Source organism: Chenopodium quinoa, unplaced genomic scaffold (genome assembly GCF_001683475.1).
Source record: "Chenopodium quinoa cultivar QQ74 unplaced genomic scaffold, ASM168347v1, whole genome shotgun sequence".
Lineage (NCBI taxonomy): Eukaryota > Viridiplantae > Streptophyta > Magnoliopsida > Caryophyllales > Amaranthaceae > Chenopodium > Chenopodium quinoa.
In genome coordinates this window covers 5,469,481-5,541,569 of record NW_018744704.1, presented here as the reverse complement: position 1 = coordinate 5,541,569, position 72,089 = coordinate 5,469,481, and the positions used below count along the sequence as shown (strand labels likewise).

The 72,089-nt window shown below is 36.4% G+C and overlaps 2 protein-coding genes and 1 long non-coding RNA gene across 3 annotated transcripts; all 3 read right to left on the bottom strand.

Annotated features, from left to right (window-relative positions):
* Window positions 1-22,185: 22,185 nt before the first annotated feature.
* LOC110702957 (probable protein phosphatase 2C 8) lies at window positions 22,186-47,894 on the bottom strand. The gene is made up of 10 exons (XM_021880721.1): window positions 47,481-47,894; window positions 44,725-44,833; window positions 39,147-39,183; window positions 39,016-39,060; window positions 33,905-33,957; window positions 25,864-26,019; window positions 24,669-24,752; window positions 23,664-23,753; window positions 23,522-23,569; window positions 22,186-22,583 (listed from the first exon to the last, which is right to left on the bottom strand). The coding sequence occupies exons 1-10, from the start codon at window positions 47,804-47,806 to the stop codon at window positions 22,473-22,475; spliced, it is 1,059 nt and encodes a 352-aa protein (XP_021736413.1). The 5' UTR covers window positions 47,807-47,894; the 3' UTR covers window positions 22,186-22,472.
* A 1,446-nt stretch (window positions 47,895-49,340) lies between these two features.
* On the bottom strand, window positions 49,341-53,364 carry LOC110703010. Its single transcript, XM_021880768.1, has 5 exons — window positions 53,119-53,364; window positions 52,388-53,036; window positions 52,067-52,213; window positions 49,866-51,436; window positions 49,341-49,676 (listed from the first exon to the last, which is right to left on the bottom strand). Exons 1-5 carry the CDS (start codon window positions 53,362-53,364, stop codon window positions 49,341-49,343), a joined length of 2,949 nt encoding a protein of 982 aa, XP_021736460.1.
* Window positions 53,365-64,130: 10,766 nt separating this feature from the next.
* On the bottom strand, window positions 64,131-65,232 carry LOC110702956. The gene is made up of 3 exons (XR_002507635.1): window positions 65,191-65,232; window positions 64,973-65,083; window positions 64,131-64,260 (listed from the first exon to the last, which is right to left on the bottom strand). It is a non-coding gene; the product is annotated as an uncharacterized LOC110702956 (long non-coding RNA).
* Between the last annotated feature and the right edge of the window lie 6,857 nt (window positions 65,233-72,089).

Genomic DNA, 72,089 nt, shown 5'->3' with positions numbered 1-72,089 from the left:
AGCAGCAGCAGCACCGCAAGCGCCAGCCCTGCTGCTGACCTTGCTAGGCAGGCCCAGCTAGAGTTGCCTTGGTGCGCAGGCTACTAGGCCACCCTAGCTAGCCCGCAAGCAAGGTCAGCCTAGCTGGGCTTTGCGATGGTTGCGGTGGCTTGGTGGTTTAGTGCTTGCCGCTCCTATTCATTTACCTTTGATACGAGGCATGCCTAGGGCTCGTGCTATGCTTGTAATTTTTAGCACGATACATCATTTGATTATTTTCTCGTCTTTGTCGATTCCTAAAATTGACTCGACGCTCGACTTCGACGCTCCAAGCTCGTAATCCGACGTCTTAGTTCGTAAAATCTCTATCGACTCATTTAATCCATCGGATTAATTCGTCGCCTTGGTTCGGTTACACGATTGGGTGTGACCCAAAGGGTTCAGTCAAGAGCAAGCAGTAATATTAATTATACATTAATATTACTGATCGGAAGCGGCCTCCAGCTAGGCGTTCCGATCACTTGACCTCACTGAAAAATTAGTTTTCCTAATTAATTCTAAACCCTGTATCGGAATAATACACTTGTTCGAAGGAGACCATTCCTTTCATCCTTATTACGTCCAGAAGTGTTTCTCGATTTCTGAGTTCGACTGTCAATAAGCAGATGATTTCTAAATCCATCTGAGCACGACCATGCATTTTCACAGTCTCGCTCTTCGAGAGGCCTTGTAATCAACAAAGACATGTTCCTTATTGATAATAGGGGGACATTCCTAGTCTTGCATTGTTATCTTCCCTTACTAAGAGTCCCTAGCCGCCCAAGTGTTGCCTTTATAATCCCCTTGTACGACAGACATTTGACAACATCAAAACAGACTAGTACTTAAACAAGAGAACTTACAATACTCATGGTTGAGGAAAGAGGTTCCGATAGCCATAATGAGCAATATACTTACGACGATTGTTAAATCTCTTAATGTATACTCATAGGTCGATCCGGTATAGTTCCAAACTAATACCTGTGCAAATGATTTATGACATTCTTGTCCTCGTAGCACAAGAAACGGTGCTATAAATCATACTACGCACTAATCTCTCGCAATCATTAGACGTCCAACATTCAAATGGCCTTGATTAGGGATAGTTTCGTTATGATATTCAATGTTCACTTAATAGGTGTTTCTTTATCTAAGACACTGTCTTGATACCTTATTTTGAAAATTCTCAAATCGAATGGACTCATTATTTAATTCTAAACCACAAATAAATAGAAATGGAATAATAATTTGTGGAAAAATTAAACTTACTCCATAAATGAATGGTTAACTTAGTGTTTTACATTAAGATCTCCAAAAACTTAATTAAAACACACAAATAGGGAAATCAAAGCCAATCTCCAACATGATTAATTCCCATTGCCTCAACGTGCTTATTGTGTTTCACTTGAGGCAATGGTTTAGTGAGTGGATAGGCTACATTGTCCTCCGTTCCAATCTTAAAAATTCTGATTTTACCCTCGGATTTCCATTCCCTTATAATGTGAAATTGCCTCATGACATGTTTGACGTTCTGGTGTTCCCTTGGCTCCCTGGCCTGAGCAATAGCTCCACTATTGTGACAATACATGTCTATCGGTCCCGTTATGGAGGGTACAACACCAAGTTCACTAACAAACTTACGAATCTAAATTGCCTCCTTAGCTGCTTCTGAAGCTGCCAAGTACTCGGCTTCAGTTGTAGAGTCTGCAGTCGTGCTTTGAAGCTTGGGTATCCTGATTGTGACTTGAAGTCGTCTCTGTCAGTCTAGAAGCTTGTGTCGGTATAACCTTCAACAACCAAATCCTTACTCCCACCATAGACCAAAAATTTATCCTTGTTCCTTTTCAGGTACTTTAGGATATTCTTGATCGCAGTCCAATGCGCCTCTCCTGGGTTTGGTTAGTATCGACTCGTAGCACTCAAGGCGTACGATACATCTGGCCTCGTACATATCATGGCATACATGATCTATCCAATAAGCGAAGCATATGAGATCCGACTCATTCTCTCTCGCTCATCAGGTGTCTTCGGACACTGTTTCTTGCTGAGAGTTATGCCATGAGACATGGGTAGGTGGCCTCTCTTGGCTTCCACCATATTGAATCGTGCCAATACCTTATCAATATAAATACTTTGGCTCAATCCAATCATCTTCTTAGATCTATATCTATAGATCTTGATGCCCAATATGTAGTGTTCCTCTCCCAAGTCTTTCATTGAGAAACACTTTCCAAGCCAAGTCTTTACAGACTTCAGCATTGGAATGCTATTTCCAATGAGCAATATGTCATCGACATATAAGACAAGGACTGCGATGTCACTTCCACTGACCTTCTTGTAAACACAAGACTCATTTAGATTCTGAAGAAAACCAAACTTGCTAATGGCTTCATCGAATTGCAGATTCTAACTTTTGCTTGCTTGCTTTAATCAATAAATGGACTTCTTAAGCTTGTATACCTTCCCAGCATCATTCGGATCTACAAAACCTTCGGGTTGTGTCATGTACACAGTTTCTTCCGAAATCCCATTGAGGAAGGCGATTTTGACATCCATTTGCCATATTTCATAATCGAATTATGCGGCAATCGCTAGGATAATCTGGATGGACTTTAGCATGGAAACTGGCGAAAAGGTTTCATCATAATCAATGCTGTGAATTTTCCTGTAACCTTTTGCCACTAGTCTAGCTTTATATACATATACATATACATATCCATCTTTGTCGGTTTTCAACTTGAAAATCCATTTGTAACCGATAGGTGTGTAACCTTCGGGAAAATCAACCAAGTCCCATACTTGATTTTCAAACATGGAGTCCATCTCGGATTTCATGACTTCTTGCCATTTTACAGAGTCGGGGCCACTCGTCATAGCTTGTTTGTATGTTGCTGGCTCATCTTCATCCATAACTAGGATGTCTTGATTCTCGGGGTTCAGACAACACCAAGGTATCTGTCTAGTTGAGATCTTTGCCTTTGCGACCTACGCAGGGTAATAGATTGAGCATTTGGATTGTCAGTTTGACTCTGACTGTTATCAACACCTGCTTCCAAAGCACTTTGATTGTCAATTTTGTCAGGTTGACTTTGTTGCTCATCTTCTCAAACTTCATCAAGTTCGATTTTCTCACACTTGTCATTTTGGAAAGATGCTCCTTCTCCAAAAAGACACCATCTCGAGCAACAAATACTTTGTTCTCAGATTGGTTGTAGAAGTAATACCCCTTTGTTTCTTTTGGATACCCCACAAAGAACATTTGTCAGATTTTGGTGCAAGCTTGTCGGACATGAGCCTTTTGACATATGCTTTGCAACCCCAAATCTTAAGAAAAGACAACCGTGGAGGTTTCTTCGTCCCTAATTCATATAAAGTCTTTTTGACAGCTTTTGACAGAGCGCGGTTTAGTGTTAGTGCTACGTTTAGAAGTGTGTGTCCCCAAAAAGAGATAGGAAGATCGGTAAGACCCATCATGGATCGAACCATGTCTAACAGAGTTCGATTTCTCCTCTGGGATACTCCGTTCCATTGTGGTGTTCCGGAAGTTGTCAATTCTAAGAGAATACCATGTTCTTTCAGATGATCGTAAAATTCATAACTCAAATACTTGGCACCTCGATCCGATCGAAGGGATTTTATTTTCTTGCCGAGCTGATTTTCCACTTCACTTTGAAATTCTTTGAATTTCTCAAAGGATTCAGATTTGTGCAACATAAGGTAGACATAGACATATCTACTATAGTCGTCCGTGAATGTGATAAAATAGCGATAACCATTTCTTGCTATAGTGCTCATTGGTCCACATACATCCGTGTGCATAAGACCTAACAAGTCACTAGCCCTTTCTCCCAACTTGGAGAATGGCTGCTTTATCATCTTGCCAAGTAAGCATCCTTTGCAGTTTTCAAACGACTCTAAGTCGAATGAATCAAGAATCCCTTCTTGAAGAAGTTTCTTGATGCGCTTGATGTTTATGTGGCCAAGACGGCAATGCCACAAGTAGGTTCGATTTGACTTGCTGACCTTAACCCTTTTGGTGGTATCATTAACATTATAAACCTATTTGTCTAGCAAAAGCACATAAAGACCATTTTCTAAATATGTCGTACCATATAAAACATTGTCAAGATAAAACGAACAACTATTGTCCCTTATCCAAAATTCAAAAACTTTGGCGTCCAACGCCGAAATTGAAATGATGTTTTTGGTAATGTTTGGAACATGATAACATTCGTCAAGTTCTAAAACAAGACCATAGGGAAAAGATAAACTGAGTGTCCCTACGGATACGGCTGCAATCCTTGCTCCATTGCCTACCCAAAGTTCCACTTCTCCCATCACCAGCTTCCTACTTCTCTTTAGTCCCTGAGCATTGGAACAAAGGTGTGAGCCACATCCGATATCTAATATCCATGAAACTTTGCTAGTAAAGTTAAGGTCTATAACAAATATACCTAATCTAGAAGCAACGGTGCCGTTCTTCTTATCTTCCTTGAACTTAAGGCAATCCCGTTTCCAATGCCCCTTCTTCTTGCAGTAGAAGCATTCGAAGTCGGATTGAGAAGTGGCTACTGTTTTGGGTATTTTTACCCAGGACACGTGGTCCAATGGGAAGGTGACAAGTGTAACTTCAGGAGAGGTTCCCAGAGAACCAATCCCCTGCTGACACGTGGCATCTCTAATGATTGGGAAAAATGGCGGCCTTTTTGGCCCAATTCCCAAGGAAGCCCACCATTCCTAGGTTTCCGTAACCTAGGATGGCGGCACTAATGAGTCTATTTTATATATATTATTATTCCTCGTCCCACGGTCATATTTGTGCTTATTTGAGATCTACGGAGCTATTTTTAATACTAATATACGTTTTCTAGTGTTTTTGTAGAGTTGGTATTATTTTGTAGGAATTTGCAGAATTATGATAATTCCCGAGCTTATTAAGCCACTATGAAAATATTAGAGTCGGATCGTATTTTATGATCGTATATTTATTTGCCCAAAATCAAGTTAAAGGAATTTGGTTCGGTGATTAAGGGCTCAATTTATGAAGAGGTCCAAATTAATATTTTAGACCAAGTAATGAGCAAGCAAGTTAAGGATTTTGAGCCCAAAATATGAAGAAGCCCAATACCAAAAGAAGTCAGTTGCTAGGCATGTGAAAATAGCGAGCCCGACCGGACGAGTGATTATTGCTGCTACTTTGATTCGGTTGGGCCTTGTTGCAAAACAAGTCCATTAGCTTTGGTTCTTACGAAGGGCTTGATTTCTTAGACTATACCGATGATTTAGTTACTAGCAGTTCTATTACTAGTGGGTTTTTGTTTTGAAAAGCAGTAGACTTTTCTTATAAAAGGAGGTAGCAGCTTTTAGATTATTTATCAGATATACTTTGGTCTTTTTTGGATGAGCTTCCATTAATTAGTTTAGTTGACTTTTAGTCTATAGTTTTCCTTACTTTCAGTTTTAGATCTAATGATTGCTTTGTTATTTCAAGTATTGGATTATTTCACAAGTTCAGATTTTCGTCAGTTCGGTAGTAAATTTCTCAGCTTTATTTCATTCTTGTTATTTTATGCTTATTTTAATTTCTTTCTGATTAGTTTTATAATTATTGTTTTTATATCATGTTTAATTTAATTGCTTTGATTAGTTTAGATTTAATTATGTGTGAGTAGTTTTATTCTAGGGTTGTGGGGATCTATAAATAATATGAAGAGGTAATTTATTACTGTTGACTGTCAATGCTTGATTGATTTAATGTCATGCAATTAGATTTGACCAAATTTAATTGTATGAGTTATGAAAATATTAATTCGAGATTCGAGAGATGAGAATTGAGAATTGATGTTTAGGCTTAGTTTCAATTGGCAGGTTAATTTATAAATGGTTAATTCAAGATTCGAGAAATGCGATTTAATTCCGGTAGATTAATTTTGTGATTATAATACATAGCGAAAGCCCTTTATGATCTGGTTAATTTATGAATTGATGATTGGTTATTGTGTTTTACCCTGGAATATTATTTATTGGTGAACCTATACCCTAGGATTTGTTTTATTGATTTCTCCCTTGTTTAATTTGCTTTACTTTAATTATTTTCCCCTAGTTTATAATTTTCACATAACAACTATTCGGTTACTTAATAGTTTAGATTATATTAATTATTTAGGAATAGAAAGACTTGTTTCTCTGTGGATTTGACCCTACTTCCTTATCTATTTTAGTTAGAGGACTTTGGTAATTCTTTTGATTAGGTGATACGACTTTAGCCTGTCAAAATTTGGCGCCGTTGCCGGGGAAACGATTTTATTTTTATTTATAACTGTTTTTGTAGTCTAGATTATTTTCTTTCGTCTCAGAGAACGCAAGTTCTTTGGGACAGTTTCTCATACTTGTTTGTTTAGTTCTGTGTTTATGCCCAGGAGTTCTAGATCAGGTTACATTCCATTTGACCCTGAAATCGAACGTTCTTTTCATAGACAAAAGAACCTTTTTAGACAGGTACGAGCTACTTCCAAGGGTGATACACCTTTGGAACCCCCATCTGATTCTAGTGGCACATAAGTTTCTTCAAAACCAGAATCAGAGATGACGGCTCAACCACCTCGCAAGCTCAATGATTATTTGCAGCCGTCCCTGACAGATTTTCCACACCTTGCTCCCACACCAAATCTCGAGGGAGTACAATTCGAGATTAAACTCCAGTTTATTACTATGATCGAAAGGAAGCAATTCAGCGGAGCTAAGGGTGAAGATCCAAATCTTCACATCTTGAATTTTTGCCAATATTGCAACACTATTAGGCAAGCTGGGGTCAACGCAAGACCAAATCAGGGAGATTCTTTTTCCCTTTTCTTTATTTGGTAAAGCTAAATTATGGTACAATGGATTGAATAGAACTGCACTTGGTATTACTGACTGGGAAACTCTTGCTTTGAATTTCTATAATAAATGCTACCCTGCAGAGAGGACAACTTTGTTAAGGAGTTCGATCCAAAAATTTTCCCAAGAAGCAGATGAATCTTTATATGAAGCCTGGGAAAGATTTAAGGATTTGCAGAGAGAATGCCCCCATCATGGGCTAGCACAGTGGTAGATAATGCAAGCTTTCTACAACGGACTTGGATATAATTCAAGAATGATTTTGGACTCTGCAGCTAACAGAAGATTTATGAATTTGGATGTGAATATAGCAAGCAATGTTGTTGAAGAGATGGCTATTCATAATTCCCAATATGGGAATCCCAGAGGATTTGCAAATAAGGGAAAACACCAAGTCGATTCTATATCCTTTTTGCAAGCTCAATTGACTGCTATTAGCCAGAAACTAGACAATATTAATAATTCTATTTCATCTTCCATTGCTAATGTTTCTGCTATTAGTACTAACTCTACAATAATTTGTGAAAATTGTGGTCTTGTAGGTCATTGGGCGCAGGAATGTACCAGTTCGCTTGACAAGATTAATGCTTTTCAAACTTATAAGCAAACTAGTCCATACTCTAACGCCTACAATGCAGGGTTGAAAAATAACCAAATATGTCGTACAATGGTACGAATGTGCTTAACCCCCCACCACAGGTACAACAACCACAGAAGAGGTACTACCAACCTCCACATCAGAGACCACAACAGATTGTTACTCCTTCTGATTCTGGCTTATCAGAAATCAAAACGATGTTAGTTAATATGCAGAAAAAGATGCAGAGTAGAGATGCGCAAATTGACTCGATCCTAGCACATAATAAAATCGTGGATAATCAAATTGCGCAACTTTCCTCTACTCTAAAAACCCGCCAGCAGGGAGCCCTACCATTGCAACCACATCAACCTACAGATCATGCAAATGCAATTACTCTAAGGAGTGGTTCACACTATGATGGGTCTTCTATGCCCAAAGATGATGAACTTATCAATACAAAAATTGCTAATCTTGATCCTGTTATACCAAATATTGTTGTTACTAGCCCTGCAGGGCCCCAGAGTAAAAATAACATTTCTGATAATACATTGCACGCATGGTACAACTCCCAAGAAAATTACAACTCAAGGCAAGAGTGGAGATGTACAGAAACCAGTTATCAAACTTCCATTCCCAAATAGACATCTTAAGAGTAAGTTAGATAAGCAATTTAGTAAGTTTCTGGAGGTTGTTAAAAATTTGCAGGTAACAGTTCCTTTCACAGAATTAATTACTCAAGTTCTTGCATATTCTAAATTTATGAAAGAAATCTTGACCAGAAAGAGATCTATTAGTGAGGTAGAGACAGTTGCTTTTACTGAAGAATGTAGTGCTATATTACAGAATAAATCTCCACCTAAACTAAAAGATTCGGGTAGTTTTTCTATTCCTTATCACATTGGTAATCTGATGATTGATAAAACTTTATGTGATTTGGGTGCTAGTGTAAGTGTTATGCCATTATCTGTGAGCTCTAAATTAAATATGGGTAAATTAAAATCTACCAATATTACTCTACAAATGGTTAATCGTTCTGTTAAATACCCTTTAGGTGTTTTAGAGGATGTTCTTGTTAGAGTAGGTAAATTTTATATACCTGTTGATTTTGTTGTTCTTGATATGGAGGAAGATTTGCAAATTCCGATTATTTTGGGTAGACCATTCCTTCATACTGCAGGGGCAATGATAGATGTGAAAAGTGGTAAACTTACGTTATGTGTAGGGGATGATAATATTATTTTTAATCTAAATAATGTCCCTAAAAGCCCCATGTTAGAGGAAAAGTGTTTTAGTATTGGTGTGGTCAATGTAAATAATTTTTCTAATAAGCCCCAAGCTCTCGTTAGAGTGATCGGGGGACAATGAGTCGTTGGTCTACTACCCTAGATCAAATTTACAATTTATAATCTTAACCTAACTCTATCAAGTTCACACTAGATAGTGGCAAGCTAGGGTCGAACCACAAAGACTAAGTGTATTAATTTGAGGTAATTAGACTAGTAGAAAGGTTCTGAGATAGGGAGAGAGACATCTAAAACACTACTCAAAGCAATTAACAAGATATTAGGGAAAGGGGAATCCAATTACATTAATGAATTGAATAACAAGTCGCAATTAGATGATCATGATCTCAATTAGAAACGATTAACAAACTCAACTCACTCTCGCGCAATTAAGCATGCTAAATATCCTACTAAGCTAATTCACTCCCGCGCAACTAGCCTAGAAAAGGTATGGAAGAATTTAGAATCTCAGTCAACTCACTTCCGCACAATTGATTGAATGCACAATTAAGAACCAAAAATCAATTAGCTAAAAAGATTCTAGTCAATGTAAGCATCATCCAAACACAATAATCAAGAATCAATTGCATACTAATCACAACCAATCACTCAATTCATCAATCTAACCTTCATCCATTTCCCTAGAACAAAAACTAAGCAAACATAATGAAGATGAAAATGGAAAACAAGATAAAACTAGAATTAAAGCAAGAATCAAACAACCAAACTAATTAACTACTCTAATCAATAATGAATTAAACCAAAACAAGAGTTAAACAAAGCAATAAAGGTGAGAGAAAGTTAGAAAAGCTCATTGAATATATGAGAAGAGAATCCACAAAGATGCTTCTTCAACCTCCCAAATCTCCATTGAAATCCAAGCTTTCTCTCTCTAAAACTACTCCTAAACTAGAGAGAGAAACTCCTAATCTAAACCTAATCCCCATTAGAGGAGAGAGGAAATGTAAAACTTTTCTTAAGGAAGTCTAACAAGTCCTCTATTTATATTACAAAAAGAGAAAGAAAGAAATCCGGAATTTAAGCTCGAAAAAGACCCAGAAAACCGCGCCCGCGGCGGGCATGGCCGCGCCTGCGGTGGACTGAGCTGCGCCCGCGGAAAGGCTTCTCCGAGGCATCTCCAGAAATTTGCAACAGTGTGGAAGAAAAGAGGGCCGCGCCTGCGGCACAAATAGCCGCGCCCACAGCGGCTACGCAGCCTGGCAGCGTCTTGCAGATTCAAACGGCCATAACTTCTGTTCTAGTAAGCCTCTTGGGGTGTGCAACCTATCTTTGGAAAGCTCTTCAAGTCTAGTTTCTAACTCAATTTGAATCTCCTCAATTTGATAAGTAGATCAAAAGTTATTTCTGAAAGAGTGAACAAGACTCGGTTTAAGGCCTTCTACGAGCTTCAAGCTTTCTTGTCTCAAGCTTCTTAGCTTCTTTCTTAGCTTCAAGCTTCTTCTATTGAACTTTCTTACCTTTTATCGGGTCATAATCATCGAAGAAAGCATCAAGCACCTAAAAAAATAGACCAAGAGAGAAAAGAGTGAAAGAACACATATAAAAACATGCAAATCAAGCAAAAAGCATATTATTCACAACTAAGCCCTAAAACCATAAACTAATTAAGACAAAGATAACTAAAAAAGACTAAAAGGAATAGAAATAACAAAGAAACACCAAAATAAACCTAAAACTAAGGGAGAAAAACGCCCTAATATGTGTCATAAATGACACTTATCATAGAGATCCCTTGGAGGCGGTATTTTGTGTTGCATTTTTCGCAGGAAAAGCTACTACATGGAAAGATGAAGTGGATGCTATAGAAAGAGCTCTAAATTTTGTAGGGCTTGGGTTTGAAGATGAACAAGTGGAGAAAAATGGGCAAATTAAGAAAAATCGGACTCATAGTGTTGTAGCGCGCCCGACCAGGCGAGCATCCGCCCGACCAGGCGTGAGAGGAAGTTCGTATGCGACCACAAATCGCCCTACTGGGCAAGACCCGCCCAACAGGGCGGGGAAGAAAAGTGGATTTTGGCCTACATATCGCCCTACTAGGCGAACATGCGCCCGATCGGGCGCGAGAACCAAGATCGGGAAAAGAGTCAAATTCGCCCTACCGGGCGAGATAGGCCCGACCGGGCGCGTGAGCGGGACAATAAAACGGGCCAACTTCAAGACGCCATATCTTTTACGTTTCTTAACGAAATTTTGCATATGACCTATCGTTGGAAAGCTCTTCAAGTCTACTTTCTAATGAAATTAGAATCGCTGCATTATCATTTGTATAAGAAAAGTTATGAGCAAAATAGTGAACCTGATTCGTTTTTGCCTCTCTTCCTACTAACATTTTGTTTCCTTTTTGTCTAGAATTGTACCAAAGTGATGAATTGTGATACCAGGGATGGTGGTGGCTACGAGTTTGATGACGAGGGGTAGTCCCTAGGGTTACTAACTTCTCTTTAAGTCAATGAGGACATTGTCTGATTTGGCTTAGGGGGGATTTCTTATACATATTTAGGTACTCTTCCTTTACCTTTTCTTTTTATTTCATTTGGTGTGTTTAGTCTAGGTTTATTGCTTTCTAGTTAGATTTATTTCTTAAAAAAAAATTAAAAAAAATCCAAAAATACGATCCAATGAATGATAAGTCATGCTTCCCTGTGCCCCATTCATGAAAATTGTTTTGATTCTTGGTATATGATGATGAGTATTGTGGATAGGTTAGCCATGATGTTTGATTTCTTGGATGCCCTAACACGAGTCAATTTTGTCCAACTATTTGTGAATATAGTGCTTGACTAGTTGATTTAGTTAGGAATGTGTGTTAGTTCCTGGTATGTCAATGAAGTTGAGTATTGGTTTGCAACTTTGAGTAAAGTTTATATGATTCACTATTATGCACATTGAGGAGGACAAAGGCATTTGTTCTTTTAGGTGGCCTTCAGACCATTTTAGATACATTTGTTTCCTTTTTGCTACCCATGCTATCGTCTGTGGTCTTTTATTGTTTATTTAACCACATTACAAGCCTATTTAAGCCCCATTGGTTACTAGTCCCAAGCTTGGCTTGGGGGAGCTAATAGTGAGTGAGGTGAGGGAGTTGTTGTGTGTACATAATTTGCACAATGTGGCTAGATTTGAGAAATTATTTATTTGTTCTTATTTTTTTGGATTGGAAAAAATTGAAAATTGTTGTTCAAAGTTGAAAAAAAAATTCTAATGTGAGATAAAAAGAAAAAAAAAAGCAAAAGAAAAAAAAATTATTTCAATGTTCAAGTGTTCTAATGAAGGTTGCTCAAAAGGAAGAAGAGAAAAATCAAAGAAAAAAAAAAGGAAGAAAGTTTAAAGTTTGTTTGTTCACTCAAGTTTTATAATGTTATATTTTTGTATATATGAGTGAATTGTAAGTGATGGAAAATTTGTGAAATATTGGATTGATTGTTTGGTGAATTTTTGTAGAGTTGAGTTGTGTTGGAGATGATTTGGTCATTATTTATTTTTGACCTTGGTTTTATGTATTAGGATTTTGGCTCCCTTAAGCATGGCTTTACTCTCATATTTTCCCAAATATTTCATACCCTTTTACCCTAGCCTTACATTATAAGCTTTGAAGACCTTCCGACCTTTGTGCATAAAGTTATATGAATGTGAAATTAGTTGTTTATCGATGCAAAGAATGATTTGACATATTCCGAGTCGACTACTAGGTTGAGTGCTTGTCTTTTAAACACACGAGTGTTGTGAGTTTGGGAGGGCATTTTTCACATTAAAGGGGTTGGTTGGAGAGCGATCGGATACATTTTATATCCACCACATAAAAGAGTGAAGAGTGCGTGAGCACTATACACTTGTGGTTTGCTCTATTTGACAATTGTTAGGGAGGACGAGTAGTTGGATGGATTTGATTGGTTGACTTTGATGCATATTTTTCGGATTTACCTTGATCGTACTTATTGATTTAAATTGCTTTTGGGGTGAAGTATTGATTTATTTATTCATTGCTTTGCTTAGGGACAAGCAAAGGTTTAGCTTGGGGGAGTTTCATAAGTCTATTTTATATATATTTTTATTCCCTGTCCCACGGTCATATTTGTGCTTATTTGAGCTCTACGGAGCTATTTTTAATACTAATATACGTTTCCTAGTGTTTTTGAGAGTTGGTATTATTTTGTAGGAATTTGCAGAATTATGATAATTCCCGAACTTATTGAGCCACAACGAAAATATTAGAGTCGGATTATATTTTTTGATCATATACTTATTTGTCCAGGATCAAGTTAAAGGAATTTGGTTCGGTGATTAAAGGCTCAATTTGTGAAGAGGTCCAAATTAATATTTCGGACCAAGTAATGAGCAAGCAAGTTAAGGATTTTGAGCCCAAAATAAGAAGAAGGCCAATACCAAAAGAAGTCAGTTGCTGGGCATGTGAAAATAGCGGGCCCGGCCAGGCAGCCCATTGCCCGATCGGGCGAGTGATTATTGCTGCTACTTTGATTCGGTTGGGCCTTGTTGCAAAACAAGCCCAATAGCTTTGGTTCTTACGAAGGGCTTGATTTCTTAGACTTTACCGATGATTTAGTTACTAGCAGTTCTATTACTAGTGGGTTTTTGTTTTGAAAAGCAGTAGACTTTTCTTATAAAAGGAGGTAGCAGATTTTAAAGTATTTATTAGATATACTTTGGTCTTTTTTGGATGAGCTTCCATTAATTAGTTTAGTTGACTTTTAGTCTATAGTTTTCCTTACTTTCAGTTTTAGATCTGATGATTGCTTTGTTATTTCAAGTATTGGATTATTTCACAAGTTCAGATTTTCATCAGTTCGGTAGTAAATTTCTCAGCTTTATTTCATTCTTGTTATTTTATGCTTATTTTAATTTCTTTCTGATTAGTTTTATAATTATTGTTTTTATATTATATTTAATTTAATTGCTTTGATTAGTTTAGATTTAATTATGTGTGAGTAGTTTTATTTCTAGGGTTGTGGGGATCTATAAATAACATGAACGGGTAGTTTATTGTTGTTGATTGTCAATGCTTGATTGATTTCCTATTGATTGATTTAATGCTATGCAATTAGATTTGGCCAGATTTAATTGTATGAGTTATGCAATATTAATTGGAGATTCGAGATATAAGAATTGATGTTTAGGCTTAGTTTCAATAGGCAGGTTAATTTATAAATGGTTAAGTCAAGATTCGAGAGATGCGATTTAATACCGGTAGATTAATTCTGTGATTATAATACATAGCAAAAGTCCTTTATGATCTGGTTAATTTATGCATTGATGATTGATTATTATGTTTTACCCTGGAATATTATTTATTGGTGAACCTATACCCTAGGCTTTGTTTTATTGATTTCTCCCTTGTTTAATTTGCTATACTTTAATTATTTTCCCCTAGTTTAATTTTCACATAACAACAATTCGGTTACTTAATAGTTTAAATTATATTAATTATTTAGGAATAGAAAGACTTGTTTCCTGTGGATTCGACCCTACTTCCTTATCTATTTTAGTTAGAGGACTTAGGTAATTCTTTTGATTAGGTGATACGACTTTAGCCTATCAGGCACGCATTTCGAGACCCTATAAATAGGGATATGTTCCCATCATGGGACACATTCAGAAATATTCACAAAAAACCGAGCAATCATTAATTGCAGATATTCTCTCGGAATCCGAGAAAATACTTTACTTTTCGCACTTTTTACAAACTCCATACATGTTCTAAGTTGAACGTCGGAGGCGGAACTCCACCCAACCGGAGTTTCCGTTGTTTTGCAGGTACAGGCATCCCGATTCAGTCTTTGGTGTTGTAACTCTCCCGAGGGACACAGAAAACCCCGAAACAGCTACCTTCTTTTTCTTGTCACCTTTGGTAGCTTTTGGCTTAGGCGAAGAGGTTTTCTTACCCTTTCCCTAATAACCCTTCTTCTTTCCCTATCGCTTAAACGACTTGCCCTTCTTGACCATAAGCATGTCATGCTTTCCCTCATCCTTTAGCATTTTCTTGGCTTGCTTCAACATCCCGTGAAGCTCGGTGAGGGTTTTCTGCATGCTGTGCATGTTATAGTTCATCTTGAACTGATCATAACCTTTGTGCAGCGAGTGGAGAATGATGTCAATTGTCATCTCGTTCGAGTATCCCGCATCAAGCCTCTCCATGTTCTCGAATAATCCAATCATTTTTTAAGCACATGAGGGTTGACGGGCTCTCCTTTCTTGAGCTTGCTCTCAAGGATTTGCCTATGGGTCTTGAACCTCTCAGTTCGGGCCTGCTCTTATTCAAAAATGATCTCAAAAGCCGTCTCTTTCTCAAAGAAAGTCTTTTGGAGATCCGGAGACATTGTGGCCAACATGATGCATTTGACATCCCAATTGGCAGCGTGCCATCGGTTTAAGGTAGCTTGTGTGACCTCCTCATTAGGAGCGTCGGGCATTTCCTCATTAAGGACGTATCCCTTTAACTCTTGCATGAGAACTATCCGCAAGTTCCTTTGCCAATCAATGAAGTTTGTCCCATTCAACTTCTCCTTATCGAGAATTGAACGAAGCGAAAAATGGTTGTTGTTGGTGTTAGTTGTAGACATCTTGCTACAAATGAAAGAATTTGCAATGAGAAACCATTCATAAAACCAATAAGTTTTAAATTTAAAGCATACATGCAAACTTTCAATCTTATTATGCGTTTTATTCACACATTTGAAATTTGTCCCTTTTCGGCGAGAATAAAATGATTCCAAGACCCCAAAAATAAAAAAGTGATTAAGCATGCTTTGGTTTGTCTTCACACTTAATATTTTAAGGTAAGCAATCCAATTTCTAATAGCTCTAAGCTATTCTTGGTTCGATAAAACGTCGCATCTAATGCTTCCTTGACGTTTATCTCCATTGCCTTGACATCTAAGGACTCCTTACCGGTATCGTGGAGTTTAACCAAAATCAACGTGTATACCTAGTATACCTTACATCGCTAGGAAAGTAGTAATGCCTTGCTTTGGCATATCCCTATTCTCATTAGTTCGGTAAGCGTTATTTTGGAATGACAAATGTTTAACTTAATTTTATAGGGATCTAGGGTTTCTATGTTGGTTGATTTAAGTGAACTAAATTAATCACTCAACATTCGAAATCCTAAATATGCATCTAACATTGTAATTATATATATAAACAAAATATATAAGGCATAAATAAAGATGTATTGGCAAACTAGCATGAGCCCCTTGAAACTTGAATCTTCAAGGCCTTCATTTGCATCTTTTTGGCTTTGTCTTCTTAGAAACACCGTCTTTGAGACATCACCACAAATTATGCAACTACTAGAAAGACTAGAACTAATCTAAATAATTTAAGTACAAAAATAGTTAACGGCACATAGTCCGTAGTTAGATTTACTAAAATACGAAACGGAACGCAGTTCGTATTAACTATCCTAATCGGGTCATACTAGTTGCCATTTTGTAAGACCTGTTTTAGAACATCTACAATATTCCATTCATATATTCACTAAAGTGAATGACCCATGCATTTTACAAATAATTCAAACAATAATACAAAACATTGTATCAAACGAGCACAAACTAGTTACTAACATAGGTGGCTAATCCGATTAACACACCTAATTAAAACTAGTCAAAGTTGTTAATCCGATTATGTGAATTACCGCAATAATAAAAGCACAATCAAGGCTAAATAAAGCTCAAAATGATTAATGTAGCTCCCACTAAATTCCGCATCCAAATTAATTAAAATTAATCTAATTAAAAATAATTAAGCCGATTTCCCAAGATTTTGTCAAAAATTTGCAAGTGCATGAAAAACCGAGGCCTAGCCTCATTTTAATTAAAACCGCAAAATTTAGCAAACCTCAAATCCCACTCGCCTAGCATCCAAGCCAAAGGGCTAAGGTTGCTAGGCACCCTAGCCAAATTGCGTGCGGGTGCTGGCGCGCATAGCTAGCAGTGCACGAGGCACCTGCTGGTACCAGCAGCCTCGCAGCATGATGCACATGCGTGCACGCTGCTAGTGCTAGCAGCTTGCTGTTGTGCCTGCTAGGCTCGCAAGGTGCGCTGCCTAGCAACCCTAGCCTATGCGGGTTGGGCGCTGCTTGGCAGTGCTTGCGAGCAGCCTTGCCGCACCATCCCACACAACTACTTGCACACAACGCGCACACACACACACACGCCCTTGGCTCGGCAGCAACATGCGGGTTAGGCAAGTAGCTCTGCTAGCCAAGTATAGGTGCTCGAACCGTTGGGCTTTGATTTCGTGCTTGTTGTGCTTCGGGATTTTATTCCGAATTTTTGTGTGACATAAAATTAATTCTAAATTGATTTTAGAACTAATATTCAGCAATATTGAAAATAAAACAATTCCAACTTAAATAAATTCAATTTTAGTGCACAAACAAAAATTAATTCAGGAACCATACTATTAATTAATTTTTTGGCTCAACTTGATGCAACAAAAATTGAGGGCTATTCTCACAATTAATTTAACCAACATAAATTAATAATGAGATTTGACAAAAAAAAAAAGTTGAATAGTTAAATAATCATCCAATGAAAAAATTTATCCAACACTTATTTATGCATATATGAACATTAAAACCTTTCAATATACAAAGTCATAATATTTCAAGCACAAGTATGAACTTTTGAGATTTTAATCAACTTATAAAATGATTAAAACCAAAATTTGTTCATCATGGGATTTAGCAAGTTAAAATCCAACCATTTAAATCATTAAAGATTGAATCTTTAACATTTTAAGGGCTTCAAAAATCATATTCACCATAAACTTTCACACTACAAGCAATTTATTTGCAAGAATATGAAATTTCAAGTTTATGTGAAATTAAGAGCTCACCAAATTAAGCAACCAATATGACTTCATAAACATGCTTAATAAGGAGTAAAATTGCAGAAGATTAATGGTATAATCAAACACATAATCCTACAATAGCATGCCATAATTAATCAAGGTATAAAGATTTAAAAAATTTCATTTCAAATGAAAAACCCTTCAAAAAACCACAAAGTGGGTAAAGTATGATTTAGAACGTCGATTCCACCCAAAAAAACACTATTTTTGGGTCAAAATCTGGGTTCGTAGTCCAAAATTAGCAATAATACAATTTTAATCCTATTAAAAACGAGGTCCTAATCTAATTAGGTTGCAATCCAGAAATTTAAATTCATTTTAAATCACCTTAATCAATTTTTAGTTGTAAAAATTAAATGCAAGAGGCTCTTATTGAAAGGAATGGTGTCCTTCCAACAAGTGTATTCCTCCAATAGACGGTTCAGAATTATTACAGAGCTAATTCTTCAGTAAGGTCAAGTGATCGGAATGCCTAGGTGGAGGCCGCTTCCGATCAGTAATATCAATGTACAATTGATGTTACAACTTAATCTTAACTGAACCCTTCGGGTCGAACCCAATCGAATCACCGATCCGAGACGACTAATTAATCCGAAAGGATATAATGAGTCAGCAGAGTTTTACGAATACAGACGTCGGATATCGAGCCTAGGGCGTCGAGACCGAGCGTCGCGAAATCACAAAGCAACAAGTATGAAAATAACCCTAACACCACACTGGCCTAGCCATGTGGATGCTAGGCTAGTTCAGGCTAGCATGCACCTAGCATGGCTAGGCGCAAGCCCAAGCACACTAGGTGTGCTAGGCGCACCATCGCAGCCTAGGTGCACCATCGCAGCCTAGGTGCACCATCGCAGCCTAGGCGCGCCATGGCAACCTATCGCAGCCCTAGCATCATGCCTAGGCGCTATCGCAGCCTTAGCGTGATGCCTAGGCACCATCGTTGCCATCGCAGGCACTAGGCGCATCTTGGGCACTATCGCAGCCCATCTCAAGTGTTATGCGCACCATAGCACACCATCGCAACAAGCATGCCTGCACACATGCGTGCCTTCGCATGGCACTCCATCACAACAGGCGTGCTTGGGTGCTAGGCACCATCGCAGGCACTACGCACAAGCACAGCACCATGGTAAGCCTTGTGTGCATGTGCATGTGCGTGGAGGGCATCGCAGCAGCAGTAGCATGCGAGTGTGTGCGAGGCTGGCGCGCATGGCTGGCAAGGCAAGGGGCCAGCATGCGTGGCTTGCTAGCAGCATGCATGCTGGCTATGCTAGCGTGTGTGAGTTGGCGAGGGATGATGCGTGCCAGGAGCCAGCACCAGCGCCTAGCACTGGATAGCACCAGCGCCTAGCACAGCCCAGTACCAAGCATGCGAGGATGCTGGGCAGGCTGGTGCAGCTGGCTGGGTTGGCTGGCACTGCTAGCTGGCGTGCTAGCTGGCAGCAGCCCAGCAGCCCTTATGGGTGAGGCGGTTTTGTGAGGGTGGGGACCAAGGCTTTGGGAAATCCTTGGGGATCAAGGCAATGGTCGCCCCCCCTACCTCTCTATGGTCCTCACCTAACCTTCTCTCTCCCTTTGACACTTGTTGCATTGTGATTGAATTTAATTATTGATTTATTTTAGAAATAAATTAATTGGCAAATTATTCATTCTCCCACATTGGTTGAGGAATGAAGTTCAAGGGTTCATTTCCCTATAAATACCAAGCTTGGGTATTGGGAAATGAACAACCTTGAGTGGAATTAAAAAGGCAACTCTAAGTAAAATTAAACCTTTGATTCGTAAAACTCATAGTTATTTTGTCCGGGTCTTGACTAACCTTCAAGACTTAGGACGCTCGGGTCGGGTCGAGGGTACGATCCGTCGGAGATCTTGTGTTTTCGGGATTTTGAAGTAAGAGCTCTTTGGGAGCGAAGCACGCGACAAAGGTATAATTCTTGTTCTTAATCTTGTTTGATTAAGTTTAATATGCTTGTTAATTGTTTTAATTAAGGGGCGGGTCTTGGTGGGTTTCCTTCCGCGTAGTGTCGGGTCACTACGAAACCCTACACTTATACCACTGTAGGGTTTTGCGGTGTCTAACACCGCGCGGAAACATAACCCGATAAATCGGATCGCATGCGTAATAATTACAACATAACAAAATGACATGCAAACAAAGAAAACACAAACACATAAAGAGAAGAGAGAGAAAGAAGCTCACCCTTGACGCGTGCTTCGCTCACTAATTGAGCTCAGACTTGGAAAAATTCAAGCCCCGCAAATGCAAGACCTCCAACGTCTCACACCTTTGATCACCAAACCGGCCCCTACCCCGTAGCTTAGACAGGGCTAGACCAAAATAACTAAAGTTTTACGAACTTAAGGCTTTCTCACACTTTGGGAGATTCCTTTTGAGTTCTACTCAAGTGAGTTTTTCCCTATACCCAAGGTGGGTATTTATAAGGAAATGCTCCCAAGAGTTTCCATCAACTTTCCATGTGAGAGAGTTGGCGAAATGTGAAAAAAAAATGTATAATTTAATTCTAAATTAAATCAAATAGCATGAACAATAATCAAATGACAAGTGTCAACACACAAGAGAGAGAGTAGGTGGGAGGACCACCTTGGCCTTGGAGAACAAGGCAAGGGGCTGCCCCAACCTACTCAGTCAGCAAGGGCAGCTGCTCAGCCTTGGGCGGCAAGGCCAGCCACGCTGCTAGCCTTGTGCCACAAGGCTAGGCCTACTGGCCACTTGCCGCAAGCCCACACCAGCTGCCGCAGGCCCACGCGCATACCGCAAGCCCAGTAACAGCAACATGGCCTTAGCAGCAGCACCGCAAGCGCCAGCCTTGCTGCTGGCCTTGCTAGGCAGGCCCAGCTAGGGTTGTCTTGGTGCGCAGGCCACTAGGCCACCCCAGCCAGCCCGCAAGCACGGTCAGCCTAGCTGGGCTTTGCGATGGTTGCGGTGGCTTGGTGGTTTAGTGCTTGCGACTCCTAGTCATTTGCCTTCGATACGAGGCATGATTAGGGCTCGTGCTATGCTTGTAATTTTTAGCACGATACGTCATTTGATTATTTTCTCGTCTTTATCGATTCCTAAAATCGACTTGACCTCACTGAAAAATTAGTTTTCCTAATTAATTCCGAACCCTCTATCGGAATAATACACTTGTTCGAAGGACACCATTCCTTTCAATATCTTCGTATGCCTTATTCACTTTATTTTATTTTTGCTGAATTGAATTTATTTTACTGAACTGAAATTAGTTTTATTGATTTTCTATTTTAGTTCTTTTTTAATGTTACTGACTTTTACTGAATTGAAATATTTTTACTAAACTAAAATTATTTTTACTGAATATTATTATTTTAAGGTGGAGTAAATAGGGTCATAATTGGAAACGAAATGTACTTAAGTGGTAATAAAAGTACTTCCACCGTATTTTTAGTTGCATCATTTGCAAAAACACGAATTCCTTGATAGTTTTTGGAGATGAGAGAGAGAGAGAGAGAGAGGAGCTATGAGAGATATAGAGCAAATTTATTAATTAAAAAAGAAAGTGATATATTTAATTTGAAATTTCTTTATTTAGAAAGTGACAAATCTAAAAAAAATATAGATATTATATTGATTTGAATACGAAAATATTTATTTTATAAGTTTACCATATACTCCGTTTGTCTTCATATGTTTTACTTTCATTTATTTTGTGGAATCCAATTATATTTTATAAATCTCTCTCTCTCTCTCTCTCTCTCTCTCTCTCTCTCTCTCTCTCTCTCTCTCTCTCTCTCTCTCTCTCTCTCTCTCTCTCTCTCTCTCTCTCCAATTTAAGGGAAAAGTATCCACATGTATGGTTTTCATTTCTGTTTTTTTCTTGATTTGCACGACTAGTAAATGAGTTAAACTCAAAATGTCATAGGGAGTAAAAAATAAACACATATTACGTATTTGAACATTGGAGGCACTGTCTTTGCAAGGTTATATTAGAATATTGATAAATTTGCCCTAATTTTTTGTATCTTCAATCTTGGATTTTTTGGCTATTTGTAAGAAATATTATTAGAGCAAACTCATTAATCTTTAAGGCTTCAATTTATTGATTGTTGTAGGCTGCATTAGTAAACTCTATTAACTATTTAAATGATTAATCGAATACATTATAAGTTTTTTGTAAGATAAATTTTATTATTAGTATAATAATAACTTTTGTAGTATAAAGGATAACTTTAAATACTTTTAAGATAACTTTAACCCGTCTTACAATAAATTAACGTACTGCATACAAGCGCCTTTTTGGAGAATTTGTGAATTCGAATTTTTAAACACTTGCTCAGCCAGATTACTATAGTATATAAATATATATAGAGAAAGTACCAACGTATGATTTAAAAACCGAAAAAAGTAATTATTTTATGATGAACAGACATTAGCTTCTAAAAAATCTTTCGTGTATAATAAAATGTTTTTCATTTGTTACTGCACTGGGAAGCAAATGCAAAAATAATCAAAAATTGCTGATCCTAAGAACCTTCTGCGAGGCATATACGCAAGACCAATGCAACAAATCAAATAATATCATTCAACAAGCCAAAATGAGTAAATCATGTACGTACACCACACGGTAGTGTATGGCCAAACTACAGATGCTACAACACCTTCCCATCCTACGCCATAAAATTTTGTCATTTGAGAAGATACATATTGCACAACATAAATGCAAACCTGCACATATTTAGATATGCAGGCGCTGCTGTCAGGCCTCACAGCTCATTAAACTTACTGGAATAAATCCAATATGCCTAATTCCTGAAACACTGACTAAAAGAAGTGTGGCCTAATTGCGTCTGAAAACAATTACAACTGCAGTGCAGTTATCTTTGCAGCCTCTCTCAAGAACAGCTTCTCTGACAAGCCGGCGACACACAGCAGCAACAGGTACATTCTCCTGTGAGAGATAGTCCACATCAAATACACCACACTTGAGATTATTAATGCACAATGATATATTCTGCCTCTGTTACCATGCCAACACCATAAGAATTCAATTGTAAAGCTGTACCTCAAATATTGATTAATATTATAGTTAAGATCCATGTTACTTACTCTTCATTTTACTTCTTAGTGCCCATGTTCAATACATGACAATTCACTTTAGGCCAAATTAAGGAAGTCGCAAAATACCCTAGTCAGACACTTGGACACATAACCATAACCAAGTCCAAGCAAACATGAACAATCCTAGTTGTAAACCCTTCCAATTCTACATCTAAGCTCTATTGCCTTATTTCTATTTGGTTTTTCACCCAAAAACTAAAAACAAAGAAAAAAAATGTACTATGTTGGAACTCATGAAAGATATTCGGATGCTCTTGCCTCAAGCACATATGATGCGATGGAAAAGTGGATAAAATTATATATATTGATTCCAATCTCCTTGTATGAAGGCAAACTGCAATAAATGACAATACTGGAGTCCCATCCACCATTATGGAATTTTATTACTCTACCTACGGAGTGCTGCTGAAAAATACAAGGAGCATCATCTTCAATACAGTTTATTTGTAATTCATTTCATTCCTAGACTAGAATATTACCAATGACCAAGCAGGCACACACACAGATACTTGCATATGGAACCACACACAACCGAGGAGTAACCAATTAACATTTGTAAAAATACCCGTGGCTACTGGCCAATCAATAGGTTATAGCCCAAGTAATTTGTAAGATAACCTTTATGGAAATCAGTTGACATACAAAGATTTGGTCTGAATTCAAAGAACAGAAGGCAATTGATGAAAATACATAAAGCAATATATTCAACAGACTAATAACCATAGTAAAAGGGAACTCATAGTAACAACTAATACAAAGTTCACTTACTTTTAAAAGCTTGTGCACAAAATCAACAGCATCACTAGGTCCAAGCACCTAAAATCATAATCATGTAATATAAACCTCCACGTTAAGGCATACAATTATGACAAAAAAAAAAAAAAAAAAAAGGAAGTGAACAAAGTCATACCCCCCAAAGGCCATCACAGCCAAGAATAATGAAGTGATCTTTTTCGGTGAGATCAAACGATTGGATGTGTGGTGTTGCGATAACACCCACCTGCAATTAATGAGTTCATTTTGAAAATATTGACAAGTAGGACAAGGATAGAGCTATTGCCTCTGACATGTCAGTCCCATTAACAAATATTATTAACGTCTCCTTATTTTGTTATACTTGATCTATGAGAAAAATTGAAGTGGGAGCTCATAAAATAGAATAAGCAGTAGAAATGAGAAAATAAATGACACAAGTCTTAAACCAGGGTGGACAGGAAACAATAATAAGTATGCCTAGGCTTCATTGGAATAAAGATTATCACATGCATGTGGAGTGAGGATGTCTACAACACCCTTAGGGAGTGATGAATTGCGCTCATGTACAACTTAAGTCAAAACAGAATCAATGCTACAAGCTCTCAAGGTAGAAACAACAACACAACCATTTCTACCAATAAGAAACATGTAGCAACAAACCAGAATTCTCATGAGCACACCAAGCCTATAAAAAATGACTCCTGTCTTGCGTGATACGGTAAAATGCAGGAGTCAATGGTGTCATCTGAGACTTCCCCATGCAAATGATCCCAACTGAAATGTAAGGCTAGGAAGCCTCTACCATCTCATCTAACACCATGTGATGATCCCCATATACAAACCTAGTCTACTAGAGTAATTTGATCAGTTTGTAGGCCGGAAGCAACTAGAGTAAACAAGGCATTTGTATGTGTGCAAGCACACGTGCTCCAATGGTGCATATACTTGTTACCCATAGGAAACTAATATTAAACCAATACAAGATGACTTCCAGATGTCAAGAAATCATTAGGACCTCAAAATGACAAATTAATCTCATCCTTACCTCATTTGACTTGTATAATCATAAAAAAATCAACTAGATTATTTACAATTCTTGAAAAGCTAATTGATGAAGAATAACTGACCGAAACTTTAAACAATAGAATTTAGCATTAACCTTTTTAAATTGTCGATCCCCAAAAGCTCTAGAAACTTCAAGGCGACCCTGCAAACGTCCAGTGGTGCTCACTGAACCTCCAGCCTGCAATCACAGCATGTTGAATATTCAACATCACAAAAAATGATTAGAAATTTTACTAAGGCACAATAGTACAGCATCTAAAAGTGTTGCCCCTAAACAATCTTGGTGATGACAATGCAATTTCATAGAGTTTGCTTATGTTAAGGGTTTATGTTGGATTCTTGAAAGCTTAATTGTCAATAGTAGTCAAGGAAGATCCATAAGTGGAGTTAATCTTGTTTTGTTACTGACAATTGTACCTAAATAATCCAATTTGTTCCTAGAAACACTTTTATGAGGAATAAAGTGGATAATTTTAACATAGTTGTACGGAACAAAAAAAGTTAAATAATAGAGGAAATAAGGGATATAACCAGCGAGAAGGCATAAAAACCTTTGCTCCCACGAAAAAAAAAGAAGAAACAAGAATTTTAATTGCATATGCTGCTTTCACGAATTTAAGATTCTAGTGGATGGATGTGTCTACCTTTCTAAATCATTTTTTTAAATGGAGAAGCCTATGCAGAACAACATTCAGAAGTATACATCCCCCTCGCTGTTGTATCTCCCAAACCTTTCAGGCCCTAATCCCTTGGAATTATTTTGACTTATTTCATACAATACAGGTTCATATAGATTCTGACAAATAAATCCATACAATGTAAGATAAGTTTGGATACCTTCTGCCAAATGATCCACTTCCTCCATTTTATTATAATCGCACCATTTGGTATGGGCACAAGATTTAAGAAAAAGAGTAAAAAGTGGGGAGTGTCAAATTTGCCCATGGGATACAAACAAATGAGAGAGAGAATAGGTGGGGTAATAATGGTTGTTATCAGTCCTTATCACATGTGAACAAGGGTAGTTAGGGTATTTTGTGTGTGAACACAAGCAAAAGGTGAATAAAACATACTAAATAAGGAAATGGTGCTATTAATATGCAACTTCCCAAAATAGAAAATGGTGCAATTAAAAACAAAACGGAGAAAGTAGTTGTTATCACATGGATCTATCCCAAAAAAAGGATCAAGAACTCAACAAAAATTAGTGGGTAATGCAATCACGCAAGGAAACACAACCCTTTGAATCTAATTATCTGACAACATTCTTTTCCCGCATCTATTCTGACCTTTTGAATTCGAGCACGCTCCTGCGGGTATATAGCTTTGTGTTCTCTAGTCAAAACAATGGCCCTCAAAGGACTTGAACCATTTGAGTTATTCTGGTCACCACTGTGAGATCTCGCTACCACTGCCTTTGCATCTCCAATGTTAGCAACAAATACCTATAGTGATATGTAATAGAGTGAAAATTAAGTACATAGAAAGATGCATCGAGATTGACATTCATGAACACAAATCTATATATTAATAAAAATGTCAGATTTTGTGAGAGCTCTAAAAACCCCCACCCTTGCAATTCTACAACATTTATTATTATTTTATTAATTTTTAAATTACCAATAACTAACTATTCCACATTGTAAAAAAAGGGATATTCCATTTGGTACCACTAAACTTTAGACTTTTCCAAATGGTATCCTTTTTTTTATCTTTCTTCCAACCGGTACCACTATACTTTTACACTAGTCTCTACTGTAAACCTACCGTTAATAAAACGTTAATTTATGCATAGGATGTACATAGTTGACTAATCTATTTACCACAAACTAATCTTTAGTTTTATTTCCCTTATTTTTTTAATTTCCCACTAAAATGCTTTCCTTTTAAAGCTTATAAGGTATCCATCTTAAGCATTTCTCTTTCCTTCTCTTATCCTTAATATGTCAGAAATTTAGAACATTATTTCACTCAACATTATTGGGAAACATATTAATGAAATCAAAAGAAATTGATAACTTGTTCTAATAACAAAAATCTGACAGCTTTAGCAAAATTCATTTACCAAATCAATTTAGTTCCAATTACAGAAATTGGACAGCTCCAAAGCAAAACCAAAACCTATTCGAATCCATACAACCATAATTAAAACATCTTAGTGGTATATCTCACCTGCCAAACAACCAAGTGAACCAACTGTGTAACTGCACATTCATAGCTCCAAAAAATTGATCTAAATTCTAAGAAATTTGATTAATATAAAAATAAAGACCATGGTACTGATACGAACATACACCAAAATTGCATGCCAACTATTTACTTATTTATTAGCTAAAGTGCATGTCAACTGAACAAACACAAACCCGACACAAAATAGAGCCCAAGTCAAAAAATTAGCAAACTTTACATTAACTTGAAAAGGTGAAAAGGGATAATAATAGGGTATGGAAAAACCTGAAATCAGTAGGTTGATGGTGGGGTAATTACGAGAATGCACAACTCAAAGGAGGGAAGTGAGTGGTAGATTCTGTTGCTGGGTGGAGTGATTAATTGTTTTTATTTATTTATTTATTTTATTTTATTTTTATTTTTTTTTTGGTTAAATGAAGCCCTAAAGCATAATTTAACATTTGTTTAACGGTAGGTTTACTATAAAGACTAATGTAATTGTTTAATGGTCTTCAGGTCTTGGAAGAAAGATAAAAAAAAATGGGTATCATATGGAAAAGGCAAAAGTTCAGTGGTACCAAATGGAAAATCCCAAAAAAAAAACACCTATTCTGCAATAATTAATTTTAAAACACCAATATCTAGATTTGTTTTTCAACACAAGAATATTCCTTGTATTTCAACCCAAGGAATATATCGTGCAAAGCACGGGTTCACTCTAGTCTATATAATATCTCTAGAGCCACTTTTAATGAGATGCTTTAAAAGCCACTCCCGCCCAAAACTCACTAACAATCCTACCTAATGTAAATTTTGAAAATAAAAACGCACTTTGTTTAGAATTAGCAACCAATATTGCAGGTTACAATTTCATGACTCACACTTTCTTCCTCTCTCAACAATGAACTACTCTACCAACCATCTCCAATTTATCAACTCTCCCATATGTATCCCCTCCACTTTCTCTCTAAACCTTCAATTTCTTAATTTGGGGATTTAAAAACTTTGACACAATTAAAATGTAAGTTGGTCAGTTTCCTCTTTCTCTCTCCTCTTTTCAATCATCTTTCCACCTTTTGTGTTTTTCTTTTTAACATAAAATCAACTTTTGATACTATCATATAATGGAGTCTTTTTTTTTTTCACTATCATTTATATAGTGTTTAATTCGTTTTCTTATTCATAGATATTAACACTAATGTATAATTTCTTGCTTTTTATGGGAACGAAGTTCAAGCAACCTTATTTCATGAAGATATTGATATATATAAAGAAAAAGCATATTCGGTTTCTCATCTAGAGCTTATCCTTCTAGTTTAATCTTACAAATATACCAATAACCAAATGAGAGTTAAATATGGTAATCAATCAATCGAAGCCTTAATCCCATAAGTGGGGTCGGCTACATGAACCAAATTTGATTATTCCGTGTAATCATCGACAAAGATGCTCCTCCATCCCTTACGATGCAATGCCTCATCCTCACGCAAATCCATATACTTCATATCCTTCCTAACTCCTTTCAACCAAGTCATTTTTGGTCTCCCTCTCCCTCGTTCAACCCCTCCATGGTCCCACTCTTCCACTCTTCGTACCGGTGCACCATCGAGTCTCCGTCTTACATGCCCAAACCAACGCAAGCGATTTTCCCTTAGTTTGTCTGCAATGCCCGCCACACCTACTTTCTTGCGAATAACCTCAAATCTGATTCTATCTCTTAGAGTGTTCTTGCACATCCACTTCAACATGCGCATTTCCGTAACCTCCATCTTTTTAATGTGCTCCTTTTTAGAAACCCAAAATTCTGTACCATAGAGCAACACTGGTCTTATGGCAGTCCTGTAGAATTTTCCTTCCAATTGAAAGGGAATGCTTCGGGTCACATATCACTCCGTGGCCGCTCTCCATTTAAGCCACCGTGACTTAACCCTGTGGACCACATCAATGTCACTATTTTTCTAGATGATCGACCCAAGATATTTAAAACATTCGCTCATGGAAGTCCTTTCCATCCAAACTCACCACCTCATTGTTTGTCCCCCTCTGAGTACCAAAGCGGCATACCAAATATTTAGTCTTACTCCGACTTAGCTTAAACCCTCTACATTCCAACCTTTGCCTCCATTGCTTCAACTTGGCATTAACCCCATCTTTAGTATCATCCACCAAAATGATATCATCCACAAACCACATACACCATGGGACTTCATCTTGAATTGGTCTAGTTACTTCATCTATAACCGTTATTAAAAGGAAAGGGCTTAATGTAGACCCTTGATGCAATCCAATTGTAATTAGAAAATCTTTTTTCAACCCTCCACATGTCCTCACATTTGTTGACACATCCCAATACATATCCTTAACCAGTTCCACGTACCTTCGTGGGATACCTTTCTTTAACATTGCCTTCTCTAAATCAATAAAGACAAATATATTGAAATGTGGTAATAAGACAAATATATTAGAAGTTTGATGATTGTGAAGATATACCAAGATAAAATTTCAAATTTGTTGAGCATTCCACAGTACCTTCACACGAGCAATTCTCCTCTAATCAGTATGTGTTTTTTAGTGATTAATATGTACCTAATTGATACAATTTCTTATGATTTTTTAATCAGTTTTGGAGTTTTATTATTAATATGATGGTAAATATAGCTCTTGAGAAGGTATTGTGGAATGATACCAAACTCAACAAATTTAAAATTGTACTTAGGTATATCTTCACAATCATCAAGCATTTCTACTATATTGGTCGTATTTACCCAATTTCTGTCTCATTTGGTTATCGACATATGTATTTGTAAGATGAATTAAAAGGCATAAACTCTAGATGAAAAATCAAATAGACTATTCCTGTTTTCAAGTTGTCTTTATATATATATCAATATCATCATTAAATCATGTCTCTCGAACTTCGTCCCCCTAAAAAGTAGGAAATTATACATGAGTGTTTATATCTATGAATATATAGAAAACAAATTAAGCACCAAGTAAATGATAAGAAAAAAAATTAAAAAAAAAATAATTCCATTATATAATAATATCAAAACTTTTTATAAGTGGCTTTATTATGATAGAAAATTTTTTCTTGAAAATTGTTACTTGTTGGTCATATATGTGTTGATATTAAGTCTGGTGAAAGACAAACATCTAATAGAGATGACTTACTCTACAACATAAAGTAAGAGCACATTATACAATTAAGTTACATTTGCATTATACCACAACTATGAACTTTTTTTTTTTTTTGGAAGGAAACTATGAATATTTGTAATGCCTATTTTTTTTTTTTTTTAATAACAAATCACATATTTTGATATGCAACATGAAAACTGTAAGGTTAACTTTTGAAAACATCATCAATTTATCTCTATTAATTTTCAACCAAGATTCTCTACTTCCATGGCCTTCTAACAAGTGCCATATGGTCCTGTAATCCCAATTTTCTCCATGCAAGTCATCCTTGCCCCCCACCCCCTTTCTTTTTAGATTCGTACTACAAAATCCCCTCTTTCCTTAATGGTGCGGACGATGTTCTCACCTTGCATGCTCAAATCAACACAAGTAGTTCTAACTTATTTTATCCCTCAATGTCCACAACTACTTTCTCTGAATATCTTTGTTTCTAATTCTATCTTTTAAAGTGTACCCACACATCCATCTTAGCTTCCTAATATGATCCTTCTTAGATCCCCAACATTTTGACACTAAGGTACTTGAAACTCTCACTCTACATAAATGCCTTACCTCATGCGGGTTCCAATCCGAATTAGCAAGGGTTTAAGCTCCAAGCTTTGGGAATTGTTTTGCGGATTTAAAGTGACGAGTTTAATGTGAACTATAATTAAAATTCAAGGAATAATATTGTAAACCTAGCAAGAAAGAGCGTCTCTTTGTAGTTGTAACTAGAAGAAGATCACAAGTCACAACAAAAGTCAAATATTTTATTAGCAATCAAACAAGCAATGCTTTGAGGATTAATTTCTAAACAAGTAAAAGTTAGAATAGATAGTTTTACTAAGCTAAGGAAAGTTAATCCCACTTTGCCTTGAATTTAAAGTAAGACACATCTAATTAACTAACTAACAAAAATCATATTTAAACACTAACTTAATAATTAAAGAAACACATGGTCAAATATATAAACTATAGAAAATAAGATTCTAATGTGGTTAAAAAAAAAGAAATCTTGAGCCCATGAACAAACCCACACATGAGTGAAAGTGTTGTCCCACGTTAAGCGAGTGTAAAAGTAAGAGTGAGTATTGTGATGTATATCCCATATTGAAGAAAAGAGAAAAATGTGGCCAATTTATAAGGCTAAGGGAGACTCCCCTTATTGCCATGTTGTTTTGAGGTGGAACCTCCTTGGACTTGTAAAGTGGTAAATCGTGGCAGGTGCGACCGATGTCCATTTAACATGGTATCCGAGCTGATCTAGGTTCCGATCCTAAACCAAAATTCATATTTAAAAAAGAGTCGTGAGTGAAGGAAACAAGTATCAGTCTTGTTTCATTAGTGTTTGTGCGTAATATTATTTTGAGTGAGTTTTGTGAGTGAATTGATTGAAAACCATGCCAAACGATGGTATCAACTCGTCGCCACAACCCATAATTCCAATGTTTAAGGGGAAGAATTACCATTTGTAGAGTTTGAAGATGAAAACTTTGTTCAAGTCTTAATAGTTTTAGGAAATAATTGAGCAAGGTTGTAAATAACCCGAGGAAGCAGTTCGAACCCAATCACAAGTTACAGGATAATCGGAATAGAGATGCTAAGGCTCTTTTCTTCATTCAATCGGCATTGGATGATGAGATTTTTCCGTAAAACAGTGCTTTCTCGAGTTCTTCATTACCTTGCTCTCATAACTCTTGAGACTTGGACAAAGTCTTCATTCTTAAACTCCACAAATGATGATTCTCCCCTTAAACATTGGAATTAAAGGTCACGACGACGAGTTAATACCACCATTTGCAATGGTTACCAATCAATTCACTAAAAAAACTCACTCAAAAAAAATTACGCACAAACACTAATGTAGCAAGACTGCTATTTTCCTCCTACACTCACAACTCTTTTTAAATATTAATTTTGGCTCAGGAACAGAACTTGCATTAGCTCGAATACTATGTTAAACGAGCATGCGCCACACCTGCCAAGAATGTCTATTTTAGACTTACAGACGAAATAATGCAAGTAAATCTACACTGATCAAAATACAAAAGTACAAATTTTCCTCCTATGAGACTATGCCTATATATAGGCTAAATACCACTGCAAAAGCATCCCTAAAGAATAGCACTAGAAAAACAATATTATGGGAAATGTGGCTATACACCACTTATTTCGTTGCTGAAGCATGGTCAATATTAAAGCAAGAATTTTTCAATGATAAGAAGGTGATGTTGTTAAACTACAAACTCTACATAGCAGTTTTGAAAGCACGGCAATGCAAGATGGAGAAACTATCCAAGGTTTCTTGTCTAGAGTATCCAAAATTGTAAGTCAAATGAGAATTTATGGTGATACCATCACTAATGAGACTACGATGAGTAAAGTGTTAAGTCTTCACAAAATGAAAGACTATAAGCATGTTGTTACCGCAATTTTAGAGTCTAAGGACTTATTAACTTATACATTTGATAAGTTGATGAATTCTTTGATGGCTCATGAGGAAAGAATAGATAAGTCTACAGATGAAAACGTCGAGGAGAAAGCCATTCAAGTTAAGGGGCAAATGTCGAATGATTAGCATTATCATTAGCATTATCACAAAGGTCATGGTCACGGTATGGGTAGTCATGGCAGTGGTCATGATGGAGGGGGTCGTGGTCCATTTGAAGTACAACGTCAATTCATGAGTAGCATTCAATGCTACTATTGCAAAAGGTATGGTCACAAAGAAGATAGGTGTTCGGATAAACAATGTGATGAGAAAGCAAAAGAGCACACCAAATTTGGAGAAGAAAGCAAGTTCTTCTAGTCGTGTGTTCTTGTTTGTCAAGGTTCATGGTCAAGCCATCAAGCGTGCATGTCGAGTGTTTTTAGTAGCAATCATTAAGTCCAAGTCCATTCCAGTTTGAAGTCGAGTGTAGCAAAGAGTAGAAGTTAATGGAGTCGTAATGTTGTATACTCCTTTGAAGCAAGGGGGTATGTTAAGTGGCGTGCTTCAAAGTTAGCAGAATGTTAGGTTCCTAGTTTTACGCTTATCCTAGGAAGTAGATTTATTTTGTAGTCAAATAAACTTATCATGTATTTGAATTGTAAGTCTAGTGGGATAAGTGGTGTATGGCCATGTTCCCATATTTCTGTTTTCCTAGCCTAGTCTTTTAGAATGTTTTTGTAGTGGTATTTAGCCTATACATAGGCATAGTCTGATCTCATAGGAAGAAACTCTGTACTTTTGCTTTTTGATCATGGTAGAGTACTTGTATGATTTCGTTTGTAAGTCTAAAATCTTTCGTTCGTTTTTATTTTTTACTTTTTTTTTTTCTGAACAAGAGAAGTCTTTACAAATGAAAGTTAAGAGCTTCTAAGCAAAATCTACTTAGAAAAACATTAAAGAACTGCCGAGAATTTTCAAGAACCTTCTGGAATCTCTAAGAAAATTCTAAGAACAATTCAATAAAGGAAATCTTATTACCATCCAATGTTACTATATTCTCGCTTGATAACCTATTAGCACTAAAAGAACCATTCCATGTACTTCATTTTACTCTGATAACTCTTGCTCTCCATTGCTCCCTTTTAGCATCAATTCCAACTCCAGTCTCATCATTATTGTTCAATATCATCCTCAAACAAAATTCACAATGGAGTTATAACCCGGATAGAACTTGTTAATTCTTCTAATAATGTTGCAAAGAGAAGGGACTACGTACAGATACTAGTTGTAGTCTAATCGTAATAGAAAATTTGACCCCATGCCCAAGAGCAAAATATGGAGCAAACTATTCTATTAACAGACATTAATGTGGATTATTCCTTTGAAAGGAAAAAAAAAAAACTCTGCATGCATCCAATGCTTTTGGTACATGAGTACATGAATACTAGTTATCTCATTCAACCGATTGATCAAAGGACTTATAAAGACATATCTGATCACAAGGTACCTAAGCAAAGTGACCACAAATATTTAAGAAACAAATGCTAACTTACTGTTTGTCCCAATACCCATACACATACAGCTGTAGCACCATCCTGCCAACCTCCTGCCAGAGACCACACCAGAAACAAAGACAGATTGTGTTATAACAAAATTTAAAATCATTACAGACATCAGAGCAGATTACTTCATCTTCTGAACACTAAGATAAAAGTGAGGAAAAGTACAAAATTCTCAGAAACATAATGCTTATATGCTAACAAACAAATGTAAAACATTCAGCCTTTCAGCAACTTGAGTTCCATGTGTAGTGCCCCCCCCCCTCCCAAACGGAGAAAAAAAAAAGACTTACGCTCCCACTTTGGAGTCTCTAGGGGAGAAAGTAAGAGCACGTGTGTTTAAACAAAAAGTTAAATATATTGCCAAACAAACAGTTCAACAAATAATTTAAACCCTTCCCCACATTATTCAATCCATCCAAACTTCCTGCTGGCAACAGCGTCAAGTCAATTAAAGCATTTGCCAGAGTTTCAGCGCAAAATCACAAAGCAAGAACAAGTGATTCGATAGATTGCCTAACTCTTTACAAGTAAAACATAAGATGGACTCGCAAGGTAAAGTTGCATCTTCTGCCCCAAACCTACAGGGGCAGTTTCTCAAAAACTTTAATCTGTCTAAACTATTTGTAGTGCTTTACACATCAAAGCTATGTCTTGGAAGTTGGAACTCCATCAAGGAGATAGATTCAGGGATGCTAAACAAAATAACAGTACACCAACTAGTAACAATGATAAATCCTTTTAAGTTAACAATATAGTTGAAATACTACCATCTACAACAACAATATCAGAGCTGTAATAAAGTGCTTTTCATGATTCCCTCATTTGAATCCTTCCCTTTCACTTACCTTTCCCCAAAGCAATATGATATTAAAAGACAACTGGATGTCTGTATTCCTGTTTTTACCCCTTCCACCCAGGTCATATTTTGGTCTACTTGGCTTTCTTTTTCTCCATTATTCAAACTCTAATCTTCTTAAAACAATGCTTCTCGATATTGGGATTTAATAAGTCAAAACTAGCATCAATTTTCCTTCATCTTATCCTTGATAACTGATACTCCGGCCCTTCTTCAAGTTACTTCATCTTATCCTTGATAACTGATACTCCGACCCTTTTGAAGTTACTTCATCTTATCCTGAATATACAACTCATAGCGGGATCGGAACCTAGCACAAGCGCTAACGAGACCCAGCAAAGAGACCAGCCCATGGATCAGAAGGCTAAGGAGATTTACACCATCTAACAGTACATGTACCTGGATATCTATGAAGCACTGACAGATATGGCAACGGGGACAAAAATGAGGAAAGATGGGGTGGAAAATGACAATAAAATTTCAATAACGGGTACGGGGTACAGCATGGATTCATGAAAAAAAAATTAATTTAAATCCATACCATTAGAAAGATAACTTCATACAATGTGTTGGCCAACAAGTAAATTGAATAGTTGATATGTATATATAATTTTTTTTTTTTTTTTTTAGATTGTCATTAGAAAAATATAGGGAAATCATACCATGTAACCTTGTGTTTTATACGATTTTCCTATGTAACCCTATCTTTTACCCCGAGGTAACCCTAAACTTGCAAAACATCATTAAATTGGATGGGTAAGGTAACTCCGTTAATAGTTTTCATTTTTTTCTCTTCAATCTCACTAGTTGAACACTCTCTCTCCATTAATGGTGGATCTTAGTAATATAATCTCTCGCCACCTCCTTTTTCTTCTTCTTTACAATTGAAAAACCTGACTTTGAACCTAACATTTTACTCTAAAGAGTGATTTTTCTTCTTTTCTTTTTATTTTAACCATTTTAATTTGAAAATTATTAACAATGTTATCTTTTCAATTCAATTTAATAAGTATTTGAAAGATTAGGGTTAGGAGGGCAATAGTGTAAAAGTTAGGGTTACATAAGAATAACACGTAAAATACAAAGTTACAAGGTATAGTATCCCAAAAATATAAGTAATTAGGGTTCGTTTGGTATTGTTGTGGTTTTCAGTTTTTTTGGTTTTTTTGTTTTTCAAAATCATGTGAAATATGTCATATAATGAATCAAAAATTAATCAAACTTAGTAAAATCATGATAATTTGAAAACTGAGAACGGAAACGTGGAAATCTTCCTGTTTTTGGTTTTTTGTTTAAAAAAAAAAACTGAAAACAAAAAACAAAAAACAGTGTCAAACAAGTCCTTAACTTTTTTCTTTTTATTTTTGACACATTGTTAGTATTGGTACATAAGATAAGTAGCCTTATTTTTCCTCTCACCATGAAAAAATGTAAATTTGTCAAAATAATAAATAAATAACTAAATTAAAAGAGTATGGTTACACAATTTATTTTTGCTTGTGTTGAAATTTCAAAATTATAAAGTGGGATGGCATAGGGATGACCATCCCCAAGGTGCCCCAATAATCACTCACGTTGTACCCACAAAAGTTAGTCGTACCCATTTTCAGTGAGACTTCCCGGGGACGTATTTTGGACGTACCTGAGGCGTACCATACCCGATACGTCCACGCTACAAGAAACACCTATTGATAGGCGTACCCGTGCTTCATAGCTGGACATTTGTGGTTGGATATTTGTGGCTGGATACATGTTATCCTTATAAAGTCATCCCTATTTAGTAACACGTTAATTATTATCTATAATATAATGATCCCAAAAATTAATATTATTTTCCTCACATGTTATTGGTCCCACTTTTTTCCCAACTTCCATGAAACAATAAAACAAATCAATTTACTCTCCTACCAATTACATTAAAAGATTACCCCCACTACCAACTTACACATAATAAAATACTAAAGTCAATTAATATGCTTAAACCTTTGTATCGGTCAAACCAAGTCAACTATATAGGGATAGGGGTAGTATTATGATCAGACTAGTGTATTGGAAACCGTGAAAAAGAATATGGGGCAACTACTTAGTAACGCAAGAAGTATACTAAATTGATAAGGAAAATTTTACTTCTTTCCATGAGTCGTTGATAGGGATTGGTAACTAGCAACTAATAAGTTCACTCTTCTTCTGATTAATGATAAATAACATTTACATTTATTTAAAAAAAAAAAAAAAAAAGGTATTTAATTTGTTTAACCTACTCAAAAGCGACATAGGTAATATGTTACTTATGCAATTTGATTATAGTGAAATTTAAACATTGTGAGAAAAAAAAAAAAAAGTATTAAAAAGTCTGTTATTCACAAAACAGCCTAAATCCACCCAGGCACCCATATGAGAATTGAAAAACAAAATAGTGATTAAACTATTATGACAATGTGATCTTAAAACCCATTATAATATTGTTATAATGGTACATATAATATTATTTTACTCCCTCCGTCCCTTATCTATATGCCTGGATTCTATTTCGGGGCAACCGAAACTACATGCCTATTTCTATCTAAAGATTGTACTTTTTGACAATATTCCACTCTTTTTTATGAGTTGTCATCATTTTTATTTTATTTTTTTGTACTTTTGATATCATTTTCCAACACTTACTCTCTCCATTGCTTTAATAATTACCAACTACCTTTTCTTTCTCTCTATCTCTCTCTAACCCTACATGCATATTTATAATTCCCAATCATGTGTTTTACGGAATCTCCAACTTCCTTAATTCCCATGAAAAATGAGGAATAAGCTTCTAGTTAAGTGACGAAGGGAGTAATTTCATATAAAAGTGGGTGTATAAGTGTATATAATAAGATAACTTAAGTCAACCTATAAGTCCATAATCCATTAAAAGTCAATCATCTGTAACGACTGCCTTGAGCAAGCAAAAGGACTTGATCACATACGTAAGAATGGGTAAGAAAGGACAGAAATGAGCCGTTAAGGGAAGGAGTAATGGAGCAGCCTCAAAATCAGTGAGCAGCCAAGGCAGAGCTGCTGTGAAGAACTGGCAACATATCACATTGTGACAGCTGCAACTTTTGCCTTTTGTCATTATCTTCTTTTGGATGTTTATGTACATATAAAAAGGGGAGGTAGGAGCCTGCTTGATAGCTGGAATATTGTAGTCATTTGGGTGTGGAGAGTTGTGACCTCAAGTAACAAACAGAGTGAGAGTGATGGCCTCAAGCCTCCTTGTAAGAAAGCTTTGCTCTTTATTAATGAAATAGCAGCCTGCTTCCCTCCCTCAATCAGTTTATTAGCTTGTGTTCTTGAGTATTTTAGTTGTTTAGTTGCACTAATTCGCTACATCATCCCATAAAGACCATCCCATATCCCATACCCTCCATTCTCACTACCCAAAGCCTCCATTTAATGACAGTAGTAATAGCAATAACGTAAAAATGGGATGGAACATTGTCAAATAATTTTAATTTTTCATACGCTAAAAGTCTCAAAACCTTCTATATATAGTTAGATTGGTTCATATTGAAGTGTTGTAGCATCACTAATAATTAATGTAGAGATTCTTTTTTTCTTTTTAGGTATAATTTATGTAGTACCACAGGCTATGTTCACAGGTAGATGCAGGTGGGTACCAGGCAAAGAACAGTTCAATCAAAAATCTAAGCCTATAATAGACACAAATAAAGAGATGCTGTCATTATTATCTGAAAATTAAGGTAGCCTCGGCCCTTCCCCAAGTGTCTTTTCAACACCCTAACAATGTATAAAAAAGCTCAATGTGCGCTAAAGTGAGAGAAATTCTGCTGCACCTAGGCGCGCCTCAGTATGAACAATTAAAAGATTTGGCTGTAGTTTATTTCGGATGCGCCTCACTTTTGCTGCCCCTCATGCGCCTAACCACAAACGCCTCACCCAGACCAAGTTAAGCGCTTAGCTTACACCCTGCCTCATCGCCACACTGCACCCTAATGTCATTGACGGATCTAAAACCTGACAGCTCCTTTGTAACACATGCCATTTGGTGGTATTAGTATCCACCGTCATCATCATCATGCGAAATGGTTTTATACTAAGTAAATATATATAAACACAAGCTGACAAGCATAAAATCTAAATGCTACGGGCCTAGGACCTCTGTCAATTAGAAAAAATTCACTAAAATAATAACCTATTAAGAATGTAAGTAAAGTAGCTCACATAAAGCAAAAAATCATTGCACTACCAGCTGCACTGTCTAGCAGAAGAGCTTCATCAGTTGTACGAAAACCTGCAAAATGGAAAATATAATAAAAATATGTGAACAGATAATTATTTAATTTGTTATTCAATAAGTAGGAATTTACAGCTTTTTACCATCAAGAATAGCTTTTTTGGTAGCTTTGACATCCAACTGCAGCTTAGAAAAATAAACCAAGTAAGATAAAAATCAAGGAACATATACAGCATTATTTAGAATATCAAGTACTGAAAATAAGGCACAAATGGCAGAAATCCGTCCAACAATATATCATGAATCATTTACATATAACACCAAGGCTTCCTGGCAGTTCCATACTGTATAGGCCCAAATTTGCACAATTTCTCCCATTCTTCAATGGATTAGTAATTGACTAATTGAACACCCATCTGGAAGGTGCAACTAGATACACAGTGTAATGAACTGACTTAAGGGTGGGCATTATGGGTAGTTTAGGTGTTAGTAGTTATCAAATGTAGTATGGGCAATTTGGTAAATCTAGTATTATTAGGTTAGTAGTTTGTAACCTTAGTATAAATAGAGGGAGGGTAAAGAAGAAGGTAGGCAAAAATTGGATTGAAACTTGTTGAGAGTTGTGACCTCAAGTCACTCATTTTAGAGAGTTGTGAGCTAAACTCACTATTGGAGATTAATAGCCTTAAGCTATTAAACCTATCCTTTGTAATCCTTCCACCATTATCAATCGTCAGTAAAGCTTCCATCTTTCTTATTTCTTCTTTATAAAATTATTTACCAAAAATCAGATTATTTAGCTAATCAAAGAACCAATCTTTTCTCTATATTTTGCTGTATTAGTGTGAGTTATATCAGTCCATTACAAGGGGTATCAGAGTGGTGGTCCTGCGACTGCCGGTGCTGGAAACCACCTTGATATTTCCCCAAAAAAAAAAAAAAAAAAAAAAAAACATGATTTTCGAGTGTGCTGAAAGAGGGGTGACACAACAGATGCAGAAGTGGATCCAGGAGGAGTTCGCATACATTTCCACCATGAGAGAACGAGGAATTTCAGATCCCCATGAAGAGCGAAGGGTCCGGTGTGAGCTTCAACTTCCAGAGTTTGATGGAAGACATATGGATGACTGGATCCTTCAATTAGAGGATTCCTTCCAATTTTTTTTCAATTCAATGAGGAGGTTTATTTGAAGGCTGCCATCATTGGGCCTACAGGCAAAGCATTGCAGTGGTTTGAATGCGAAAACCGATGGCAACCATTTCGAGATTGGCAAGAAGTGAAGAAGTGGCTGCTCTAATATTCTGGGTTGTGGCTACTAAATATGAAGGAAAGGAATGAGAAATCTCAGGAAGTATATGAGAAGGTGGAGGAAAAAGACCTTCAAGTAGATTCGAGGGTGGCAGAGAAAGAGACAGACGTGGTGGATTCACACGGTGGCCCCTCTACCGGGAAAGCTAATGGTGAAGGGTGCAGATCCGGTGGTGGCTCGGGCTGCTTGGCCGACAATTGTAAGTTAGAAGGCGGAGCTGTCACGTGTGGTGGTCTGAACAGAAGGAACGAATTCGCAAAAGGCGGGTTAGCGGCAAGTGGGTCAGGTGGAGGACCTGGAATATTCTCGGGTAAAGTCAGCGGCGGTAGCTTAAGCTTCTTCGTCGGCGAAGATTTTGGAGATAATTTCTCTGGTGGCTCACGCGGCGGTCTCGGAAGTGATTTTAAATTTTTCACAAGTGGCTATAGAAGCAATGATCAAAGTGGTCTTGCTGGTGGAAGACATGGTGATTTTTCAGTGGGATATACCGGCGAGGGTAGCACTGTTAGAAGTGAAAGTGGTGGTGAACATGGTGGTGTTTACAACGATTTTGAGGAGAGTGGCTGGGGAAGGAAACTGATGGGTGTCTTAGGTGGTTCACCAAGAGGAAAATTCAAGAGAGGCGGTGCCGGAGTAGGTGGATCCGGCGGTGGTCCAGGATTCCTTGCCGGAATAGGTGAATATGGTTGTAAGTCCACCATTAGCGGTGACCTGAACAGGGACAGAGGCAGCTTTGTGAAAGGAGGGTCTGGTGCGTGTGGGTCAGGTGGTGGTCCTGGATGGCGTGGGATGCGTGAACAAGGGACCTCTGTTGGTCTTACGAACATGAACGATGAGCTACAAAGTAAAGAAAGGGCAAAGAGTGGCGATTTTTCCGATGGGTTAACTTGTGGTGGTTTCTTGGTCGGAGGTGGCTTGTTCGAAAGTGGACTGGAGTACTTTGCAGGTGGTGGAGAGCTTCATGAGTGGTGGATATTTGGTGGGTTCCAGAAGCATCATGAAAAAGAGATGGAAGGGAATTTGACTAAGGGCTTATTCTGTTGAGCTTATTTCACTTCAGTTCCCTTCGGTTCAGCTCTAATCACTTCAGTTCAGTTCCTAATTTCCTTCTCTCATAAACAATTCATTTCAGTAAATCGAAACAGGCCCTGAGTCAAAGTTTAGCTTGGAGAGGAAGTCAGTGATAAAATATATTAGTAAGGGTAAATTCGTAATTATGAGGAGTGGGGACGTGGCAAAATATGGTGACAATGATGTTGACCATGCAGAAGTTAGGCTTTTTGTGGCACGTGATTTAATATCTGCCCATTTACCCACTCTCAATCCCTTTAAAGAGGTTTCGCAAAATTCTGGGCCTACCAAATTCTAGCCCAATTTGGTGGTAATTAGATTTAACGCTATGTTTTTAGCCCAGCCCTTCAAAACCCACAACTACCAGCATTCAACCCTTGAGCCCATAACCCCACCAATCTGTAAACCCAATTTTCTTAGACCAAAATTCCTTTTCAATTTTCCCTCCTACATCACCCAAAAACTACAACCTCTACATTTTACAACACATTTGCAAATTTTGCCTTGTTTTGGATGCCTTGATGACCTTCAGTACCGACTGATTAATTATCCACCTTTAGGACAAGGTGGAAGTTTAGGGGGCTAGTATTGTAATGAATTGACTTAAGGGTGGGCATTATGGGTAGTTTAGGTGTTAGTAGTTATCAAATGTAGTATGGGCAATTTGGTAAATCTAGTATTATTAGGTTAGTAGTTTGTAACCTTAGTATAAATAGAGAGAGAGTAAAAAGAAGAAGGTAGGCAAAAATTGGATTGAAACTTGTTTAGAGTTGTGACCTCAAGTCACTCATTTTAGAGAGTTGTGAGCTAAACTCACTATTGGAGATTAATAGCCTTAAGCTATTAAACCTATCCTTTGTAATCCTTCCACCATTATCATTCGTTAGTAAAGCTTCCATCTTTCTTATTTCTTCTTTATAAATCTATTTACCAAAAATCAGATTATTTAGCTAATCAAAGAACCAATCTTTTCTCTATATTTTGCTGTTATTAGTGTGAGTTATATCAGTCCATTACACACAGACTGTATCTAAACTTAATTTATTCATCAACAAAACAAGAAAAATGTTTTCCCTGTGCCAGGAAAACTATCAAATCCTTGAACTCTTTCTTTCTCAGTCAACATCCACTCCCTATCTTTCCGGAAATAGCAACCAAGAATTGTAAATTTCAGTGTTAAATTATGATGGGATTGAAGCCCATGACACTGTGATCAGACGACCAACAACATTGCTTTGAGCTTATATTGGCAAAACTCAGTGGCAGCTTTGTCATAGCCCTAAAAATTACGCTTTTAATTTATTATTGTATTCCTCCTAATGTATTCATAAAAGAAACATTCTAAATAGCTAACAATTAGGTATTATAAGCTAACAGGCAGTTGATTCCCTAATTGACCCTTAGAAAGCTAACTATAGTTGTATTATGGTTAAATGCAAAGCCCAGCGACCATGGTTATGTTTTAAATTAGTTTTCTGTAACCCCATCCTATTCTCCTCCCTCTCTCTCTCTTCTTCAAGTCAACCTCAGTTTACCCACCCATAATTCTTGCCTATCAACCTCCTCCATGGCTTCATTATCTCTATCCTATGTAATATATCCTTTTCACTTTCCAATTTCAACCCAATTCCGTTTCTTAATGTTGTAACTTTGTTATAATCAGCTTATGCTTGGCATATCCAACTCCTCCACAGTCTCATTTCAATGCAAACTCTGCAGATTAATTCTCCAGTTGCTTCGTTTGGATAGCAAAGTGGAAGGGAAAGGGAAGGGAGGGAATAAGAAGGAAGGGGAGGAAGAAGGTAATATTAAATTTTCCCTCCAAATCTTTCCAACATTGGAAGTTGGAAGGATTTGGTTTAGTAAAGAGAGAGGGAAAATGAATTCCACTTCCCTTACCTTCCCTTCCCTTCCCTCCTATCAAATGGCCAAAGAAGGGAGGATGAAGAGAAAAGAAGGGATTTATCCAAACAATGTGTTAGTCTATGTACATGGAGGAATAGACTTAAACATGATATGCAATTCAGCCAACTGCATAATTACAACCTCAAGAGTCAAGACTTCATACCCATAACTGCAATCAACCATGAGCCATTGAGCCATAATCAAATTTCACAAGTCCACTAAGTTGATTCCCAAATCCCAAAACAAAAATCAACCAATAAAAAACTCACAAGCTGAATAATAAGTTCTTAACTTAATCTAACAGTTATATGAATATTCAAGAGAAAAATCTTTATTTGGAGAGACATAATAACAGATTAGGAGACAAACACAAATAAGAGGGGATAACTATTTTTTCTATCCATCATAATTACCGCTCCAATCAAATCCCAATCCCTAAATTTCTTTCAAATGCCATTCAGTGATTTGGCATGTCACTTAAACACGTAGTTAATAACATTTCACTCTCCTCCAAAAAAAAAGGGAGGAAACTTCATGCTTTTCTAATTATGGATGAAAGATATGAGATAGACAAAGGAGGAGTAAAGTCAATCACGAGTACACTTATGAGGGGAAAAAATCCTAAATCGTGGCTGGATAAATAAAGGGTAGCATGGTCAATTTGCTACTTGTTAGATAGCTAAATAACAGATATTTAGCCAAAATATTCAAAGAGGTATCAAAACACACGGAACCCATAAATAAATAAAACATGGAACATGAAGCTCTACCCCGAATGAAAGAATTAAGGAAAACAAATTCGATGCTTTGTGAATGTATGGTGACCATAGAATTAAAACAAGCCCATTTCGTAACAGAATTTCTATTTGATATCTTGAAAATAGCTCACTCCATGACTTTTGTCATAGGTCACTGTTCGTTTATTATATTATTATCCCTAATAATGCGTTCATATTACCATTTATCATATTGACACAAATTGATTTCACATGTATGATAGAACTATACATAGTCCCTATAAATGTTTAGAACCTCCCCATTCTACGGTCTACAATGTGTTTATTTAAGCCTTAATTAAAATAATTACTCCAATAATCTTCAATTACAACAAACATATTTTCATTCCCTCAAACCTCAATTACATGGCAATGATTGCGAGGCACATCTTAAGGCCCACAAGATGCCACTTCATAAATATCAAAACTTTTACAGCAATCCAATTGTTAATTTTTATCCCCTAATATTGTAACAGCGCAACAAAGAATATTAATGGCAGCATTTGAGTATCAGCAGAATAATATATACTGTATATTTTTAGCACAAAGTAACAACCTTTGACACATATCAAACATAAAATGTAACAAATTAGGTTTAAAGGCACAAAAAAAGAAAATACATAAAGAATCACAAGGAATGGAAGACCACATAAACACACCAACTCACGTGATAATCCTGCTGAGAGAACATTAGAATGTAAATGTTTCTGCGCATATTCAGCTGCTAGCCGACCACCATGTCCATCATATATTGAAAAGTGTGCACATCTGCCAAGACCGTACAAAAGAAATGATAATTAGCTTTATTGGGATTGACATCTTCCTTCTTTTTGTTAGATTGGGAAGAAATTAAGCCAGCCAACAATCAGTTCCCATCTGTTACACTTCAAACATATAAAGAAAAATGAAGTCCCATAAAAATTTTGGGAAAGAAAGGACATGATATTAATATAATAACAGATAAATATATGGTAATACAATCTTTTGTAGATAAACCTTACACAAACAATTGGAACTGAAATAAATACAAAGGGGACAAGCTTAATCTATACTTAATAATTCCATTACAAACCTTTTGTATAACCACCATTGAAAGCATAGAAAAGCTAGCAGAAAAAATGCAAGGAGCAAGGAAATAAATACAAGCTAACAGAAATGAATAAAAAGAGACAAACTCAATCAGTCAATCAATAGCTGACGTACTCCAAAGCTTTTATACAAACACAATTGAAAGAACGGAAAAAATGGCCGAAAATGACTCCACATTATCAAGTTTTCCACTGCCGTCCTTCGACAATTTTATTAAAGAATTTCCTCAATCTTTCCCTTGATTGATAATTTGATACAAACTTGGTTCAGGTGATAACAATTTATTTTAAAAAGTAGCTCGGTTTGCGAAGCAACCTCTCTATTTCTCTCCCTCACCTCAGCCAAATTTTCACTCATTAAAATGTCTCAATGAATAGTCTTAGTACGTATTACAAATAATTCTGTGCCACTTCATAGAAACCCTATAAATTAAGGATTAGATTTACAACTTTGATTAATTTGCTAGAATTGCTCTCTTTGGCTGTTGGATTAATAATTTATTAATTTGTTCTTTTGTGACACATTCTAGAAAAAAATTCGACACATGCATTTGCTTTTCTTAATTTTTGCAACACTTAAAAATATTGGTTCTGGTGTTAAAACCTAGATGTAAAAAAATTTTCTCCAAGTGCATGCCTTTGATTCCCTCTACTTGAAGATGTGCACTTGTCTTTACACAATATGAAGAGTGGGGACTTTTTGCAACAATAAATTTTGCCTTAATTATAAAATCCACTGCTTTTTTTGTCCATGTAATTATCATACCTACAGGTAAGGTACTCCCTCTGTTCTTTTTGTATCTTCCCATTTGCATTTTGGGCAGTCTCCCATTTACAACTTTAAACATTAATATTTTTAATACTCCCTCGATTTCTATTTGTTAGTCTCATATACTATTTTGGGCGTTTTAAAAAGATCTACCCATATTGAATATATTCTATTTTTAACTTCTTTTTTTCCCTATTTTACCCATATTGAATATATTCAAAGCTTGTAAATTGAAGGCACATTGGTTAATAATACGTTAAAAGAATTCTGATTGGTTAAACTAATTGATTGTGTGTTGATGACATAGGTCTAAGTAAGGAAATCCCTCACGTAAATTATGCAATTATGGCTAATGCTTTCCCAAAAAAAAATCAAAAAATTTAAATAAGACAAACTAATTATGAGCTGTTTTTGTACTTTAAAGTTAGATTCCAAATATTCTTCTTTTCTTAATTTACGTGATTGATTTTATATGGGACTATCATATGGAAATGGACGGAGTATCATATTAGTAAAAATCTTAAAAGGCTAAATTATGAAATTATAAATTTAAATAAATCTAAATATATTTCATACGAATTTTTTTTTCTAATACATAAATTACAAAATGAGATAAAAGTTTTTAAAGTTTGACCAATTAAATAGTAAATGGAATAAAATAAAGAGAACGGAGGGAGTATGTACGATTGTGATGGAGTGAAGGGAGGTGGTTGCTTAGGTGGTAGGCATAGGCTATCCTTTACTTACCATGGTTGGAAACGATAGCCAAAAATTTCTACAAGCTAAAAGCCTCCAATTAACAAGAACTCTAATTGCATTTATGCAAAGTGATCAAAACCTCAATTTCTTTGCACAATGAAAAACAATGACGTTATGCCCAACCAACACCTCCATATTCCCCAATACCCCACGCAAAAAGAAGCAAATGGAGACGACGAGAATTGAGAATTGGAAAAAAGCATCATAAGATCAAACACAAATTCTAATTCAATAAGTTTAGTAGAGAATCGAGAATTTACCAAGATGTTTCAATTTAATATTTATTGGTGCAATGAATAGCAATTTTACTAAAAACACCTATAATGCACGTTACGGTTCTAAGCATAATGCATAACTCTACTCTTAACTTCATAACCAAATTACAGCTCTAACCATAGCTCCACTTTTGCTTAAAACCACATATCGACAACTTACCAATATACCTTTATAATTAAATTGAACCTATAATAGAGCCTTAAATCAAAATTTTATAGTGTTCTTGAATTAACAGTGACGAGAAATGTATAAAATTTAAACATCTAAAAAAGCCTAATCATATAAATTGCAATTCAATACTAAAATTGATGTTAATTAATACAGTAACAAAAACAAAAAACCTTAATAAAATTGAACCTATAATAGAGCTTTAAAACAAAATTTTATAGTGTTCCATAAAATGTGACAATCATAATAATGTCAAGAACAGTACAAAATTTAAACATCTAAAAAAGCCTAATCATATAAATTGCAATTCAATATTAAAATTGATGTTAATTAATACAGTAACAAAAACAAAAACCTTAATTTGGCGGAGTCGTCGAAATTAGCGTCAGGAAGTACAACCCAAGCGTCTTCCATAGAGTGCCTGGATCCCTTATCCTCGGCAGCAGCAGCTTCGATGGTAACAAAGCTGCTCGCAGAGTTGTCATCCTTTGCAGAATTTGAATTTGAATTTGGTTGGTGTTCCTCAAGATTTTGTGTGGCATCTAGTTTGGGTTTCTTTATTATAGTAGAAGAATCGGAAGATTCTGTAACAGGTTTGCGTTTGATGTTTGAATCATCGATTTCGAGGGAATCGTGGGGTGTTGCGCCGAGGGTAGAAGAAGAAGCAGGTGTTGCGGCCATATTGCTGGAGTCGGAGAAAGGAATTAGAAGGGGCTTCACTGCTTGAGGTGAGCGTGCCTAACTTTTTATTGGGCAACAATAACGAAAGTTTACCTCTTTGATTATTGGAAAAATCAAAACTAATAAATTAATAAACGATTTGCTAAATTGGTGTTAAAAATAAAGAAATTACTAAAATAGTGTTCACTTTAAAATATTTCTCAAAGTGGTGTTCACTTAGGATTGAAAAACTCTAAACCTAATTTTTATTGCTTCGTATTTAAAGTCTCAATAAAAAAATCATTGGAGTCTCAAAACTATTCTCTAAGGGTTTTAATTCACCATTGTTCCAAACGTTGATGTTTCATGTTACATATTTTTTTGACAACTTATATCGATAACAAATATGCTAGAAACGGACTGCAGCAATCTATTCACTTATTTGAAGCAGGGAAGCAGGAAATGTCTAACTCTGGTCGTATCATTGTTAGGGACATCCTTAAGCTACTTGCTTTGTGCTCCTTTATTGATTACTCGCAACTCGCAACTCAGCAGTTGTGAGAATGTGGCTGCCCACAAACTTGCTCAAAATAGTAGAAACTATGAGGATTTGAGAGTTTGGGTGGAAGAGAATCCTTCTTGTATTAGCTCTGCTATTTTGCTAGATATTTCTAGCTTAGCTTAATAAAATTCTTGGTTACTAGCTCTGCTATACAGCCTATTTTGCTAGATATTTCTAGCTTAGCTTAATAAGAGCAACTCCAATGGCAAGCTAATTTGACATAAAACTAATTTGACATGTAGCTTGGCATGCCACATAAGCTTTTAAAGTTAATTGTCATTGTAGTTACTTTGAGCTCCAATGGCTAGCAATTAGCTTACAATTTTAAATGAATCCCACCTCCTTAATTAACTTTTTATATTTCATTTTATTGATTCTTTATATTTATATATATATATATATATATATATATATAGGTAAGTTTTTCTCCAAATCTAATTTGCTTAACCAAGCTAATTGCATTTTCTAGCTCCAATGTTCAAGCTACTAGGTAGGGATTATTTAATGTTGCAAGCAAGTCCCTAGCTACAAGTTTACAACCATTGGAGTTGCTCTAATATTCTTGGTTACTTGCTGTCAAAAATAAAAAAAAATGCAAGAAATTATTTGAACATTTATATTAGTACATCATATTCATATATTCCATAGTGCTTATATCCATTTTTACTATTATTAAAATACAAAAGCATTAATGATGAATTGATGAGGCTCAATGCTAAAAAAAAATTAAGATATCGTAAGCATTATTTAAGATAAAGATGTTTGACTTGATAAAGATATATCTTATTACGCATAAATGAAAGTTTGGCTTGAAGAAATCCCACCTATTGTAACCTCACGTTCTCCTTGATTAAGGTTTGAGTAATTAATAAAAGGAACCCTCTTCGTGTTAAAAATAAAAAATGAAAATAAATAAATAAATAAATAAATAAATTCGATGGTATACATATTTATTTATTTTTATTTTTTTTTTGAAAGGGAGAAGAGGATATATTAATTAATGTCCAATTCCGCAAGACGAAGTACACCTTCCGGAAAAGACTCAAAGTAACATTGTTCAGGTACATCACGGGTACACGACCTGGCTAACAGATGAGCCACGGTGTTACCATTCCTCCTCACATGACTACATTTAAAGTAGCTAAAATTCGGAACTAACAGTAGGATCCTCTCAATAAACAAATACAAGTACGACAGCTCCTGAACATGGACGTTGAGCTTCTGTATAATATTAGCTGCATCACTCTCAACCCATACCTTCGTATACCCATTCTGGATGGCCAATTGAACCCCATATAACACCGCTGCAGCTTCAGCAATACTGGGATCCTAGCAGCCCGTTTGTCTCTTTGCAGCCGTAAACATTATACCTCCCTGTGAATCTCTTGCTACCACATCAATCCCAATACCCTCTCCATTAAAGGTGGCTGCATCAACATTTATTTTGACCACCCCTTTACTCGGTTTCGTCCAGGAGGAAGTAGAGCAGAAACTTCTGGTGCTCGGCCTGCTACATACCTTGGCTGTGTAGCTATTGTGCTCAGCAACAAATTTCAACAGCCCAATTGCAACATCATGAGGGTTTTGAGTTGAGTCCTCAAAAATCATTTTGTTCCTGCACAGCCACATTGCCCACATAATGGTAGCGAACCTACTGAATTGCTCTCTGGAGAAGTTCCGCAACCAGTGAGACAGTAAAGAGCAAAAATCATCCTCATCAATGGCTTCTACGTGGTCTCTGAATGGGCTTTCCTCCCACACTTTACAGGATGTAGGACATTGGAATATAGCATGGACAACTGATTCCTCATCCACATTGCACCTTTGACATGTCCTTGTGTCTCTCATGTGACGTCTATGTAATTCTTTTCCCACTGCTAGGGCCCTGTGACTTGCTCTCCATAAAAAGTGTTTAAGCTTCGGGGGGCCTTCCACCAACCAAAGGGGCTTCCAATAGTCCTCATTATGCAAGTTCTCAGCGCTAGATGGGCTATCCATACCGAACCAGTATGCAGATTTTACAGAAAAAACTCTGTTCTTTGTGAATTTCCAGACTGGTATGTCAGGACTAGGTGACGGAAGAAGGGGGATATTCATTATATCAGCAATATCCGTAGCTGCAAGGTGCAGCCCCATCTCCCTAACATCCCACTGCCCAGTTTGATGATCAATGATGTCACTTACTCTGAGATCAGGATCATGTAGTCCATTAGCTGGGGGAATGGGTATTTCGTTACCTGTCTCCCTAGGTAACCATTTGTCACTCCATACTTTAATATCCAACCCATTATCCACCCTCCATATTAAGCCTTCCAACAGAAGGGATTTTGCTCCCCAAATGCTTCTCCAAGTATAACTTGGATCAAACCCCCTCCGAGCCTCAATAAAGTCAGAGGACTTAAAATACTTAGCTTTGAGAACCTTGTATAGTAGAGTATCCCTGTCATGTATGAGTCGCCACCCCTGTTTCGCTAACAGGGCTTGATTAAATACCCTTAAATCTCGAAAACCCATTCCTCCCCGGGATTTTGGACGGCACAAGTACTCCCATGATTTCCAGTGCATTTTGCCGTCACCACCATTACCCCACCAAAACCGAGCCATCACAGAGTGAATATCATCTAGCAGTCCGCCTGGCAACTTGAACACACCCATTAAGTATGTCTGGATGGCCAGCACTACAGATTTTAGGAGAATCTCCTTTCCTGCTTTTGACATGAGTTTTTCCTTCCAACCCTGTAACTTCTTCCAAATCCTACTCTTCAAACTTGCAAAGATAATATTCTTTGATTTGCCGATAATGGTAGGTATGCCCAAATATTTCTCATGTTTTTCTACCTCCCCAACACCAAGTAACTCACAAATATCTTTCCTCTTATCCGGCCTCACATTCTTGCTGAAAGACACCTCCGACTTACTAAGATTGATTTTTTGACCAGACGCAGACTCAAAAATAGTGAGAATATTTGCAATCTTGGAGCATTCATTTATGTTAGCTCTAGAGAAAAAGATGCTATCGTCCGCAAAAAACAAGTGAGATATATTAGGAGCACCATGGCATACCTTCACCCCATGAATTAATCCTTCGCCTGCACAGTGAGATAAGAGTCTGGAAAAAGCATCAGCTACAAGCAAGAACAAATATGGTGATATAGGGTCCCCCTGCCGAAGACCTCTCGTAGGAGTAATATTCCCAAAAATTTCCCCATTTGCTTTGATTTAGAAAGAATAACAAGAAAGGCCTCTCATTATTTTTTGAACCCAGAAGTCACAAAAGCCGAGTCTTAGCATAACCTTCTCCAGAAAACTCCATTCCACCCGGTCATACGCCTTCATCATGTCAAGTTTTAATGCAATAGTCCCATGTCTCCCATCGCCCCTCCTTTTCATGTATTGAAAAATTTCAAACGCAACAAGGGCATTGTTAGTGATAAGTCTTCCAGGGACAAAAGCACTCTGTTGTGGGGATATGATATTTTGTAGCAGAGGTTTCAGACGGTTGGCCAACATTTTAGATATTATTTTATACACTACATTGCAAAGGCTAATTGGTCTGTATTCTGTAATTTTACGGGGATTATGACATTTCGGTATAAGGATAATGCAAGTCTTTCCAATATCCGAAATATCCAGTTCATAATACCACCAATCAATAATGAAATTAATAATATCATTGCCAACAATATGCCAAAACTTCTGATAAAAGAGAGTGTGCATACCATCGATCCCAGGGGCTTTGTTCGGATGCATTTCAAATAAAGCTTTAGATATCTTTGCACTTGTGGGAGCAGCGCAAAGTGTTTGGTTCATCTCCTCCGTAATCATACAAGATAACCCCTTTAATGCTTCTTCTCCATCTAAGGTCCCTTCAGTATTGAATATTTTTGTAAAATATTTCACTATAATCTCCTGAACCTCCTCCTTGCCTCTTTTCCACTCCCCTTCCTCATTTTTCAAGCCCCTTAATCATATTTTTGCTTCTCTAGAGCTAGCCTTGTGATGAAAATAGTTTGTGTTTTTGTCCCCATCACGGAGCTCACACGCACGAGCCCTGCTATACCAGTACGACTCCTCCATCAAACGGAGTTCAGCTAACTTTTCTGATAGGCGTTTGCACCGGGACAACCCAACATCATCCATGGCACCCTTCTGTATTTCTTTGAGCTCTTCCTCTGCCTTCCTCTTTCTCTTCTTAATATCACCAAAGGTCTTGCCAGCCCATGAGCTGAGAGCAACCGCACACCCTGCAATTTTTGTTTGTATTGGGTCATTGTAGGCACTACTCCAATAGTCTTTAACAACGCCCTCACACTCAGTTCTCGAAAGCCAGTGCTTCTCAAATCTGAACAACTTCTTGTTCCTCCCACCATCTGCACTACCATCCACCTTGATGACAATAGGGCCATGATCAGAAAGTTTTACATCAATAGGAGAATTAATGACACTTGCACCAGGAAATAGGGTACACCAGCCTTCACTAGCCAAGCCTCTATCCAATCTTTCCCTGACAAGATTTGAGACCGATAAGCCTCTCTTCCATGTAAATTTGCATCCTTTAAAGCCCAAGTCTCTCACACCCATACTATCCATCGCCTCGCAAAATCCATCCATACACCGTTCAGCTCTCGGAACACCTCCCACCTTCTCATCATCTGTTAGAATTTCATTAAAGTCGCCAAAAAAAGACCACTGGATACTCATAGGAGTTGTACAGATTCTTTAACAGACTCCATGTTTTGTGCTTATGTTCTTTCTCCGGCCACCCATATACACCAATCGCCCTCCACACAGGGTTATTGTCAGTTCCTACCACATCCACCGTTATATGGTTCTGGGAGAAAGAAACCATATTGGTCATTATATCTCTCCACCAAAGAGCAAGACCACCAGCTCTGCCACTACTGCTTACCTCTACACCTTCTGTAAATCCACATTTCTTCCGAACTCTCTCTACTCTTCTAGACTCCAATTTTGTCTCCATAATGAAGACAAGATTTGGCAACTCTCTCCAACACATTTCCCGGAGAGCGCTAACTGTCGAGGCATTTCCGACTCCTCGACAGTTCCAACTTAATATTTTCATTGTTGTTCGCGGGGTGAGTTGATACCCACCTCCGCTACTTTCATAGATATCTCGGTATTACAACCCTCAGTCATAAGCCTCCTCTCCTTTTTACCATCATACTCCTTCCCATCATACATATTTATTAGGATTTTATTAAAATAAGGTTCTCTTCAATAATTTTAATTTATAACCTAGGTTCGTAATTTCCAAAACTACATGGACACTAAATTGAGAAATATTTTTAGGTGAACACTATTCTAGTAATTTCTTTATTTTTCAACACCACATTGACAAATCGTTCTAAATTAATAATCCCACCTTTATCATTTTAATTCAACCATAATCCCATCTTTTTGAAATCTAAAAATCAATCCAACATTTAACCCCCATTTGCTCATAATAATTTTTTTTTACCTAGACCTTATTAATGGGCGGGCAAGGTCGAATTCGGACCGGGCCGGGACTTAAAAAATCAGCTTATTCCTCGGGCTAGGCCTAGCTTCGGGCTGAAAATTCCATGCCCAAACCCGTCCAAAATGGTGGGGTCGTACGGGCTTTTCAGGCCACTTTTGGACGGACCAAAAAAATGAACTAAAATAGCATAAAAATGCATTCCCAAACCCGTCCAAAAAAATAAATAAATAAATAAAAAAACAGAAAAGGCTGCCCAAAACTCGCCCAAATTCAGGGCGGGCCATCTTTGATCAGCTCTATTTTTACCCAAAACCTGCTTAATATGCTACTATTTTTTTTAAAAAAAATAAAATTCTTATATCTCCTCCTTCTTACATCCCACCTCCCAATCCTTCAATGGCAACACCACCACCGCCTCTCCATAACCACCATCACAGCCAGCATTTTATACCCACCTAAATACCTAATCTCCACCACGAACTCCCAACCCTACCTGCCCCCTCCCACCTGACCACTGAAATGGCCACTACCTGTCCCCACGCACAGAACACCACTTGACCCACCATTTAACCTTCGACAAAACCACGTCTTCGCTCTCCAACCCCAGCTGACCCTGCAACCCAACCCTGGCAACCCATATGAGCTCCACTCCTTAACTGAAACTCACCCCACCACTAACTCGACACCACACCCAAAAAATTTCTCTCATTTAGCAACCACCTACACCGAAAACCCACACCACCTCTCAACTCCACCATCCCACCACTCCACCAAAAAACATTAACCACCTATCAACTCCACCAACCCACCTCCATACGCCAATCTTCTTCCTCTCTCAAATTCGGTTATTGGCGTTATTATCAGTCGAAACCTCACAAATTAAAACTCGCACAATAATTGTCGATTCAAGGCTGCATTTATACACCAACGGGTGGGGGCTTTAGTTCAGTGGGTGGGGCTCTAACACAGCAAGGGGAGGGGAGCTAGTTCAGGTGGCGGATCAGGAGAAGAAGGAAGGGGAAAGGGGCCGGAAGGGGAAGGGGTTTTTTTTAATTATTAAAATATTTATAAATGACCGATCATAAGGTGACACGTGTCAAGTCACCTTCTAAAATATGTTACCAATTTTAAAAATTGGTAAGAGGCTTCTTTGGAGAAGATGGTTTTAATAGGTGGGATTGTTTCCAAATTTCGAAAAAAAATTGTTTTGAGTAGAAATGACAAAGGTGGGATTATTAATTTTCATTTTCCTTTGATTATTTTTATTTTAATCCAATTATATTTTTAAAGTTTTGTGAGTAATGAATTCTCTTAAGCCACTTATAAAGTTCTTTGAGTTTCTTGATAATTATTCTTATGAAGCTCTTCTAAAGTTTTTTGAGTTTCACTTTTTGTTTGTTCCTTGTCTTGATGTTTATCGGGTTCAATTTTCTCCAACTTGTCGTTTTGGAAATATGTTCCTTTCCAAAAAAGACACAATTTCAAGCAATAAGTATTATGTTCTTAATTGGTTAAAAAAGTAATAATACCCCTTTGTCCATTTCAACACTTACAAAGAGATATGTATATTGTCTTTAGGTAAAAGTTTATTGAAAAACAAACAGTTAGATCCCACTTTAGTTACAAGCACGGCACGATAGCGGCTCAACACGGCACGAGCCCGCTAGCGGCACGACATGACACGAAGAACGAGGGGTGGGCCGTGGGTCGTGCCGTGAACAAAGAAATAAAAATTCAGCACGAACTCGGCATAAGCCCGCGAGCGGCACAAATTTTTGGTCCGCCAGCACGACTCATAATAATAAAAATAATTATAAAAATATATATAAATAATAAAAATAAAAACAATAAAAAGAAACATTATAAAAATAAAAATAATAAAAAGAACTATAATAATACAAAGAACTATAAATAATTAAAATAATAAAAATATTAAAAATATTAAAATTAATTAATTAATAATAAAAATAATGGGTTGGCCTGCGGCCCGGCACTACCCGGCTCGCCAGGCATGTGGGTCGTGCCATGCCGTGGGCTGGGGTGTGCCATCTGGTGGCCCGACACGGCACGACACGATCCACCTCCTGGCTCGGCGAGGCATGGTCCGCGGCGGCCCGGCTCGGCACGATGCCTAGCTCTAGCTCTCACTAAGACTAAGAGCCTTAAACATACATTAAAAAGATAGTAAAAACTATTTCTATTCATAACTAAATATGGTATCTTTTCTTAGCTTTGACAATATGTTTAGTGCATCATTAGTTATTGGTGCATATCTTTCCAGAATTTTATAGGAAGAAATGTGATTCATCATTGTTTGAATCATTTCCAAGACTTTCGATATCTCCGTCAGGACTTACTATATTATTTATGGAGTTGGTTATGAAATTACAATACACAACCTTAAGACGGTCACTCTTGGCTCATCACTTTGATCTAATATAGATGTTTTGTTATCTTGCCAAGTCAATTATATACTTCACTGAAATTTTGAGCTACTCAAGATCCAGTTATATTTCACGTTTGATAAATATAGTCATATTCTATTCAAATTCTTGTGAAAACGTTAAAGTAATATAATCCTCTTTAGCATTCGAACTCAATTGTCTATAACACTTCCCTTTTGTTGTCATTTTTCAATAAGTAAGACTTGCTTGTCTTTGAATGAATTGAATCAATCAACTTTCAAATGTCTATCTAATAGAGCCTTGAGCGTGTTCCTAGTTATATGGACTATATGACATTGCTAAAGATAGTTGGAACATAAATCATAACTTTGACTTGAACCTTGTAAATTTTGTGTTAAAAAGAGTTGTTTGTTTATAATCAAGTATTTTTGACTCATAGCTTAAAATAAAACCAACAACCATTGCTCTTTTACTTTGAATGAGAGTCTTTTTGTGTGTAAACAATTACCTATTATTTCTTCCAGCCTTAATCTTTAAAAGGACTTTTAATAAATGAGATGACATTACAACTAATGTAACATTACTTGCTTCATTCCTAGCTCGTAAGTTAATAACTTCGCTTAACTTCTATAATTTTGATATCTCTACAAAAGTGAGATACTCAAGCAGTATCTAATATTAGTGTAGAAAGATGCAAGTTAACTACTATAACATGAACTTATAGATAGAATTGGAATCTTGAATTTCTTTCCTTTATTCCTTGATTCTCATATTTCTTATCATATATCATCTTATAACTTTAAGAGTAATTCTTTAAGTGTTTTTTACTTTTACACTTTGTTAGGCATATTTTAGTATCTATATCTAATGCACCATAAAACAAGGTTTTTTTCTTCTCTATTAATTCGTACTTGAATCACAACATTAATGAGTCCCACTCAATAGTGTATAAAACGAAAAGATATGTTGGTTGTCAACTAATGACAAATTGAGTCTTCAACTCAATACTTCATGTGTCTCATAACTAACTATTATTTTGAATACACGATGTCCAACTTAGCCATAAAAGTCACTTATGAGAAGTTGTATTTTAGAGATGTCTTTTCCTTTATTTGTTGATAGTCCTTCTCAAAATATCTCCTTTACCAATTGTTGGAAACATTATAAAACTCTATTCATCCTTTCTAAAAGAATGTATCTAGAATTCTACAAATATACGTGTAAAGTTTAACCATTCATCCAGAAAATATAATAAGCTTGAAATACATGCAAACTAGCAATTTCAATAAACATATTAATGTTTTATCCAAATTGTTACTCCCTCTGTCCCTTTATTACAGGGCTATTTCTCTAAAAGGTATGGTCTTTAAGGAAATGAGAAGATTCCTTATACATTAATCATTGGGAGTACATGACCCATGTGGGGTTTGTTTAATGCAATATTATAAAGTTTAAATTAAACCAGAAAAATTATCATTGGTTGTCATTTGTGGACTCAATAATGAAAATTAAATGTAGCTACTAACACTTTCAACCAATAGAATTGCTACAAGACAAAACAAGGACCAATAATATTTCAATAAAGAAGTTCAATTCATCCAAAAACATCAAACATGAATTGTGGAAAAAAAAAACCGCCACATATTTCATTACTGTATAGAAAGGTGGCGCCATTTTGAACGTTAAAAAAATTTCATTCAATTTTCTTACAAAGGGGAATTTTATTTATATATTTACCCATCCTACTGCCTCATTAAATTCACACAATCATCTCCTTTCATTTTTTGTTTTTTTGTTTTTTTTTTTTTGTTTTTTGAAATCTTGGCATCACTGCCTGCTGTTGAAGGCCTCAAATACGGACTTGAATGAAGAGTGGTTGCCAAGTGATGATGAGATAGATGAAATTGCAGAAGAAACCTCCATTAGGGGACTGTCGTTTGATTTAAATGAGCTTCCAGTTGAAGAAATAGGGGCAAATATCCCTCATAATCCAGAAATAGGGGCAAATATCCATCATAATCCAGAAAATCATCATCACACTCACTTATGCAATTCATCACCCAATGATGAGGCAACGAGCACAAATGGTCAAGCAACAAACCAGGGCCAAATCATCACAGGTGTCAACAGGTCATGCTCATATGCTAGTAGAAAAAATCTTATTTGTAACGGTCTATTTGTAACTAACAAAAAAAAAAAAAAAGTTACAAAAACCCTTTTTGTAACTAGCAAAATAAAAATCTGTTAGAAATAATGAGTAGAAACATCTAGACACATTATTTGTAACTGACAAATTATTGCCCGTTACAAATAGAATAGTAATTGTAACTAATAAAATATTGTTAGCTACAAATTGTAGGGTCATTTTATATGAAAACTTAGTTTTGTAACTATCAATTAAAATGATAGTTACAGTTATAGAGTATTTTTTGTTTTTGTAAAAATGTTAATGATCACAAGGCCTTTTAATATTTGCTAGACCATCATTATTCAATTTGCACTGCAAACTCCTTCTTCCTTACATTGGTACAACCGCCCCTCAAAGTTTATGTTCGCCCCTCAAAGTTTGATACCACCGTGCGTCCGCCCCTCAAGGTTAGCTACAACCGCTGCTCCCTTAGCCCTTAAACTTCCTCATTTCCTACTATATTCAAACCCTAAGCCCAAACTCCCTTTCATCAAGACCCCAAGTCCATTCCAGATCTGAAATTTCGAACACCTTTTAAGCTTCATCCTTCACCAAGCCCTACACACCAAGCACGCACACCGAGCGCGCATATCAACACTAGGCGAAAATTACTAATCAGCACCGGTTCGAAACTCCCATTTCGCACTGGTTTTGAACCGGTTCTGATTTGAGGGATGCCAAATCCCAAGACTTTTCGCACCGGTTTTTCGCACCGGTTCTTGATGTGAACCAGTGCGAAAAGTCCCCAAAAATATTAAAAAAAAAACTTTTAGCACCGGTTCTGTTCCAAAACCGGTGCCAAAAATGCCCCAAAAAAATAATTTTTTTTTTCTTTGCATTTTTTCACTTAAATTGATATATAAACACTACAAATATATAAAGTTACATATTTTCATTAAAAAAGGCTGTAATATTACAATTTTCATCCAAAAAAAATTAAATAATCTAGACTTATCTCTGAGTACCTTTCTTGCATTTCATTTAACTAACTGTCCTGGTCTTGTGCTGGTGGCTGCTCTGCTGGCTGTGGCTGTGTTTCTGCTCTGCTGGCTGTGGCTGTTCTGCTTCTGTGGCTGTGTTTCTGCTCTGTTCAGGCTGGCTGGGTGATTGGTTTTGCTTCTGTTCAGGCTGTCTTGTGCTGGTGGCTGCTCTACTGGCTGCTGTGTTGTTGTGTGTTCAGGCTGACCTGCTGCTCTGCTGTTTGCTGTGCTGCTATTTTTGTTCTGCTGCGCTGCTGTGCCTCTGTCTATTTGCTGTACTGGCTGGCTGGGCATCTATTTGCTTTTGTGGCTGTGTCTCTGTTATGTTCAGGCTGGCTGGGTGACTGGTTTGAGTTCTTGAGCTATTGTGTTTCTGTTCTGCTCTGGTCAGGCTGTGCTGGGTGTTTGCTGCTCTGCTGTAGTGCTGTGTTGCTTGCTGGTTTGGCGCTCTGGGTCAGGCTGCTGTGTTTGCTGGGTTCTGCTGCTGCTGCGTGGTCCTCTGTGTTGCGGTACTGGTGAGCTGCTGTGGTGTCGTGCTGGTGAACATGTAGGACAATCTCAAGTAGGATTTAAATATTAGATTTTCAAAGAGATTACTATCATAAACAGTCAAGGTAGGTCAATATATTTATTGTGCATATTAGATTTTTAGAGACAATACTATCACGAACAGTCAAGCTAGGGTCTATATATTGATTGTGTTCCAATTTTACAATCAGCTGCATGCCCATATCACCGTTGTAAAGGAATTTGAGAAACCTCACAGCATGGTAAGTGTTTATGAGATAACCAACTGACATATCAAGCTGCAATAGCAGTCAATCATCCGCATTGACTGCAAAAGTGGTTCCGCGATTGTGCCCCCATCCAAGATTATAGAGCATGGAGAGGGGTAATGATCAACTTCTTAGCTCCATAGAAGTGAAAGCAAGTAAAAATCTTTATAGACATTTACAATCATCAATATGAAAGCAAATAAAGAGGGTGATTGCCTTTCTAACCTAATGGAGTAACTACGCTCAGGATGCTCGAGGTGAAACAAATGGGAATATAAACTGACCTTTAATTCTGCCACTTCTTGCTCTCGTTTGGCAAATGTCACAATAAAGGCAGCTTCTTTCTTCTTTGCTTTTTCTAGCTGGTAAGAAGAAATAACAAATTATTCACCATCGAAAACTAATAATATACAGTAATAAAGATAGGAAAGGAAAAAGCACAAACCTGCTCTTTCAGTGACTTGTTTGATGACCTTAAGGTTCGGATATAGTTAACCACCAATTTAGGTTCTGCAGGAACAATAACGAAGATTTTCATATCAACCAGAAATAAAAGCTCCAAGACAGTTAAATGGAAAGAAATACAAAACATTAGAAATACAAAATATAAGCTAAAAATTATAAGACTGACCTGGAGTAGTAGCTGGGGATATAAAAGACTCATCTTGAAATGAAGAATGCTATTTCTGAATTTCAGAGTTTGCAGATTCCAGCTCGATCTAAGACAAAGCAGCCAAAACTAATTACTCCTTAACCAACTGTCGATAGTCAACTAGCAAAACTTAAGCAGACAATAATCGAATTTAGTTACTGATTCAAAGTTCTCTTTTAGGTCATCTTTTGCAGATGTAAAAACAATATGACAGAGTGATGACGGGAAGCAATAACACACTACTAGACAAGCATTCCACTAAACAGGTCAATAGGTACTGTTTAAAGCCACAGATTAAAGTATATAATTCTCATCTTCAATATATTGTACTAAGTAAATCACTAGCATTATCATTATACATAATTAATTTAACCAGATCTTTACATATTAGTGAAAATATATCTCAATGATCACTTAAGTGAACTACAGAATCCAGAGATCCCTCAAAATCTCTTGCCCACAGATGCAATTACTGATACTGGTCTTAGATCATGTTCTGCTTATATTGGTACAGTTTTGAGTATTTTCAGTCTTAAAACAGAATTTTTAGTAACAACTGCACATCAACATTTTATTTATGGATTTGCATACTCTTTAATATAGATCTCCGCAAACCAGCAATAAGTTCAAAGAATACAGCACATGTGGAAATGTGTTAACCTTACCTTATAAAGTATTTGTTCGATTGTTTCATCTGCTAACTTCAGTTCAGATTCACATAGAATTGCGATCAACATTTGCCTCACCTGCAAAAATATAAATATCAGCTCATATGAATATTATAACAAACTTGCTAACATGCAAGGTATACAAGAAATTAAGGATGCAATCAAGAAGCTACAGTACAAGAATCAAAACCCAACTCCAATTATGCAAGATCAGACAACCCAAACACTGGGACACATTCATTACCAATAATCTGGGTTCGTTCAGTTTCTGGTTGAAATTAAGGATCCAATATCTTTCAGTTACATATGTTGCATATTCGATTTCGGGTAGAACGGTCTTGTTCAAGACCCTAAATTCAGACATGTTTGTCAGAATTTGGGGTTGAATCCAGATTTGTATAAGCTCATAGTCAACATCTAATTGACACTATAATAATGGCCTTAAAATCTTAGTGAATCTTTACTACACCTTAAGCAGAATAGAAAAAACCTTATAAAGTAGTACAACCTTGCAAGGGATTTCAGCATACACATGCATATGAAAACAAGGCAACTACTGAAAAACATCAAAGTGAAGCCACAAAATCACCGAGTCTTAGACAATCCGAGTAGTGGCTATAACAGGAGACCCTTTGAAGTAGATTATCAATTCTTTTAAGCTTTTATATGGAGCATCATTTGACTAGGTTGAGCAATATCTATGAAATGCTTATTAATATCCAACAGAGAAGTATAATCCAGAATTTAGGAATCTCTTCTTGCAAATGAGATCTCCTCATAGTATACAAGATAAAATCATCTCTACATATTGCATGTGCACACTGTCATTAAGTACACCGAAACCTTCAAACCCAATTTTATTTTACAAGCAAAGAAAAATAACTCTCCAAGTTAACATATATAATGACTTCTATCAATAAACTCAAAAATTGTCTTTTCAAGATTAAAAGATCATTAAAACACAAGAAAATGATGTCATAAGAATTTAACAAGATTACAGATACTCACATGTTCGCTAGACTGAAGTGACACGTATACCATAAAACATATAAAATGGTTTGTAACAAACTAATCATATCCAATTAGTAATGTCAACTTACCACAAACATGGATATTTGCATAGAAGAGCCAATTGCTACTCCAAGACTGATGTCCTACATAATCCATAAAGAAACCTTTTAAATAAAATAATAATCAACATGATTCACCCATACAACACGAACAAGCCTTCTATTAAGGAAAAGAAGGCAATATAGAGTATCATCGTGAGTTATAAAAGTCAGTAGACGCACAAGATGGAGCATAGAGTGAGATTCAGAACTTACAAGCTTATCCTTTACAGCAAACATGATTGCACTTGCATGCTCAGCAGCATTCCCCACAATCTGAAGTAGAATCACACTAATAAAAGCAACGGGCATATTCCACGAGTCAGATGCATCCTGAAAAAGGTTCAAGTAAAGTAAAAATGTTGTCTGGTTGTATCATTATCCACCAGTTCAACAATTCCGACATTACACACCAAAGATCACAAATGAATCTATTAGAAGGATTGTTCTTTATGGCAGAGCTTATATGCATAGAATCAAATCTTCCTACAAGATTATTCAAAACATGAAGACAACTTACAGACTGATGAGACTCACATTTTTGGGCATGATTATAATGAAACCATCACATTCAAATGCAGAGGATTTAATTACAAAGAACTGCAGCAAGACCAAGAAGAGCTTGATGGAGGATCATCAAACATAGCTTCGTGCAATTATTTTAAAGACATACTCCACTCCCTAGATGGAATTTTGCAGAGCTCATGGATTTTCAAGCAGGGTTTTTTCTTGGAGAGTCTATTCCTAAACAGTTGCTTTTCAATAGAGCTCTTTTGTGTTGCTTTTTTCTTATGATTTCATCTTCTCATGCCTTCCCTTAATCTACAACTTTTCACAACTTATTTAAAATGTTTTCTCTTATCAAGTCTGTAATAGTGTTATCTCAGCAGTAAGGTATTTCATTGCACAATGAGGTCAATGTTGGCCTGGGTGGATTTTATCAAAGCGATGCAAAGACTTATCATCACTTTTTTAATTTTTTTAACCATAGAAATCCAAAATTGAGTGGCTGCATTAATTTCCCCAGACTGCACTGTCTGAAACCTGGTTTTACACAAAGAATCTTTTCTTTTATAAATTCCACCACAATGAGGGGCATGCCTCACGAAGGTGCTATGTTCCTAGGTTCTACACTTCAGTGTTCCTTGAGCGTTCTCAAGGACTGATTATGGCCTCCTCAACCAAGCCTTCAGCACACCTTCACTAGTGTGCAATTGTAGAATGTGCTAAATTGGTAGGAAATGAAATTGTGCAGTAGATAGTCCAGATGGAAAACTACAAAAGGCAGAATTCTTTATGCTTACATACCTATTATAGATAAAAACACACATTGATTTGGTATAAACCTACCAACTCCCCACGACCCCAGTCATCCCACCTTTGGTTCCCTATTAAAGAACAAGGTTTTGAGCCCCACCTTCCTTCAAAATCAGCAGACCATATCCATGAAAGCCATGCACCAGTAAAAATAAGAGCCAATATTACTTTCATGAAATATATATAAATAGATGTAAGGAATTACCTGTATAGCATCAACGAGATATCCAGATAATACTGACACCCATAAGGTCAAAATAGCAAGTAGGAAATTGCTTCCCAGTAAGTTATGTCCGGAGCTTCCTCATCATCAGATTCTTCTACAGTATAGACCACATCCTATATCATTTACAGGAGTTAGAATGTGAAAGATATCATAACAACCTTAGTATCTTCATATAAGTAATAAACAGAATAAGTCTTTCAGACAATCATAAATCTAAGGCTGTGCATGCCTAAGCCTTCCAACCCCACCATAGACACATTGAAGCCCTACAAAATATCCATCATAAACACATTGAAGCAAACAAAAATTGACACTCAAATCCAATGCTTGAAAAAATTGACTAATGCATACAAATTTTAATCAGTATGAATATAGTGAAACTCAACTTGTTTATAGGCCAATTATAATGAAGTAAACTAATTATTTATCAAAACAAACTCAGATTCATAGCAAAGTTATTGAATAAAAAAAAAAAAGAAAAAAAAAAGAAACAGTGAACCCAAAATAACGAGTCAAGTTCTAAAATCAAAGAACCCACAATACACAATCAACAGATTCTACACAGCCAAGGTTAGCAAAAACATTACTTGAAATTGGGGAAAAAATTGAGCAAAAAAACGCAGATTAAAAAAAATAAATCAAAAACACAACGTAATACCACAAATTTCAACTAAATCTATAACAAAATCAACAAAAAATACAGCATAAAAGAATATAAAGATGAATTAAGCGAAAAAGAGAAGAAAGTTACTTGTAATTGGGGAAAAAATTGAGCGAAAGAGAGATTTATATTAGGGTTTTGTAAGCTTTAACAGAAAAAAAAACCTTTCAAGCGCCGGTACCGGAAGTCGTTAAAGGTGACGGTGTCTTGGTCGGAAGCGTTGCAGGTTTGTCAGAATTTGGGGTTGAATCAAGATTTGTAAATTCAGACAAACCCTATATTACCACAACCCTAAAATTACTAAATTGAAAAGCAAATCAACGACAAACCTTAGATTGCGAAGGAATTCGATAGATTAAGAAGACGATAAGAAAAACCTTACCTCGAAGCTGCTTCAATGGAGGTGAGAAAGCTCAGAATCCGCTTCAATGGAGAATAAAGAGCACGAGTTCAATGGAGGAGAGATATGGAGAGAGAAGGAGGTGCAGCTGCTTCAATGGAGTGAGAAAGCTAATATACCGCTTCAATGGAGAAGGTGAAAATTCGGAGGTGGTGGAAGAGAAGGCGAAAACGAGCTGAGGGAAAACAGAAGATGGAAAAGTAGGGGGAAAGATATAACAGCCCGTTTTTTTTTTTTTTTCTTTTTTTTTGCACCGGTTTGGACTGAACCGGTGCGAAATCCCTTTCTTCCTTTTTTATTTTTTTATTTTATTTTTTTTCTCTTTTGTAATTCGCACCAGTTTGAACCGGTGCGAAAAAGATGATTTCGCACCGAAAATGAGAACTTACTGTGAAATGAGATAGGACTTGAGTTCTTGCACTAGTAGAAAAAATGAATTAGACACCGCACTTTTCGCACCGGTTCTTGAAAACCGGTGGTAAAAGAAATGGGCGGGATTGGGGAAAAGACTTTTCGCATCGGTTTAATAGGTTAAATAGATAATAGCTGGTTAAATTAGTTTAAGTTTTTTTTTATTTATTTTTATTTTTTATTTTTTTTAAGTGAATAGTTGAATTATTTGTTAGATTTATAGATTATAGTTTTTTATCATTTTTATACCTGAGTTAAATCCCTATTCTAAGAATATTAGTTTATATTGTATCAATATAGTGTTTAACCAAGATGAAAAAAGTTTTGGGTCTTGCCATGAGAAGTGTAAATCGAAATAGTCCTTGCCTTTTCTATTTGGAATTACACCCACCACCTGTTCAATGAAATGTCAGTAGTTTTGTAACTTCTGTTTGTCCCAATTTCATGGTATTGGTTTCGAATGGTGAAAAAGGTATGGGTTTTTGATTAGTTTATTTGGGTTATTGCTGAATGTGCCCACTGATTATAGAATTATAAGGAATATAGGGTAATTTTCTATCTTTTTCCTAAATAGATGTGTCTAATATTAGCTTTATAAATAAATCTTCATTCGAGTTGGTATATATAACTTCAAACACTTCAAAGCCTTCATCTATGTTTGTTTTAATGGTGTAGTGAAATAATCTGATAAAGATTTGCCGTTTTGTTGTGAAATGATTTTATGTTCCTTGAGAAATTATAAATTTTTTATTTATTTGTTTAATAATGACCTATCTCTTAAGACGATTAGGATTCTCTTCTCATATTTAATTTTTTTTCCAGACCCTAGTATGATTGCTATTCAACTTTGTGAATTTTATCTATAATTTTCAGTGCTTACAGAATCTGCAAGTTATAATTTTATTTTTATGGTTGGATAAGGCCATGTTTAATACCCTTGCTTTCTATCTTTGCGTCATTACATTGATACTGTGTTTTGAACTTTATCCAATATTGAGCTGAGAATCTTGTTTAATTTCTACTAGGATGGTGATTTACTTATTTATTTGTTTTATGTATGATATTCTTATGCATTAGATTAAATGATTACTAGATAGGACTCATCGGTTTGATATATGTATGTATTTTGTTTATGAATGGAACCAATATTGAGGTGAGAATCTTGCTTATGCTAGTGGGGCTTACACACTTGCAGTTAGACCTGGAAAACGGGTTGTTCGGGTCGGGTCAATCAATATTCGGGTCGGGTTTCGGGTTAGTTTTGTGTCAATGGTAATTCGGGTCGGGTTGGGTATCAGGTCAACACTTCGGGTCGAGTTGAGTTCGGTCGAGTTGAGTTCGGGTCGGGTCGAGTTCGGGTTGGGTCAGTCTTCAGGTCCAGTTGTCGGGTTGGGTCAAATTCGGGTCGAGTCAATTCAGGTCGGGTCAATCTTCATCTTTGTCAATGTAGAAATTTGACCAATAATATATTATAATTATCAATAAGTATAAAGTATAACAATTGAATATTAATAATATATTCATTAGACAATTCCAACAGTACTATATACACAAGACTGTATTGTTTTATATGTATGATCACTATAACAAGTGTTCCTAATCAAATAGAACTCTTTATGAATTACGAGTACTAAATTACACGCACATTCCAACAGTACTATACACATAAGGCTATAATGTTTATGTTATTTACAATAAGTGTTTATTCAAGTAAAGTAATTTCCCTAAATCAGTTAGGTCATTTTGAGTATTTGTTAATATTGGGTCAGGTCATTTTGGGTATACTTTGGGTCGCTTCGGGTTTCGAGTCTGTTCGGGTCAAGATCGGGTCGGGTCACTTTAGGTTGTCAATTTCGGGTTGGGTCAATTCGGGTATCGCGTCAACTTCGGGCGGGTTAATTCGGGTCGGATCAATTCGGGTATCGGGTCAAGTTTGGGTCAACTCCACTTCGAGTGGGGTATGGGTTGGGTCGGGTTAGTTTTTTGTACGGGTCAATTTCGGGTTTACGTTTCGGGTTCATTTCGGGTCATGGGTCGGGTCAGGATTTCCTGGTTTACTTGCAGTTATATAATTATTCTATTAAGTAGTTAAAAATTAAAATGTTGAATTTATAATTTGTTTCTAAAAGGACATAAGCTAAATTGTTTTTACTAAACTGGTGAGATTAAAATTATTGTCAATGGATCTCTGCACTTTTCCTATATACTACTAATGCTACTTGAGAAGGGGGGTAAACATAATTATCTCGAAGTTCATGGGCATGTTAAATAAGCTTTTATGTACAAAATATATAGTTAATCAAATTCTTGGCCACAATGAGTGTGAGGGTGATTTTGAGAAGGTAAGTGTTTTTACATTTTTTAAAATTTACATTAACTTGTTGTAAGTATTTGAAATTCTATTAACTAGTTGTATTTCGAAGGTATATTGTGCAAGGAGAAGGGCCTACGATGAAAAAGTGTTAAATGACGTTTGAGAATTCAAAAACAATGGACAAATTTGTTTAGAAGAAAAAACACGGTGAAGGAACCTATTTAGGTATGTTTTGATCGAAGACATATATGTGTTTTCACTTTTATTGGTTACAATGTAGTTGAAATTAATTGAATTGTAGATACTTATTTATTAATTGTAGAAGAGATTAAATGTAGATGGTTAATTGGTTCATTGGTGAATGGACTGAATGAATGAATGTATTGTGTATGAAGTTTATTGTGGTGGATTTGGTTATTGGTAAATGATATGAATGTGAAGGTATACTATACATGTTAAAGTATATGTGATTTATACAGGTTCATCAATTATAGAGGGATACTGTCGATTCTTTTTTGTACTAAAAATCAATTTTTGTAACCAACATATATTGTTGTTAGTTACAAATATACATACAATTGTAACGGACATTTGAATTGTTAGTTACAAATAATGGTTAAAATAAACAACATATAAGAGTATTTGTAACGGACAATGAATATGGTCGTTATAAATAACCTATTATTTGTAACTAACATTGATAATGTCCGTAGGCGTCATTTGAAGCGCGCCTACGTAAAAGCATGTGGTGAATATGCTTGACACTCATAGGAAGTGAGAATTGACATATACGATTAGGGACAACGATAAGGGACAAAGCAAATTAGGGAGTCGCTAACAAGTTTGTAAGGAACTTATAAACCATTCACGGATCATTTAAAGCAACCACGATTAAGGGACAACGAAGGCAACAACGCTTGACCCATGAAGGTTACACCCCATTCATAATCCATGAGATTACTAACTCCATATGGTTCGGAACCACGAAAGGAGGATTAAGGACAACGAAGGCAACAACGCTTGACCCGTGAAGGTTACACCCCATTCATAATCCATGAGATTACTAACTCCATATGATTCGGAACCACGAAAGGAGGATTAGGGATGATGGTACAAAGTGAGTCATGGAGTCACATTCGACCGTATTGGCCTCTACTCAATTCTTATAGTGAAAAGTATTTCTGCGATCTCAAAGGCACACAAACAAAGATTTAATTTGCTCCAAACTAAAATTAGGCTAAATTGGTTGAATATTAATGCAACACATAATCCTAAATATTGTGATCACTTGATTAAACAATAAAATTAAAAAGGAACCTAAACCGGTCGTCCAAATTATCTTATTAGGCGTTATATTCAATTACATATTCCCAATAAACATGCAATATGGTGATCAATAAACATAATAAAATCATCATTAACATTGGAAGCAATTTAGCTATAATAACGTTAGTCAAATCAAATCATAATAATAACCCTAATCATGATGCTAGCAATATAAAATAAAAGTAAGTAATTGAGTAAATAAATTACTCACGTTCCACGCTTTTTTAAATTGCTACTTCATGAATAAAACGTTAGTAACTTCAAAGAATAATAAATCAAATTGATATTTAATTAAATTAAAGTAGAGTTGATTTGGTCCAAACCCTCAATCGGTTATACCTTTCACGCCTTAGTTTAAGTATGGAACTTCAGGTATTGTATGGACTCCTTGGAGTGCTTAGGGAAGGAATGGTGTAATTAAGAGAATAGGTTTAAGGCTTAGAATGAGAGAGAGAGAGATGAGAATGTGTGTTGGTGCATAAGAGAGGAAGAGAGAATTATTTGGTGTCCCGAAACTATGAAAATTAGCTTCGTATTTATAGAGGAAATGTGAGGGGTGAGGTACGGAACCCTAGAAACGAAGTGCCGCAAAGAAATAAGCCCTAGAAATTGCCGTGTCATGGTGCAAATTTTCGTGACACTTTAGAATGTGTCGTGACACGGTGAAATATGACGTGGCACGACAATTTTGCCGTGGCGCGGCAAAGTCCAGTTTTTGCGCGTTTTTAAAACTTCGATAACTTTTGACCCATTACTCGGAATAAGGCATATAATATATCGTTGCAAATATCTTCACGTATAATTTTCAACCTAATTAGAATCAAGTCAAAATATTTTTTAGATTTTAATATATGGTCGTTTTAGTGAAAGGGTGTCGGTTTTGGGCCGAGTTTTAGTGTTTCGCTCATATCTTCTTTGTTTTAAATCAGAATTGGGCTTATGATATACCGTTGGAAAGCTTATTTCAAGGCCTATCCAATTAAATAATCTTTGGATCAAAATTATAGGGCCAAAATTTTAGTTTAGCTCGATTTTGTGATGTGGACACGAAAAAAGAAAAATAAGTTTTGGTTTGGGGAAATGAGCTAAGAATTGGATTGGTTTATGAAATGTATTGGATGGAATATGGATTTAAGCACTCCAAAGATTAAATACTCAACCTGACCAATTATGGCGGTGAAAGGTTGTTCATCATCGGGTTTGGTTTTGGGGAGACATTTTTAGGTGTCTACAATGTTCGCTACAAAAAACCTATTTTTTTAACTAGCATTGTTGGTTAAAAAAGCCTATAGCATTTGTAACCCCTGTATTTGTAAGAAACGATGTTAGTTACAAAAGGTCGATTTTTATTAGTTATAAATGACGTTTTTTCTACTAGTGTCAGCAGCGAGGATAAGTCGATGTCCTTATATTCCTATTAAAATATGGAGAAAAAAGAGGAGCCATTAAAGCAGCCATGGAGATATTTCAATCTCAAAAGAAAATGTGCAAGTTTAATAAGAAAAGAAACAAAAAAATAGAAGGAAACTTTGGGCAGATACAAACCATGCACAAATTATCATTTGGTTGGTAGGAAAAGAATCACAGTTCTAGAAGGGGACATTACACAACTTAAAATTGGGGACTAATCATGCATTAGGGATGTGGCAGAAGAACTCAACATCTCTAAATCAATAGTTAGAAGAATGATTAAAAGGGGAGAACTAAAACCACACACAAATGCAATTAAGCCCCAATGACGGAGGCTAACAAGTTGGTCAGATTGAAGTGGATACTTGGGTTGATTATGCGTTAACACCATGGAAAAAGTCAAAATATTTCCCAATGTATGACTTTGTCCATATAGATGAAAAGTGGTTCAAATTGACCAAAAAAAGTCACTGGTATTACATAGCCAAAAATGAGAAGGGGAAACACTAAATAGGGGCATTTAACACTCATGGGCCAAAGACTATTTACACAGCAGCATGTGCAAAACCAAGGTATAATGCCAAGGGGGAATGTTATTTTGATGGAAGACTTGGTATCTTTCCATTCACATTTGAAGAGCTAGCCAAAAGGGGTTAAAAAAAACAGGCCAAAAGGGACAATGATAATCAAGCACATTGTAAGAGTTACTAAAGCAGTCACAAGAATAATGCTAATAGATGAATTAATTCCAGCAATAAAGGCTAAGTGGCCAAATGATCGCACCTCAAGGACAATTTACATACAACAGGACAATTCTAGGGCACACATAACTCTAGATGATCTTGAGTGGCAGGAAGTATACATGCAAGATGGGTTCACATTCAGTTTGACACAACAACCACCAAATAGTCCAGATCTCAATATACTTGACTTGAGGTTTTTCAGTAGTATACAATCACTTTAACATAAAAAAATGGCAAAAAATGTTGATTACTTGCTAAAGCATGTGAATAAAGCTTATTATGAATTAGATCCATAGGCATTAAGTTTTGTTTGGATCACTTTACAGGATATTATAAATGAAATCTTAAAAGTAAGTGGTTTAAATGCTTATGAACAACCACATATGAACATAGAAAACTTGTTAAGGGAAGGAAGACTACCAGAGAGGTTAGAGGCAACTAGGTGGGCTGTCTTGGAGGCATGGGAAAAAGCTTACGTATCTTTACCACCATTTGAAGAGGAATTGGAAAGGGATTTACCAGCACATGTTAATGAATTTCAAGCACATTTGCAACAATAAGTAGCAAATGATGAAGATCCTTGTTTTTGGATGCAGTGGCAAATCATTAGTTCGGTCAGTAAGAAATGTGGGAATCCTAAAAAGTCAAGACAATGTTTATATGGGAACAGAGTTCAA

Excerpts from the sequence above, each read along its gene's own strand:
- LOC110702957 (XM_021880721.1), bottom strand. The coding sequence starts at position 47,806 with ATGGCCGCAACACCTGCTTCTTCTTCTACCCTCGGCGCAACACCCCAC. Across the intron at positions 39,184-44,724 it reads CAGGATTATCACGTGAGTTG|TTGGATGTCAAAGCTACCAA; the intron begins GTGTGTTTATGT and ends TCTAAGCTGCAG. Across the intron at positions 23,754-24,668 it reads GGGATCGACAATTTAAAAAG|GTGGGTGTTATCGCAACACC; the intron begins GTTAATGCTAAA and ends CATTAATTGCAG.
- LOC110703010 (XM_021880768.1), bottom strand. The coding sequence starts at position 53,364 with ATGTGTTGGAGAGAGTTGCCAAATCTTGTCTTCATTATGGAGACAAAA. Across the intron at positions 53,037-53,118 it reads CTGTGTGGAGGGCGATTGGT|TGGTCTTTTTTTGGCGACTT; the intron begins GTATATGGGTGG and ends ATGAGTATCCAG. Across the intron at positions 51,437-52,066 it reads CAAAGCCCCTGGGATCGATG|GCGAAGGATTAATTCATGGG; the intron begins GTATGCACACTC and ends CTCACTGTGCAG.